The sequence below is a fragment of the Pomacea canaliculata genome, linkage group LG8 (genome assembly GCF_003073045.1).
Source record: "Pomacea canaliculata isolate SZHN2017 linkage group LG8, ASM307304v1, whole genome shotgun sequence".
Lineage (NCBI taxonomy): Eukaryota > Metazoa > Mollusca > Gastropoda > Architaenioglossa > Ampullariidae > Pomacea > Pomacea canaliculata.
Genome location: NC_037597.1, coordinates 8,643,654 through 8,704,631, shown reverse-complemented (window position 1 = coordinate 8,704,631; position 60,978 = coordinate 8,643,654). Strand labels below are relative to the sequence as shown.

Genomic DNA, 60,978 nt, shown 5'->3' with positions numbered 1-60,978 from the left:
AAAAAGAAACAAAAAAAAAAAAAAAAAAAAAAAAAAAAAATAAAAAAAAAACCACAAAAATTTTTCCCAAAAAATCCCGTCCCTGTAAAGGTTTTGTGATTTCTTCCCCACATGTCCAGCCCACTAAGAATCCAATAAACACAAACAGAAAGCCATACACACTTGGACATTGTCGGGTCCAGGTGGGGTTTTCGAGGTCACGGCCTGTAATCTGCGGACATAGGGGGCTCCTAGCCCACCCCCTTTCTTGGGCTCTGAACAAAAAAATCACGTGATACGAATGGTCCGTAAAGTGATTCTTCCTTATCCAGAAGGTTTCCAGTTAAAACTCATACGATTTAAAAACCTGTAACTTGAGATTATACTACAATTTCTAGACACAATGTTCTCCACATTCAAACACATCTTTCTCTCATAGTTTGCAACTTTGGAACATATATAAGGTTCTAATACAAATTTCATAAGCAATATAACAGAAAAGATGTCATACTCGTCTAGCAAGGTTAATCCAAAAACGAGCAGTACTGCGCTGCATCCAGCATGGATCGACACTAGCACTCTACTATCATAAAATCTCTCAACTACACATTGTATGTCGTAGATCCGCAAAGGTTGAATATTCCGAAAGCAGGGAGGCATGACTGGTCCTTGACACTAATGATCAAGTGGCTTTGTATGATTTTGTTCACTGTCTTGAAGAACTTCGTCTTTTCCAACAGTCAACATCTGCTTGCTTGCCATTTGCAGGTTTGCATCAGTAGGCAGTCATCGAACTGCTGTCCTCCATATTCATCGTAAAGTGGGTGCCAAGAACACAGGATGACTTTGGGCGATGGACTGGCATTCCAGAGATTGGTATCGCACAGTATCCTCTGGCTAGGGTCTGAAAAAAGCACGTCTAATGCCCTGGCTGTCTCTCTGGATGCTACTGGAAGAATCAAGTATGATGCCATAGGCAAGCAGGGACATGGGAAAGATAAGGTAGACGATCATTTGACTTGAAGTGTAATGTTACATATTAATTTGTATGGTTTTTCTTTCTTTCAACGCATTTTCACTGCTCTTTTTATCCTCTGTTGTAGTATTTGTTTTTAGCATTGGTTAAGGACAAATCTTTTGGATTCAAGTAGACTTTTGAGAAGTCATACATTGTAGTTTTTTAATGAATAATTAGGGATTGGTACTGTAACAAGAAAGTATTCTGGTGTATATTTCTTTTTTATATTGTACAGATCTCTGTGTGTGTTTGTGAATGTTCAATACTTGAATGTTGGCTGCTGTCAAAGGTGATACATTCGCGTCCTCAGATTTGCTCCCAAAACCCATCGAGGATGATGACCCCGAGCTTCAGAAACCTGATGAACAGGTTATGGAAAACACAGAGAAGACTCGCATGGCACTTCTGAAAAACTTGTGTCTGGAAAAATTTCTGGCAAGCAATGCCTGTGAGGCATGCAGAGAAACAGGCACCAGCTCAATACATTAGGTAAATATTTAGCTTCTGGCTTATGAGTGTATTTGATTTATATTGTGAACTGTTATTACCGTATGTCATGCTTAGGTTTGTCACTTATATCGTTAATTTTTAACAGATCACTTTGCATGCTACTTGTTTCTTAATCTACTGATGTGTGTCTTTTAGGTATACTCCTTCACAGCAGGGAGTGGCTTTCAAACTCGGGAGCAAAACAGAGAATTATCCCGCATGGTTGATGTCCAGAGAGACCCCAGAACAAGCTAAGCCCTCAAAAATTTAAGTAAGTACATTTAACCTTCACCGTGTATTAATGTATTGATGGATGCTTGCTATTGGGCACCACCCTTGACAACAAGCTAACCTTTACTCAAAATATCTGTTAACTTGTATTTTGCAGGCTTTTTGTTACCATTTCAGAATCTGCTCTGACATGATCTATGGTCTGTTAGTTAAAAGATCTAAGCATCAGGAGTAAGAATGTCTTGGAGTGTGGAATAAATATATGTCGTAAAGTAGTAGAAATGACAAAGGAGTATTTCGTATAAAAAAAAAGGTGATAGAGAAGACCTGGAAGAGTAAGAGCCATGTATTTTTTAGCTAAATATTAGGAGCATTTGCCAGCTAGGCAACAATTCTGTACTTGTACGCTAAAAAAATGTCAGATCACAAAACACTTTTTTTACCCAGGTGTATAATTCAGGTTGAAGGGACTGCAATTCAAATTGGTGTGTGAAGGAAACATGTAGGAGTGGAATGTGAGCTTAATAATCATTTATACCTTGGAACATTTTGTATATTGCCTCTGTCTTTTCCCGCGAAGAGTTATTTGAGAAATGTCTTTCTAAAAAAAAATAGTATTATAGAAGATAAGTTATTGTCATAGTAATAAAAGCAGCAAAATTCAATGTGGTTTCCATTACACATTACAATAGCACTTTCACTGATAAGTTGATTCAACAGCTGTAAACCTGCACTCTCTGGGCTTAATGACAATCTTTCTTGACATAATTATTAATACTTAAGAAAATTTGAAATACATTTATTCAAACAAGTATTTTCCTTGTCCTTATCAGAGTAAACAAGAAAATACCAACGAGGACCACCATCACCTCCTGCCCCAGTCTTGCACTCACCTAACAGAAAGGTACTTATAAAGTCATTGGTATGGTCCAAAAGATCCTATTATCTTGTAATTAATATATAGAAACATAATTATTTCTTGTCTTGATGCTTGAGCAATATTGTCTTAATAGTGATTTTGTTATATGTCAATCTTTTTGTGGTGTTAAAGCATTTCTGTGCTGTATATACAAGCTTGCTTTTATTTGCAGGTGACAGTGAAAAGAGCAGCAAGAGTGGAAGATTCCACCATGCATTTCAAATTGAAAGAACAACAGAGTGAGTTCTTTCTTGTGATTGGGCAAACATTTGAAGGAAATATTGTTTGGCAGTTGTCAATCTCGGTTAATAAAGGAAGGGGCATACTGGTGTACTTAAGCACAGCTTGAGATGATGTGAAAAGGGGGATTGTGGACATCAAGGATTGAGAAATGTTTTTCTTTCTTATGGTTGCTAAAAAGTGTATCTGTGCTTTGCAGGGTTACACCATTCCCTTGGACAAGCGGTTGGCTGCCGATGGCCGGGGACTTCAAAATGTACACATCAATGAAAACTTTGCTAAGCTGGCAGAAGCCTCTACATAGCGGATAGAAAGGTATGCAATATAAGAACAAAATATAGGGGTTAAAGGGGAAGTGTTGCTGTAATTAAAAGATCCTAATTTTTGAATTCATTAGCCATTTGCTTGACAGGAAGTACTCATATAGTCATTGGAATGATACAATTTGATCATCTTGTCTGCTTCAGGCACGTGAAGCTGTTTGAGATTCGTGCTCAATATTGAGAAAAAAATGGCGCAGAAGGAGAAAGAGAAGAGCGGAGGAGGGCTTGAGGCTGCTAGCTCAGAAAGCAAGGGATGAACGTGCTGGCATCCGCCGAGCTGAAGGTTGTGCTTTTGAAGTGTTGCACTGACTTTTTAAATGATACCCCAAGTTTTAGATTGTATTGCATCATTTTGTTTCCTTTATAATGTTTTGCTGACCATGTAATAGAAAAGAGCTTGAAAGTTATATCTTAATTTTGGGGGGTGGGTGGGGATGTGATGACCATACAGATAATTTTGGCACTGATTTTTTATTTTTTTTTTTTTTTAATTAAAGGCCAGAGGATTACATTCATAGTTACAATTTAGTATTACATTTGCAAAACGTTTAACAGAGCGAGATGAAGAAGCAGCTGAGAGGGATGAATTGCGGCGTGAACGTGCTAAGGATAGACAACATCAGCGCAACCTTGCCAGAGCTGCTCCAGACAAGAGGTAGAATGCACGATTAGTGGGATTTATTTCTTTTCATGATGCTCCATTGTAATGTCTGTCTGACAAAATTTGTGACGCTCAGACTAGCAAGACTGTTGACAGTACACTTTGAACAACCTCAGCTTTGTTCATTTCAGAACCAAGGTGATGAAAGCCCGAGACAGGGACATCAGTGAAAAAATTGCGTTGGGTTTGCCCAACGCTGGTGCTTCTTCTCAGGAAACACAGTTTGACCAGCGACTCTTCAACCAGACCAAGGTAACTAATAATTTTCCACAGAGATTGTGCACGTATAAGTGTTCGTAAATGTTAGTGTTCTTTAAATGAAAATAATAACATACCAAAATAATGTTCACCATTTTGTGGATTATTTCATTGTTAATGCTATAAATTGTTGAAAAGTATTCTTGACATCTTTGTCTCTTGTGTTATGAGAACTTTTTGGATTCTGTTTGTGCAGGGTATGGACAGTGGTTGGAGATGATGAAGCTTATAATGTTTATGACAAACCTTGGCGGGAAGAGAATTCTGTGGCAAACAACATATATCGACCATCCAAAAAGTTGGACAATGACCTGTATAGTGACGACTTAGACACTTTGATGAAAACTAAAAGGTATGTTTGGAAACACTTCACATTTCAACCTATTATATCCGTGTTGCTGCTGTGTTTAATATTTTTACTGAAAAGTGGCAAAGAAGCTCCAGAAAGTCTTTTTTTTTTTTATTTTTCTCCTACTGTATGCTCTAATTATTATTTCTCATTTCACGCTTAGAACAGTTTCATTTAATGCTAATCCCTAGCATTATTTCGGCTAAAAATTTTATTTTGGTTAATCACTTAACCACAGGCTTTACCCCTGTGTGGAATTTTATGTAAAAATAGACAGATTTGTTCTCAGATGCAGTGGAATTGTAAGTACCAATAAAGGTTAAAGGGATTCTAAAGACAAAATAGAACTGCTTAGAATTGCGTAAAGAGTAGGATCAGTTTGAATCTCGTCTATATGTGTGTTCATGTGGAAAATATTGAAGGTTTTTAGTAGAATGCTGTGTTTAATAAGAGAAATGACACGGGACTTTTTTTTTTTGCTTCGACGAAATCTCTTTCTCCGTCACGTGACCGTATGACGTGTGGTTTCTATAGTGAGAACCATGCCTCGAGAATGTGCTGCACCCGATTGCCATGAAAAGATGGGGAAAAGAGTCAAAAGTTTCTTTTCATCACTTTCCTAAAGACAAGGCAATACAAAAAGAGTGGGTCATACCAATAGAAAGACTCGTTCCCAGTACGAAAAAGCTTTGGGAGCCCAATGAGTGGGACGTATTATGCTCCAAGCCATCTTGATTGTATATTAGTTTGGATATCACTAATCCAACGCAAAATCTTCCAAATGACCGCAGACGCTTCATGTCAGAGACTGACGTCATAAGGAGACAAGTCTTCCATCTCGGGGAAAATATTGCGATTACTCGGGGGAAGGACACAAGGGTCAATTTCTCTGGATTTTTGTGATTTTTATAAACTTCGGCAACCGAAATAGTGTTAATAAGTGGTAATTAAGTGAGAAATGAATCCTTTATTTCTCCTGTATCGCTCTCGTGCTGTGTAATTGTAACTAAATATATTTTTAAAACGTTTGACCGTCGCCACAGTCTTATCACAAGCCTTGAGCATCCCTTTAACCATTTTGACATAAAATTCTGAGCTAAAGTAGTGCTTCTGTACTCTTTTAGATACAAACATGCTTTCATCTGCAGGTTTGTGCCTGACAAAGAATTTGAAGGAACAGACCGCAAGAGACGGCGAGATGGTCCCGTTGAGTTCCTTCGGGATATTGAGGAGGACGTTTTTGGATTGAATAAGTTCTTCAAGGACGCTAAAGAAGGTCAAAAGCGTCCAGCAGAGGAGTCTGGGCGTTCTGGGAGAGAGTATGACGGGAAGAGCAGTAAAAAGAGACGGGAGTGAGATCTTGGGAAAGACAGTTCTTTCAGCATGAAGTTTTCGTCTTATAAGCCAGGCTGGGACATAAATGTGCTGCATGGGCAAGAAATATTCAGGGGCAAAATGGGGTGTTGTGCTATAAGCGGTCATCAGATTCATCCAGCATGTTTATGTTGAAGCTGTTTGGACTTGTTTCCATCTTGTTTTTAATACATTTTGAGGATATCATGATTTCACAGATTCAGTTTTTTCTGGTCATGCATTGACAAAATGGAAGGTTTGGCAGTCCAACTCCGTGTGCATACCTCTGTGTTTGGTGCATGATTAAAGTACAGTAACTTACTACTGATGTAATATCAGACTGCTCATTAAAATCAGTGTTGTCAATCTTGTGGCATTTGTGTATGACAAATGGCGAGATGACCAATAAATCAGAGTGCATTTATTCTAGAACACTGCCTAGTGAGATTCCTGTAAAATTTTGCTTGAGGGTCCATAATTTGAGAGCAATTGCAGAGAAGCATCACTTCAAAAATGATTAGCATTCTTTGCATTAGGGTGAAACAAGTTACCTAGACCTGAGGCATAAACAGCTTGTGCTGATACCTGAATGCAGAAACCGAAAACTGCAAAGAAAACTCCTGAACAAGGTAGAGCGTTTTATTTACCAAGTGACATTAAAAAAATCCAGTGTATGCATTGTACAATTTCACCCCAAAAATAGCTGATCAAATTCAACACAATTTCAATTGTGCTTCAATTTAAATTGAAAGGAAAAGGTACAACTAAGTCTCTTATGCTTGCTTTCTTTCATTAGCATCTACAGTATGCATGCTCTCTTTCATACAGTAATTTTGGTCCTCTCAAGAATCCTAGCTTACAACCATCACAGATTCAAGCAGATGTCAAACCAAAAATGATGTTGAAGAAAACGCTATACAATTCCTTACAATTATGCAAAATTAAGGAATTAAACTATACAGGCCACCCAGCAGTAGGGTGCTATGATGCTATCAAAGCTCAAGAAATTGTAATCGGCACAAGGTTAGGCTATGGAACCAATGACCAGATCTTATGTACATCCATCATGGGTCGTAGAACTTGAAAGGCAGGTGGAGGTTCAGATGTCGTCTTGCAAATCCTTCATTGCTCTTATTTCCTTTGTTGCCTTTATCATCTGCTCTTTTAGAAGCTGTACAAAAATTAAATACTTCAAATCAAATATAAGTTGTGTTTAAATAATTCTTAAAAATGACACCTACGCTACGGTACCTCAACTTTTAAAATAGGTTCAGAACGCCCAGAAATAATTGATAACAGCATATATGTTCACCATTTGGGTGTGCACATAATAAAAAAAGAACCTTGTTTCAGCATCAAAGCATCTTTTCCTGCCCTCAACGAGTCATACCTTCACCTTTTCAATGTAGGCTGAAAATATCAAGAAAGAAGAATGTTTATTTATATAGTGCTTTTCCCCACCATTAAAGGCGGGTTAAAAGCACTTTTTCTCTTTTATGCTAAAAACGAAAAACAAACATCATAATAATGGATGCTGGTCTCGTAATCACTGAAAAATAGTCCAATTCCAACAATAAGATCATCAGGTTAGTTTTACAATCACCGAGAAATAGCCAGATTGTGTTCAAGAATTTCCAGACTGAAATACTGGAGGCAACCATCCGCATGTTTGGATAGTCATAGTTCACAAGCGCTGGCCTAGGACGAGTGTGGAGTTGTGGAGGCCAGTGAGAGACACCTGTCCGGTGTCCGATATTAAAACATGGCTAGCCTTCACTCTCCTATGTATGACACCTTTGCTATGCAAGTATTCCACAGCACGAAGTACACCATGCAAAATACACATGACTGCTAGCTCTGGCAGATCGCTGTGAAGTAGGCATGCAGCAGGTGATGGCAAGAACCTTAGTTCATAACAGGCATGACTTCACAGTAATGTGGGAGAACAGTCTCATGTTGTAGCTGCTTTGTTAATACAACTTTCTGTATTAAGTATACCTGTCTGGCAACCTATTAAGAGTTCACAGAGGAAGAAATTTGCTGCTATGAAAAGTAATGCAATGATAGCAAACTTTTCAATTAGAAAGATTGACAGGCCTAAAGCAATAATAAAAGATTAAAAAAAAATTTTACCATGGACTTGTGGATTGCTGTCTGTCTGCCAAGACCAACGCTTAGCCTCTTGCGAAGTTCTTTGCTGTTAGTCTTGGCGAGTCTAAACAAAGAATGTGACTAAACCGGATTCTTTGTCGTCTAATGCCTCATTTTAGGAGTTAACTGGGAAAAAATCGTCTGCCAGCAGTCCAGTAATACAAGTTTTAACCAACTACTTTGCTGCTTCAGTTGTCTTTGGTGAAAAGTACAGTATTAATACAGGGAAAATTGTGAGCTATAGGTTAAAATAAGTTGCAATATTCTATTTATCTGAGCATGGTTTATGGTTCTGCCCCCGACTCCTAACTCAATCTTGCAACCACACCGACTCTTTAACCCCATCTTCTGCAAAAATAAAAATACATCTCAGCTCTGTGGACACTGACCATGTGTACTTCAGTAGAAAATCATATCCTAACAGTTAAGAACATGACTCAGGTACTGAGGATTAACAATGGGGATGTTGCATCTCTTTGCTATGATACACTTGGCTGAAACATTATTATGGCACAGTTAAAAAAAACTGAAGTTATACATGTCATTTTTAAGACTCATGGCATACTCAGCGAATCTCAATACTTCGCACAAATCTATATATATAACTTCAGCAAGCCTCGCATCTAGATTTTCCGGGAATGGATCAGTTAGTAAGCAAAATAAAAAGTCACATATAATCATGAACACAGGCACAAGCAAGTGCATATATAAATGTGTACATATACCCCCACGTAATTAAAATAAACCTCTAAGTCTATGCACCCAAAATGAATAAATGTGTAACAAAAATCTGATTTGTTTTTTGAGATTTTTTTGTGCTAAATTCCCGTTGCGGCAGGACTGTATAATTCTCACCTCCATTATACACATAAATGTTGCCTAAAATACACAGGTTCTAGTTTTATAAACAAAAATGCAGATGTGAGCACTCCTTTGACATTCTGGTTCATCAGATCATCCTTCACATACAACTCTCATTAATCAGCCTGTAAACACATTTCGTCAAATCTCAGTCATCCTTAATATTTATCTCTGGAAATAATAAGCACACTGAGCCCTGCATGTAACTGCTGTCATCATGTTACCTTTAGTCACACTATGTTAATGCAACAGCAGTCAGAACACTGCAGTAAACTCCATGTCCATCACTTAAACATCAATAACAGTATATGCAAAGCAAAAACACATCAGAATATTAGAAAACATCAGTACCTTCAACTCTGATCCTTGTCTTTGATTAGCAAGGATGTAAAAGCAGTCACCCTAAGCACATGGACTAAAAACTATGTCATCAACCAACACTTTGGGGTTTAAGATAACTGCTACTGACAATTTCCTAATCATGAGGCAATGAGGCAGCTACATTTCCTAGGGAATGTGTACCATGATGAAGAATCTACCATCATAAGATAAGCATATCCAAATATCCACAAAAAAAATTTGCATGTTATAAGGAAACCATTTAAAAACATTTGGGGTTAAACTCAAGAATACCTCAGAGCAGGGACTAGGAGCCCAGTACTTGGCCAGGCTACAATTTACATGACACCACTTAAGTCAGAGCAAGTGGTCCCTAAGAGGAAAGAGGACAACTGATCGGTCTGAGGGATGAAGCCCTTTGGAAGTACGTACTACAGTGCATTCAAAGGCAAGATAGATGTTCTAAGATTAGCAAGAGAAAAAGTATATATACTTTATGAACAAGTGCTTTTAAGCTGTGCAAAACCTTCTGTGGTGGTTTAAGGGATTTAATTATTGTTAATCATTATTAAGTACCACCTGTAAGATCACCCTATTATCAGAAGAGTGAATCAGATAGCCACATTTAGAAAGTAGAGCAATGACTAACTGCCCTTATGTTATCCTTTGATCATTGTTGTATTCTGTTATGTGGAGGTATGGATGCAAGTACAGCCAATGTGATGATATTAATTAGAGAATAGATTATGTGAATAAAACACCCACTAGAAGAAACCTGGTGGATGAGATGTGCCATGGTAGACACTCAGAGGATGTAGAGCAATGCTTTTGGTAGACTGTTACTAGACCTCTAGCAGATCAAAGAAACAGTAGTAGACTATTGGATTGCTTCACTAGATTTTACCCACAGGATTATAGATTTGACCATTAGTGATAGAGCAGAATCCTCACACAAGCATGTAGAATTTAGAATTTGGTAAGACAAGCAACAAATTGAATTAAAGAAATGAGATGGTGTAAAGAAATATGAATCCTTTACACTCACTTTAAGTAAGGCTACTAAAATAGTGTCAAGTGATATTGAAACAACCATATTTAATGAGGGCATGAAAAAGGCTGTCGAGTGTTTAATAAAGAACGTAATTAGTTACACCACAAGAGGGTATGTCACTCTACGTACATGGTTTGATAAAGAATGTAAAAACAAGACAAGACTAATAAGAAAGTGTTTAAGAAAGTTTAGAAAGAAGAAAGCACAGGAAGACAGAATAGCTTACAGCAGAGAAAGAAAAGCTTATAGAAAACTGCAAACAGTAAAGGAACAAACTAACAACCAATTAAAAATTAAGTCTTTTGAACAACAAACCAAAGGACTTTTGGGAGGAAATTATGAGATACCAAAGAAAACAGTGTGTAGTGGGGTAAATAAGTGAAGAGGATTGGGTAAAGCACTTCCAAACCATACTAACGTAATCAAATAATTGATGAAACACAAACAGGTTTTCGCAGGAACTACTCAACAGTAGACCATATTTTCACATTATATGCAACAATTAAAAAGTAAAAAAACAATTATCCCAAAACATGAAGCAATATGTAGCATTTAAACATTTCCAGAAAGCTTCTAATAATGTGCAATGAGTAATATTACTTCAGGAACTAGCAAAATGGGTAAAAAGGGTAAACTGTTGAGGATAATAAAAAGCATGTGCAAAGATGTCCAGGCATGTGTCAGAGATGGCACTCAGACAATGTTGCATTTCTTTAAATGCTTGTTAGGTCTGAAGCAGGGCTGTGTGCTCAGCTTAACACTCTTTCACTTCTTATTAACTCATTAGATCAAGACATATCAAAAGGTAGACATGAGTCCCACTAACACCACACCAAATGGAACTTTTCCTCTTATTTTTTGCTGATGACTTGACATTAATATCAACTGTTATTGGACTACAAAACCAGCTTAGAGTTTTGCATCAATCAGCCCAGAAAATCTGTTTGAAAGCTAACCTAGATAAAACAAAAATTGTTGTCTTTCGAAAAGGTAGTAACTTGGCAATGATGAGTCTAGGGGGAGGAAACCCTAGAAGTGGTAAATATAAATATCTTGGACTTGGATTCTCTACAAAATTAAGTATTAATAGTGAACAATAGAGTGATTAAAGCAAAAAAAGGGCACAACTGAAGTGCTGACAACAGTGGGCAAGCTAAAATACAACTCTGCTACAATGTTTTTCAAAATCTTTGATATACAAATTGTACACCTGTTATTGAATGCTTCTGAAATTTGAGGGTTAAACCAAATAGTGGCTGTAAAGAAAATCCACCTGTTATCTTGTAAAAGATTGTTGAGGGTTTTAATTAAGTCATGCTATTATTTTAATGTTTAGTGATGGACCATGGTTGTATAGTACCTCCTATACATACCTTTTATTTTTCTTGCAGCCAGTGTTGATACGACTTGATCTGATTTGCATTCCCATCATCCTTGTATTAGAAACACAAGTTCTGATTACAAGCTCATTAATAACTATCTTATCCCTTTTTTGCCCCTCAGTCTCAAATGCTTTTATAGAAGGATGCCCTTTCGATCATAGCCAGTTACATTTCTCAACAGGTATTGCTTTATTGTATAATAATATAGTGGTATATTTTACAGAATTGTAGTTGCATTAATTTATAATCAGGATGTTTGTTATTGTTTTTGCTTACCTCCCCCCTTGAAATGGACCTAGGCCTAATACAAAAGTTCCAATTCTCACTATGAACATGTGTTCAAAGTAGCTTGCCATTGTCCCCTCTACCAAGTTATGACAGAGGATGAACTCCATGTGCTATATATATGCCCTGCCTAAATTTGAGAGATAAATATTGTAAGATATTGAAGGACCTCTTGCTCTCAAGCACTTATGTAGTATCAATGAGTTGGTAAGACAATTTGGAATTTTTATATTATTGATATTGGAAAAATGTTGTTTGATGATGATTTGTTAATGTAGAGTTGGTCTTTGTAGCCAACACTGTTTTCTCCACAATCGAGAGAAATCAGCCATGGATTTTACCTGTTGTTTCCATTATATTTACTGTTTGTATGCCACCAGCCATGTATAAACTAGGTTATTTCTTTTTTGGGGATCAAACTGTAGCTGTTTATGTACACTTGGGAGCAATAATAGCTAGCTTTAATACTCAAAACAATGCTCATTGCTTAAAAGACAAGATGTCTGACCTTTGTATGCTGTCCAAATTATCTCCTTTCACCCAAAGATATACTTCAGTCTAGTTATTTCTCTTTGTGAGATAACAAAATGCATATGTTACACATGACCATTGTTTACCTCCCTTCAGTGGTGGGCACAAGCCTTTACTGAATAAAGAAGCGTGAAGGCTATATCTTTCCTGTATATTCAGTTCTCCTAAAATCAGTATTTTTCCAGCACCTTCAGTTTTAAGAAGGAAAAAAAAAGGAACAAGATATTTTTCAGCAAGAATAAACAGGCCAAGAAAAATACCTGTGTGCTCTAGATCTGCCTTTTTTTTTGATTTCCTTCCATTTTGAGTTAGAAATACTTCAATGCTAGATCTTAGTTGTGCAAAAACTACGATCCACACTCTGTGGAGTCTGTGCGATAAAGTTTAGCCGCAGTACCTTGGTGAACACCATTTGTGGGAATGCGATCAACAACAATGCTGTGGTCCAGCAGCAAATTAGCCTGAGTGGCTTTATCGGCCATCACAATGTCCTGATGGCAACTGACACACAGATATGATCGTTGTGGATTCCGTTTTGATGGTCCCTGCGTAAGAACCTTGGCAATGATCGCCATTGGCACAGTCTCCTTGTCCTCTCCTGGACTGTTTCCATTGGCCAAATTTGCACTGCCAGGGTGACGAGAGTCCAGTGAGAAGACCATTGCTGTAGGTGGGAAAGTTGGCATTGGAACACGCAGCAGGCGCTCTTCTTCACTCTTCTGAGACTGCTGCTGCTGCTCTCTTGTCATATGCTTGCGTACTCGCTCTTGCAATTCTATGGGTAGCTGAGAAAAGAGTAAGAAGCTGAAGGATTCTAATCCAGACAGGCTAACAGGTTAACACATAAAAAGATAAACAAAAAAGCTTGCTTTTCCTAAGTTTCTGTTATTACCCAAGTAAACATGAGTGTTATATAAGAAGACTAGTGTAAAATATTTTTCTGGCATTGGTTTTAAACAAGATGAACTTACTTATTACTCCCACCTCCCCTCCACTCCTCACACACACAAATATTAGTTTTATATAATGCATATTTAAAGTATGCACAGACACTAGTTTAATATATTTTTAACAGCTTAGAGCCAAGAAGTGTAACAAATCTTACAGAATGTGCATAAAACAGTAAAGAAATTTAAGAGACATGTGCCACTAATTTTTAGCAAATCATTAAAAAAACAAAACAAAACAAACAAATCCAAACTATAATTTATACACAAGACTAAAGGTACAAACTACAGAAGCTGTGAAGGTTCACAATGATAAAACTGCACTCCAATGACATACCACATGAAGACGCTGTCCCACAAAATTGGATGGCTTACACTGAAGCAGCTGAACAGCTACATTACAGTCACTTCGGTATTTGTCCTTTAGACACATGATAAAACTTTTAAATGAATTTTCTAAATCATCTTAAATATTAATATGATTGTATGTAAATAAAATGTAGCTCTTTTGTTGAAATAAAATCCAGAAGATTGAAAACAGAACATTTATCACTAAGGATTCTTTAAAGATAACAAAACCTTTTTCTTTGTTTTTGAAATTATACAGTTACCCACATTTCAACTTTTGCTTTTTCATATCTGCCAATATACAAACGCACCAAAGCATACCCTCCCGGAGTGAACAGCTTTTAATTGTAGCGCATTCTATGTATCAACTCACATTTTCTTCTTCAAGCTCATTTATGTACACCCTGGCATCCAGCACCCGGGTTGTCATGGTGGACAACTCTTGCTGCAAGTTGGTCTTTTCTGACTCAAACTGATTAACCTGGTGAAACACCGACATTTGTGTACACTACCATGCATCTAAAATTTCACATTCTTTTGCAATAACTTGTTGAAAAGGATAATTATTAACACAAAAGTGGCATGTTTACTTACATTATACACTTTTTAAGCATCAAATGAGATGGGTGCTGGGTGAAAGAGATGGCCAAAGAATCTGGCTCAAACAAGATGCATCCACTTAAGACTATCAATGCACAACCACATAAAATATATGCCTGGATTAAAAAAAATTGCTTTCTAATCAAAACCATGGCATTATGCTTATAAAGAAAGCCAAGAACATTTCACATTTTATTTCCTGTAACCTGCGAGGGGAAAAAAAAATGCTGCAGTTATATACAAACATACTGTCATGAACCAGTCTGGTTCAAGGCCAGAAAAACAGGGCCAAAGCTAGTAATAAAATATTAAAGAGGGGCAGTGGTCACCCTGGGGCTATACCAGGCTTTGAGTTGGACAAAAGGGGTACGAATGTTTATCTCCTCTGGCATTAACTAAGCTTGGGAATTGTGACCACTTACGTAAGAGGGGCCACCATCGTCGCTTCAGGGGTACAACCGTAAATTGGAAGACCGGTATACTTAGCCTGGAGAACAGCATTTGTTTTCGTTACCACCGACTGGACACTGGTGCTGAATGAGGGAGCTATAGACAGGTGTCGCGACAGTCGGAGGTCGGTATGGCCAACAGTGAGAAAGAGGGAGGGGGATAGATAAATAGGCATAGGTATCCTGAGTATAGCGCAGGGCGATGTAGTCCCTTTAGTCAAAGTTCGATAACATCAGAACAAGTTAGATGTAGTTCAAAAAATGATGACGAAGGTAGCCAGCACTGTGTGGTCCTTACCTTTCTCCTTTTGGCTAAACCATTCTTTCTGCTAAAAGGTAAAAGTCAGCCTTCAAGTTAAATATCTTAAAAACATTAATAATAATATTCAAATCATTATTAATAACTGTTTTAAAAAAGCATTGGACTACAAGCATAACCATAACAAATGAGAAATGAACAGATGCCGGGCTGCAGCCAGTGCCTACCAGCTTCAAAAGCTTGTCCTCCAGATTGTTATTGAGTTTCTGCATCTTTTTGTGGCTTTCTATCAGCCGCTCATAGCGCTCCCTCAGTCTGGCCAGCTCATCACGCGTCTTGGCCAGTTCCTGAGCTGTCAGTTGCCGTCCTTCTATCAGCTCCATCTCAACCTGACCAAGGCTGGCCTGACTTCGCTGAAGCTGACTCCGCAAGGCCTCTATCTGCTCATGGAGATCAAGGCTGCAACAAAAGACAAAAATGAGTGAGCTTGTGAGCAAGATAATGCACAGTTCCATCGAAAATGGTGTATAAGACAAAACTTTTAATTTAGTATGCAACTTGAGAGACCAAGTATTGTATTGTATGTTATAAAACGTAACAAATGTAAAATACTGTAATTTTTTTATATGAAAATACTCAAAAATATATTGATAAAGGGAGAGGAAGAAAGTGACCAAAGAAAGTTCTATGAAAATAAATTTTTCAAGTGATCAGATCTGCTTAAACATCTTTATTAATCCTCTTCAGGAAATCACTGCCATATTTCTATTACATCAGACATTACATTCTTGCATATTCGAATATACATGTCTAATGAACCTAATTTTCATGAACACATCAATTTCATATTATACAATGGCATACTAAGAGCTGTGACTGTAGCACCCAACTTCGGTATAATAGGGAAAATGGTCCATGGAAACACAGTTTCTCTCAAAATAAGAAGCAGTTTCTCTTAAATTTGAAAGTAACGTTAAAACAGCTCTCTAGATTATTACAAAGCTGCAACTGATCTTCTCAAGAAATTTGACAAGTCAGGATACTTATCTACAACATCTATTTCATCTTCTTAACAATACTTCACACTGGGTGTGACTTGCAGAACAAAGCATGAACAATTTTGCTTAAAAAGACAAAAGAACCTTTTAATACACTTCATAAAGTGACCAGAATAGCAGCATATCTTATGTGGATGGTTTACAATTAAAGCAAATAACATAAAGAATTCATCTTACACATACAAGCCTTTTAAAAGCACAGAAATTCTGAGGATGAAGCTCTTTCTTGACCACATAAGATTGAGTTAGTCAGAAGTGCAGCTGTATGTTTATGTGTGTGCAGCATGTTGCCTCTGACGACACTAAATACTGAAGACAAAATTAATCAATACTATCTTGCTGCTCAATTCATCCAATAAACCCTGTTACAATCAGTAAATATTCACTTAAATAATTTTGAAAATTGCGAATTACCAGTTAAAATGCAGCTAACACAATTTAACCCCCCAACAAAAATATACGAGGAAGGGGAGGAATAAAAACTGATTTTTATCAACAGCTCCTCTGTATGCCTAACACCCACACACACTAAAATGAGAAGGGTCTCATATTAAGGGCAACAGATGGCTAGCTGGAAAATGTCTGCTGACATAGACAACTTCTGAAATTTGACAAGAGTTAGGCCAGCTTCCAATAAACTCAATAAAATCAAGGGCAACTAACCCACATGTAAGTTTTTTTCCAATTTCTTTTATTATTGGGAGGGGAGGAGGAGGGATTAATGAAAGCAGGAGACAATAGTTTACAGAAATACCATGAACAGTCATTCAGAACACAATATAGCTTTGATGGTGACTAGTAACGACTTGTTTTTTTGTTTTTAAATAAGCTTAAAACAGATTTGTATTTACCTAATTAAGACCACAGCAATACTGTTTTTCTATTCTTTAAAGATTCTGATATTTTCACCAAGTTCTGCAGTCTTGTGGCTAATGCAGTAAAGATGACATGAAATACCAAATTCAAAGTCCTGGCTGTGAAAAAAAAAAATGCAAACTGCCATAGCAGTCTATGCAGATTCATGCACTTTAGGTGGCTATCACACTTAAGTGTCTCATCTTCTGTGTTACCAACAGGAAGTCCAGTGGTGCTATAGTTAAACACCAGTTGCCAATAGGGAAAATTTAGATTCGGTTTCTGGCAGAGTGCTTTGTATCTGCATGTGTTTGTAGGACCAACTGCTCTGCCCTGATACAGCAGTAACTGTACACTTATCATAAATCCTGAAGCAGGTGGCTGTTGGTTTGAGCCTTATTCTGATCAGTAACTGACAGACAATAGGAACTACCTGATTTATTGTGGAGGTTTGGAGTAATTGTTGGAGGAGGGAGGGGGATGAGGAACAGGGAGCAAAAGGTAGATGAAGAAGCAGAGGGATTTCAGAATGATGATTAACAATGTGAAAACCATACCATGCAAACTAAAGCCAAAGATCAATAATTGTTCTTATGGAGCACTAGTTAAAATACTGGTTTAGCAATGTCTGCTGCTATCATATAAGAAAATGTTTAATACAATTTCTAGTAACACTCAATCTTATTAAAGTAACAAATCCAACAAATACCAAGAAAACATCTAGGGCTTTGCTTTTTAGTCTTTCCAGGTGTCACTTTGATAAGCTCCAAAGAACCCTAAATAATCTTACTGGTATAAATCTCTTCTGGCACACAAATGAAAGTTTTACATAGAACTGCAGTGGTTGCCAGTCTGTTACTTGTGTTGGCTAAGACAAGTATAAGAGAGCTGTAAATATACTTCCTTGTTTTGTGGTCTCCCCTTATCTATCTACCTTTTAACAGCTGAAGCCTAGCAACTGTCTAGGTCTCTTTGACCTCCATGCTGACCTGTTTGTACCACAAAATGTATAGGGCAAGCGATTTGGACTTCTTCCCCGTGTTTATTTGTTCTAATGTTGCAGGTATTTATTTCATTATTAGTTCATCAAAATGACACCTGTGAAGACAAAAAAATAAAAATGTAAAAAAAGGTTTATAAAAAGCTTCAGCAAGAACACATATTATATTAAAGACCAAATTCTCTGGATGCTAATAGCAGTGCTTTGTCTAATAAGCGACAGGTTATTCCTGATCACTATATCTTAATTTTGTTATTGTTTTTTTTTTTTATTTACCTTGCCTTTTCTTTTGCATCACTTTAAAAGTGCAAATAACAAACTTCATTGTTCCTTGATATTTCACTTTAGACTTTCAGTATAAAGATAAGTGTGTTATAATCAAGTACTATGTTTTTATTATAACCATCACTATTATTAAGTACAAAACAGGCAGATGTGCATACATACATGACCTGAAAGACCATGTAGGTCTACTTTTAAATTATCTGTCTTAAAACTGCAAGTGTATCTGGAACTTGTATTTGTAAAAGTAGGCAAGAACTAGTAACCAGCTTTGAACAGTTTTTTTTTTTTTGCTGGTGGATATCCAAGCTTTCACAGCTTCTACTGTTTGCTGTGTGGCGGCGCAGACTTGCTAAGAAGCAAGGCTAGATGATAGCATTGTACATCATCAGCATGGTGTGACAAAGAGGCTGGAACTGAGCCTTGAGACACCCTATACTTCAAAGGAACAGAAGAAAATATGGTGCTTTAACAACCACAGATTGGGTGTGGTCTGTCCAGTAGGATTGGAACCAGTTCCAAAACAAGCAACAAGGTGCTGGAAAGGGTGTTGTGGTCAAGTGCAGCAGATGGATCCAGAACTGATCCAGCCATCACACTTCCATTGCACAAATTGCACAAGAGAACTCATAAAACAACATAAAGAAAATCTGCCAAGGAGGTATGAAAGCATAACTGATTTGGTAACTTGGGTCCTGAAAACAGACAAGAGTTGAGGCCAGCCATCTCACTAATGAGACATAATCCCTGATGCAAGCAGACAAGAAATCATTCACCATTTATTGCAATACTGTCTTGGCCAAAATGGTTCAAATAGGCTGTAACTTGAGAAATGGCACAGGAGCTGGAGACGCATAACCTTTTCATGTACTATGTCCAGAAAATGGCAATTAGAAACAAAATGATAATTTCTGAGGTTATTAGAGTTGAAGCCAAGTCGTTTTAGGATGCACTGATTTACAAACAGGTGACTCAGACGTGATAAGCTACTGCATGCTGGAAAGGAAATCTATAATCAGAAACTGTGAAATGTTTATGTAGTTGTCAAAATGTAAGCCTGCGAAAAAAAACAAAAAAAATACACACACAAAAAAACCACACAAATCTATATAAAACATTAAAAATACTCACTTTGACGTCACACCAATACAGCTGTGACAAGCACATCCACATTCCTGAAAAAAATAAAAGAGGGTTTCAAAATATGGCACACAACAGTTACAATAATACAACTGTTATGCTCACTATTATTTTATCATTCCTGTTATAAGCAATTATGCTGTTTACATATGAGTTATACCAATTATATTTTAATCCATCTGCGATATACAAGATTTTACTTTGGCTCTTGTAGATTTGTTATTCAAAGTACAACATGTTTCCAGAAAATAAAACAAAACAGCCCAGTGATAAACAAAATAATCCAAACTCCAACAGCGATATTAAGCCAGTGCTTATATAATCACAAGTGTATTTATATCTTGGATTACTTTTGCATGGTACTGTCAACCTCTAGTGTGTTTTAGATGTCACAGACTGCAAACTTCATACATGCTAGCCTTTCTGTGTTGATATCAGCCAAAGTAACAAGAGGTGAACTATAATTTATTTTTGACAAATAATATGATTGAAAAATATTACACTTGATGACTGCAAAAAACATATTATATATGCATCTAACCAATAGTTTTGATAAAGTCTTAGAGCACTGAATAAATATGAGGTCAAAGCTTGGTGTTCCCCATGCTGTCTACTTGTTTCTGTTGGTCTGGGCTCATTCATTCACTTATTTGTCCCTTGACTGATACCTGTCTCTGGGGGAGAACATGGATAGATACACCAGCTGACAAGGCCCACCAAGTAGTTAGGACAATCATGAGCAGGTCTTTTATGCCCCCCCCTCCTTCATGTTCATAAGCTAGATTTTCCTCTGGTAACCTAGGCATCAGCCTCCAAGATATCTTGAAGGATGGACTTTGACCAAGTGTTGTACTAGGCAAAATGGCCAAACCAGACCAGCTTATGTTGCTTGACTGATGCAGGCCGGGGTCCCTGGTGTCCTGCAAGTGTGGCGAACACGCTTTGTACAAAGTCAATGGTTTTATGTTCCCTGTACAAGATCTCAAGCAGCTTGTTCAGGCAGTTGTTGTCAAATACTTGAATTCTCCAATCAGCAAGCAAAGTCCATGTTTCACATTTATAAAACATAATTGGACTATGAAAGACTTGTACTTTATAGTAAACTTGATGTCATGACTACTCCAGACACTGTCCAGAACAACCCACCCATTGCCGTTGTTACAGTCCTGATGCCAATATCTGTTGTGGAACTGTTATCATTAGAGATGCTGGTTTTCAAGTCCTTAAAGCTGTTCACCTCATTAAGCCATACTCTATTTATATACATCTCTGCTTTGCCGTCACCTATGACCAAGACTTTGCTCATCAGTTCTGGTCTCCATTCAAGCTGTATGCCAGTATGTTGGTAAGGTCTTGCAGTTCTTTGTTGGTGCCTGTTAGCAGATCTGTAAAGTGTAGGTAGCAAGTGACTTAGACAAAAACCTCTTCAATGTCGAATTTTCACATCACTTAGCCAGACTCTGTCAAAAGCCTTCTTAAAGTTGTTAACAGTAACAACACCTCACCGGAGTGGGAGATCAAGATCAAGTTTATCAAGCTTGCTGTAAGGGAGGTTCAGCTGAAAATGTTTCTCTATCAGGTGAAACAGCTGAAGGTCAACTCAATACCTGTCTTGAAGCTGGGTTATTCTTCTGCTAGCAGTTCCTCAGCAGTGGTTCTGATGCAGTTCTGTGTTTCTTTCAGCATGACTTTGCTTGGATGATAGACTAAGCTTAATGTTCTGTAGTTCTGGCACTGTTCACTTTTTCCTTATTTTTGAAAGGGGTATGAGTAATATAATGACGCACACAAGACACCATTGATACACAAAATGAGACCTATCACAACTCATCACAAATAGTGACTGCATCCATTCTCTGCGTTCACAGGGCAGTGAAGGCCTTTGTCGTTTAATTCCAATCCTGCTTGAGCAGCTCAGCCGGGGCATTATCAATGCCAGGTGACGTTTGGTCCCTTCAGACTGTGTATTGCTCTTTGACCTCTTCTCATAGGACTGGTAGGGTCTGCAAATTTGCTGGTTTTAGTCTGGTTGTTTTGAAAGAATTAATATGTCTTCAAATGGAATTTGTACAGGTCTCTACAATCATCAGTCCATCAGTTGAGCACAGCATTGCTTTCTTTAAGATGGTGGCCACTGTTGAGTCTTGCATTGCCTTGTCTTGGTCAAGGTTTTCAGTAGTTGGTAGGCCTTGCTGCTGTCACTTCATGCCATTCCCTCCTCTATGGTCTGGAACTAGGGGTGTATTCCCTGCAAGTGCTAACTGAAGTTGTTTGCTATCTTTACTGATAAAAACAAACTGCTGGAATTTGCATGATGTGAAAAATTGACATTTAGTGTGCTTTCTGAAAATGCAGACACATGAAGTGACAGACACAAAGGATAAAGGTGCCTGGCTTAATACATATTTTTAAAGTTTGTTAATCAACCTCTGTGTGAAAATACACTATAATTCATATGTACTGTCTTAATCTATTAACAGCTATGTAGTAGTAAAACAAAGAATAAACAATGGCATCAAAATACAAGACTTAGGAAGGTGGCAGTTTTTTAAATTAAATTTATGAGAAACTTTAGTTCAGTTACTTTTCTTGCAATGTGTATCCATAGATTATTTGACAGACAATTTTCTGAGCCCAATTATAGTTTTTATATTTTATAACATTACTAACTTTATAACATTAACCATCACTTTTTCCCCCTCTTTTTTTCTATCATTAACAACCATCAAGTTTTTCATTGCACAGAAACATATGTAAGTCACATAAAAAAACTGTTAACCATAGAAATGAATATTTGCCAAGGAAACCCAAAAACAGAAAAGATGATTTGGGGCTGAGTCTGAAAACACAACAGCGCAGGCTGGCAATCTCCTTGTTTAAGGCATTTTGTAATAAACTGGACATGAAAGGTAATATTTTGTTATTGTTAATAAACATCAATCACAAATTTTTATATGCAAGAAAACATCAGTGATAAAGATCACGATAATATTAAAAAATGTATACTGCTGTTCTTTTTTCTGCTACTAACTGATAATACTGCTAATATTTTTATTGGATGGAGTTGGGGGGGGGGGGTGGAATTAGTGTTTTACACCAAGCCTGCAACTAAGGCTTTGGAAGACAGCCAGCCCTGTAAACAGATGCCACATGCAAAAAAAAAAAAAAGACAGCGTGCCAAAGAAAAGAGCCGAATTCATGACAGCTAACCTTCACTGGATTGGTGACAGGCGCTAACCTTTGCCTCACCTGACCGCCCTCTATCAGGAAAATGGGGAATAAAACTATAACCAATTTTTAATGAGGGCATGAAAACTCACAAGTTTTAACTAGGGGTCTGAGAATTCCCAACAGTTTTAACTGGGTGTCTGAAAACCACTTGCATTTTATGGATGGGAAACCCCGAGAATATTAGCAAAAGTTTTCAATATACAAGAATAAACATTCAGCACAAAAATCCATTTATGTAACAAATCAATCTCTTGGTGCATACCTTGCAAACTGCAGAAACTCTTATCATTGTTTCGGAACCTGCGCGTCGATGCCATCCATTATAAAGATGTCCTGCCATAGTATTTGTAGTTTACTGCAATCATTGCAGCTTCTGAAAATATGGAAATTTATAACAACATAAATGTCTGTCTGCAAACAAAAATTCTGCAGTGTTCATCTGCATGGGTTTTCTCTAATAATTGAACAACATAATTTATATAATATTCCTTCTGCTTGAGCTACGTGTTAGAATTAAACATCAACAATGAAAAATAAATCGACGTCAGAACTTGACTTGGCCGACTTACGAAATGTACGGTTGGTTGGAGAACAAGCGAGACACTGCATACAGGCCGAATGTCTTATCGTATTAAATTGCCTGACTGCAGCGATAAAGAAATGCTATCGTCCTTTTAATAATTGTCGTCGATATTATCGTGTTTTCTTCTCCATTTTTTTTTTTCTTGTCAAGCAATTACTTCAGGTGTCCTTATTCTAATCACAAATATCTTTTTCCTTCCGCAGAAAAATACTGACGACTGTCAACAAACTTTTACCAAGGCGGACGCAGCCTTGTGTGCGTTGTCATTAGAGACTGTCCCTGCGGATTATGAACACAGACCATAAAGACAAGAGTATAAACAAAAATAATGTTAACCGTTGTATACCCTTACCGGTAACAAAAAAATTCTATATATCACAACACCGCAGATAAGGGAAACAGAAGCAGTGCAAACACTCTGACACGTGGACGAAAAACGTAACAGACTTAGAAAGGCCTATGCTTATGTTGGCAAGTTTACGTTTTTACGCATGACATTTGCTGTAACTTCCGCTTCGCCTCCACGCATGCGCATACTTGCATTAACTTTCTGTTTCCTATTCCTCAGCAGTGAGAAAGTCACAGTCTTGCTTTTGGAATAGGAAGGGAAAAATCACCAATTAAATTCTGAATAATCCTTCTTCAAAATGGGAATAGCTACAATCACGCAGTCTTTTGTGTTCCTCTTACAATTGTCTCAGCTGCTAATTATTTTTAACTGTGCGGAGAGGGCCGGAGTGTTTTGGTATGGGAAGCAACTTCAGGCGCATTCTTTTGTCCGAATCTAGGATTACTCTCCCTTTACCTGCCAGTATACTAGGCGGATAGTGATTTAATTTTAGGAACATTGTCATATTTACATTATCAACTAGGATGCAAGTTTTATGTATCTCATCTTTTTCTGTGGAAAGTGAGAGAGAAAGAAAAACGGATCTAAGCTGCACTTTACTGATTAGCCCATCACAATTAAAGAGCCTACTATATATATAAGGTTCTCTTCGTATATTGTAAGTGAAACAAGAAGCACACAGGAAGTATTTAATACTAAGGTGAAGAAAACATGATAAAAACCCTAAGAATGTGCTGAAATGAGAGGTAGATTAGAAGAATAAGCAAGAAGTGTTTATCAGATCTTGCATAATATGCATAGCCCCTGCACGAAAATACAGAACATTTGTACCTTGTAGTTTTAGGCAAGACTGTTAAGGTATCCTTAGAGAAATGAGCTTATTCAGTATCTTAGAATTCTCTCTCTTTTTTTTCTCTCTCTCTCTCTCACACACACACACACATTCACACAAGTATACCCACACACTTGTCACCCGATCACAAACCCACATTCCATTTATAGGAGAACAAACATGGAAGTGCACATTAATCGTTCACAAAAAGAAAAAGAAATCCGTACAGTTTTCTGCTTCTTCTTTATATTTGCTATTGCAAGTATTCTTTAGAGAACGCATATGGACTTCATCTGAAGATGTCTGTGAGGGAACTGAACCTGCCAATTAGGGTTAATGGATGTTTGATATGTCATCTAGATGGATGAACCAGGCTCAGATATGTATTTTTTGCTATTACACTTTGCACAGGAGATTCAAGAGCATCAGGTAAGAGACCAAGCGAAGACAGAGGCACATCGAGAGCAACACAAGCACTCATCCGCCCATCCGTCCTCCCACCCATTCAAATACCCTCCTACACAGAGGTCGTGAGACAGACACGCAAGAAGACAATAAATCGGCTCCGACATTGAGTATAAGTGAGTAAGGAGGGGGAACTGGAGAGAAAACTAACTATAAGGGATAGGGTGGGAAGGGGTGTGTGTGAGAGAGAGAAGGGGAGACTTCGCTCACTCTAACTACCCGTTCCCTGGATTTGCACACGACGTGTCTTCCGACAAGAAGCCTTTTTAAAAAAATCAAATTGTCTTCAAGTCTTTTATAATCATCGGATCAGGAGCAGCTGCGGCACAGACGTCTCCTGTTCCCGCCCCCTTTTCCCAGTCCCCGTGTTTATCATTTTGTCATCCGCTTTTTGATGGTTCAGCAAGTTTGACTGCTGATGGTCTGACCCTGGCCCCTCACGTTCACTTTTTTTCTTATAGAATCTCTGCCATAACATCTGTCTGTCTATATGATAGCAAGCAAATTATGTATGAGTATATGCATGTATGTTTGTACTTATGTATGCAAATGTGTGGTCATTTATGTATGGATGGATTATGTATGGATGTGTACATGTCCACTGCTCGGGACTGAGAAAGAAAAGCATATGTGTGCATTTATATTTTACTATTATATGTATACACACAAGATATACAGAGACGCAGGAAGATGCTCGGCTTTGGGGAATGGGTTACGAGGCAAACTCCATGCTGACTGCGAACGACGTTCACATTCTTGCTTCCTCTGTATCTTTTTTTTAGGGGGCGCTTCCCTTGCCCCCTGTTCCTACGCCTCTGAATATTATACACTAGACGCTGTACATACTGTATAATTTCTCATATGTACAAATGTCTGTTTGCAAGGAAACGAGCAATTAACGCATTCATACATGTTTGAGTATTTAAAGTTAGTATGTCCTGAAGAAAGCAAGGTAGAAGCAATACCAAGCGCCTTTTTTATTTCAGAATTATCTGACAACAGCTCTCTACTCTGATGACAAGGGAGTGTTTTCTTTACGTAGCCACATACAACACACACAAGGCTTCCAGACAAAGGGAGAAAATCAATGCCACTGCTCAGCAAGCGGCATCATCCTCACTCTCACGCCATGCCGGTGAACTGAGAAGCCTTCCGATAACTGTCTACATCGGGTACACCTGCTACAACTCTAAAAGCTTATCAATTATTTTCCGATAACATATAACACTTCATATCGAATCTTCTACCTTGTTAAGAAAGTAATTTGATTACGACAGCAGCAAGGCAGAACCTTTTGCCCTTTTCTGAAAATGTTTTCACCGATCTGACATTTCGAGGCAATTTTGACAGAAATTGTGCGTTCCTTTTTTTTTGTCTTTTGGTACAAAGTTAATTTACAGGCGATAGAATTTCTCCACTCCTCCCTGTAAACTGAGGGATTTTATTGTAAACTGGTTGGCACATGTTTCGCTGAGGGCTAACAGCAGGCCAGTTCCAGCGTTCTGTGCTGACAAACCTGCGACTGGGCGAGGGGATGCACGCACGATGCTACAGCAACGAGCAGGGACGATAACAAGCCATGCGTAAGCCCACGTGACCGGAGAGTGATCGGCCCTTTTGTCCCCGGCGTCATGCAGCAGGGATAACAGGTTAAGCATAGAGAGAAGCTCGTTTTGCTGGGCAAATCAAGCGAGAGAGGCTGCTACCGGAAGAAGAGTAGAAACATTGACGTGGCAAAGGAGGATTGAGTGAGTGTGCGGGGAGGAGGAGGAGGAGCAGCACGAACAGAGGACTACCCCCACCCCACCCTGGTGACGTGCAGCACGTGCGAGGAAAATAAAATTTAAAAAAAACTGAGAGCGAGCACTGACAATTACTGTCTAGCCGACTCCAAGTGTTGAGAGGAGAATCTTCTCAAGTTCGCATCTCCCCCTCCCCATCCAACCCTCCAGCATCCGAGGGGATTTGTCGGTGCGATACATACACACACCCACTTAGCCATCCACCCACGAGTCAGTCACCACCCGCCTGTCTTACTCGGATAGCACCACCACCCCTCCATACCTTTTCTCAGTCAAGTGCTGTGCGTCTTGCGTCACAAAAGCTGTGGGGTATATTTGACGAGATCGCTGCGATAGCTCAGTGGATAATAACGCCTGCGATGATACCTCGATGCTTCGCGGAGTCTGTCTTCGCTGGTTGCGCTTAATGAAGGTAAGAGAACTCCATGCTTTCACTTTTTTCCTCTTGTTTTCTTTGGAAAAAGGACAAACATGCTTCTGGCTTTGGTTCTCTGCGTAGGGGTTTCGTGTGTACATGTGGGTGCAGTGAAAGCACACTGTCACCAGCGTTCCAAAAATAGTGTTTAATTGTGTTTTCATTTCGTTTCAACAAGATGCAAACATCGCACATTTCAAACTAGACTGAAATTATCATTTCAAAAGAACGACCTGAATAATAAGGAGAAACATTTTTCGTGCTTTTGTAGCTAGGCGTGTGTAACATTGCTAAAAGTATCTCCATCGCAGAAGATAAAAGATTAAAGGCGTTAAGACACACCCAGTCATAGAGATGTCGACCATTTCTTTCTTGTAAATTTCTAAAATCTAACATTTCGAATATAATACATATATCCGCCATAATCATAGTTCAGCTTTGCATTCCGCATTGTCGTGTTATTATTTTTCGTAAAGTGTACGAATTCCCTCATGATCCGTTCATTGAGCATATTCACTTTTCCAAACCATTTTATCAAAGAGGACGTGTGACAGCCATGCTGTTTACTTCAAGCCAAGTCTGTCCCCAGTGACTTTATTGCAAGTACTGAAAATGAAAAGTCTTTCTATTCTCAGTCCCCAGAAGCCACTCGAGACAATCCTCCACCCACTCCCACTTACGTGACCATCAATTTAAATGCACTGGAACATTTTTTCACCTCCTTCGTTTTTCGAAATCATTGCAAATCCACTCTCTAAATCCAGTCAAAGGTAACGATTAAAAAAATGGAAAGGGGGATTTAAAATGAATCAGAGATTTCAAGCTTTTCAAAATCTGGAGTTCATTGCTTTGCGTGGGAGGAATGTTTCAGCTACATGATTCCGGGTTTTTTTACATCGAAAAGTCAAAGGATATTGTAGTTCTGACAGTGGTGAAAGTAATCAAGCAATAATGTCATTCTTTCCTTAGGTTGTGTATCCACTGAACCAAAGACACGTTTTGATAAACTTGGTTTTGATTGAACTACTTGTCCAGTTTGCTTCCCGACATAAGTTTGTCTTATAACACAAAAAATATGTAATGCAATTATTGTATTAAAGTTAAAAGTATATCATGTATGGCTGTTGTTAAACCGTTTCTTCAGCACTCAAAGAGTACGTTACATTTATACAATCTGTTCCAGATGTGTTTGTCTTTGGGTGTGATTGAACAGTTGTTCCTCCAGATTCTTCCCACCCAAACTCATCTGTACACAGCTCACAAAACAAAGCATTTCTCGCAAACTCAGAAATAACTCTTTCTAGGTAGACAGATTACAGCGGAGGAAAAAAAAAGGTATTTAATCACACTGTAACTTGTAACCGTCTACACCGATGAATGATTAAACAAATTTTCTTTACACTTTTATAACAGAAACCTAATCTTTTCGTGTTGGTGCCTCGTCCTGCTGAACACGTACCCGCAGCGAAGAAACTCTAGGACAGAATAACAAGACTTCAGCTAAAGTGGAGAGACCGAGCGAGAAGGGAGGCAACCGGATTACTTCCTCCGCCTGAAGTGTTCTGATCTACCATCAAGGGGAGGGAATTTTTTAAAAAAAAAAGCCAACGGTAAAGAGGCTGAAAATTTTTATTTTCAGTCGTCTTCACGCTTGGAAGCCACGCAAAGGCTGAACCGTTATACTTCCAGAGCCTCTGCACATCACCTGTCTCGCTGCTCTTAACAAGCGAAGTCAGGATGAACGAGGGCACTCGGGGGCGTCCTGTCGCGCCATTGATGGTGGCGGTAACGATCACTCTCGCTGCTCTGGTGGGCCTCGCGCATCCCGGCGGCGCAACGGGTGCCCTTTCTTCCGCTCGTCACTCCTGGGAACGCCCTGGCTGCCACCTTGTAGGTAGGTCGCACGTTTTTCTTTGACACCAGAGCGAGCCTTGATCTTATTTACATGGCCATTGTGGTGACTGTTATATTGCTTTCTCATTTGGTGTGTTGGATGATGATGATGGTGATGGTGATGGTGATGGTGATGATGATGATGTCGTCAACAAGAACTTTTAGAGCATCAACGGCTGCAACAGCATATTTTACTAGTGAAACAAAACTAACACATGTAATAATTTTTCATACTGAGAAAATTTAATTATTCTTGAAAACATAGTGTCATAAATAATATGATAAAATATTTATAGAAAATCTATGAAGGAGATATAAGCTAACATTTATTGTTCATATTTGGGTAGTAGAAAATTACTGTTTAGTGTAGAGAATGAGGACAATGAAAGCAATATTTTATTTGCAATTATGTAGTATTTATTTTATAAAAAAAATGTAACTGTTTACAAAATCTAGGATTTGGAAAAAAAATATGAAAAAGACTTCTCTGTTATTTAAGAATGCTCTGACTAATGCTGCCAAATGCAGGTATTTTTTTCCGAAACATTTTCTATCTGATGGCAGTTCTAAAGGCCCTTCTTTACATGATACTCATATACAAATAGCTTGACTAAGTTTGGGTAAATCTTATCATGAAGATATAAAAGATGATTTCCAAATGTTGTCCTTATTTGTCCAGTTAAAAACGTCCGGTAAACAATGATGCCATTGGGTCTAGCGAGTTGGTTTTTTTTTTTCTCTCTCTCTTTAGCGAGATTCTTTAGCTACAGTAACAAATAATTCATTATACTTGACGCTTCGAATGATTGAGCAAGGAAGTCGAAAATATAAAGTTAGTGTAAAAGTTTTGAGTTTACATGGAAAAGACGACAGAAATTTCCATGCAACAATCTCTGCTCCCATGGCTCAAAGTCTGGCCCCATAATAACAGCTAAAGGCTTTGCTCTAGAAACTGTTCACATTAACAAAATCTTGACAAGTTGTTCCCAACCCTCTCCCATGCTTATGAGTCTCAGTGGGTCGAATTGTCGACATACTAGAACTAGTCTTGTTGAAGAAGGGTTGAAATGCTAAAAGTATTAGGAAAATGAGTTTGCACGACAGCGAGCCGACAAAACAAAAGCCCAAGTGCACACACATTCAGTACAGTGAGTAATAAAAGCTCTTCAAAACTTTGTCTTGTCCTCCCACCGGAAACAACATGCATTTGCAGAAGAAAGCCTAAAAGCATGTGAGTTGTTACCCAAATCGGATTTGAGGCTTAGTTTCTTGTGACTACTCTCTTTTATCACGTCCACATGTTTTTTCTTTAAACTCTTTCTTTCACTCTATTCCTCATTGTTACGTGTCTCCGCAGTATCTTAGAACATACGTTTATCTCCTTTAGTTCTTCTTTTCTGTCAACACCAGTATATTACCTCTACAATAAGAGAAGCTTTTAAGAAAAAAAAGAGATGAATGTAGATAAATTAGAAGGCGTTGCGATGGATGCAGAGATGGACAATGTAAAGATGAGTGATGATGATACGAAAGAGGAGATAAAGGGAGAGAAGGGAAGCTGTAAGAGGTATAGAAGATCGAAGAGAAGAAGGCAGGAGGTATAAATCTCGGAAAACAGAGAAAGCAGGACACAGAAACAAAGAAAAGAAAGCGGAAGGAAACGGAAGATGACGCGAAGAGGAAAAGTTGGAAGGGAAGGGAGTGGAGGCAAAAGGAGGAGAGATGGAATGAAAGAAACAAAAGACTAAGCAGCATCCGAAACGCAGGTGTGCAGTCGCTAAATCATGGTTAGGATTCTTCCCAAACCCGATTCCAATTACTGGTCGCTGTAGGTTTTAGTTTCGTCAGCTGCCATCTGAAGATGGCCTGTGCATGTTGAGCGACAACAGAAGAACTCTGAGCGCTGAAGATTGTTGCAGACAGTCAAGCCTGGGCTGTTAATCAACAAGATGATAGGGCCATGTCGGGTTTCTCAGCCAGCGACCCTTTAAGTGTAACATTGCACCTTCATTTAGACAAGGGATCTGAAAATTGCACCTTGGCAAACCAGCGAGCGGATGAATACATCAACACCTAAAAGGCAGTAAAGAGGGCATGGCGTGTTGGTGACAACAGAACACCGAACTCATCTGTAACCTCATGGATGTTGACAATGTGAGTGTCGATAATCTGCTGCAATGCGAAGCAAGAATAAACCAAAAACAAATACTTACATTTTATATTTTCATAAATGTGCACGAGTTCATGGTTTCAAAAAAAAAAAGGGGAAGTAATGCGAAAGGTAAGAAACGGCTTGCTGGACGAGTGGCTTTGTAGATACCATGAACGCCAACGAGGATACAGGAAGCCGAGGTCTGCGCATGCGTGAGTGGATAAGGGCTGGGGAAAAGGGAAGATGATGCTTGGACCAAGATAATTACGTCTGATGCACAGACAAAGTCTAGGAGTCGTAAAAGTGAAACTTGGACAGAATACTAACGAGTTTTTCATTCTTCTTCCCCTTGTTGAAACAGTCTGTTCCCAAAAGTTTGTGAGTGTATGAGTATCGTTCCTACCCCCCATACAAACAGACTCCCATATTTAGAACCCAGATGTAAACACCATGTGGACAGCTACAAGACACATAGGTCTTACACCAAGAAATTAATTGCTGGCAGAGTGAAACACAATACTCCATTAATCCCAGCTGAGCACCAACGATTTCCCTCTCTGTAACTAAACTTACAAATTAAACGTTTTAACTGGATTTTTCCAGGGGAAAAGCAAAAACAAATACAGGCTGCTGACCTTAATGAGTCGGATTTCGGACAGAGTGCTACTGCGCATTGTGAGGTAGAAAGGAAAGATTCGGTCATGATGGATGATATCGTGTGCTGCAGCCAAGCTCGCGGTGCCGGCGGGTGGGGATGGAGTGAGAATTGATTTTGCGGTCAACAGGAAGAAAGACACGTTTTTATTAGAAGCGAACCTCAAACAAACGCAGTTCATAGTCTTTCCTGGAGTCCGTGACGGGTAAACCCACCCCAACCCACTCACCCCAAACAAATCCGAAAAAAATGGGATGATTTTTTTAAAAAAAAAGTATATAAAGATGTGTGCTGGGTACTATTTTTTCAAATCGAAGTGAACACCAGGTCTGGTGCAAAGTTGTAAGCTGTGAGTGATTGTCCAGACCCTGGTGTTTGCTCGTGCGTGTTGAAGGAGGCAGTTAACATGCGGGGGAGGTTTGCTGGTTACTGCCAGTTCAGGTATCTCCTGCCATGATGACAGTTGCCCTTTCTTACCAACATCCATGAAAGTTATCTCTTTGGCTGGAGAGGTAGCCTGGCCCAGACCGCCTTAAGCTGCACGGAATCCTACCGTAAAATGTTTTCAAAGTTTAAACCCTGAAATTATGTGGCAATTGTACCTGCACGTAAATCGCCACGCGCAAGCTTTTGTTTGTAAATGCGTTCCGTTTGCGCATGCGCACAGTGTCCTTAGATTGCAGATTGGCAAGAAAGACTTGTTTATTCCCACAGGATAAGTGTTTCAGGGGTGATAAATAAGACTTACTGTTATCTTTCTTCTTTCTGTTAAACATCGTTCATTTTGTAGAGTTTTTAAATTAATGGCATGTTCTGGTCTGTGTGCATTTTGACGATGTGAATGCGTGCAGGTTGTTCATACTTGCAGGAGAGACTGTAAGTGCAATTGTCAATGATTAACAACAACAACAACAACAACAACAACAACAACAACAACAACAACAGATGCAGACATCTTAAACTCGTTTTACATCTTCATTTTAAGTTTTGCTAAAATTACTATTTATTGCAAAGTATACCAGAATTTAGTAGTGAATTGTACTCACTTGCTTCAAATATGCTCGGTCCTCGTGTGAGGTAAGCAGCAAGCCCCCAGTGTCTGACTTTTTAATTCTCTCTGCCTCCCTGGAGTTGAATCCCTCGCGTCCTTCTTTCAGTGCCTCTGTTTCAGATGACGAATCATGTTTTTCGGATTTTGTAGAATTAATGCTCAGATTACAAACATATTTTTTGTTTAATATAAAAAGCAGTTTCCTTGAAGATTTCATCTGTTTTTCTTCAGCTGACGAATCTCCGTGCGAGTGGAATATTTAGAGCGAAGAAAGTGGAAATGCGGTCTTACTCTCTGAAGGTTGGCAGCCAACAGGACTGAAGCGCCGCTCACGGCAGTTTCAGTAAATTAACCAAAAACAAAAATCCGGCAGTTCAAAGCTGTTTTTCTTCCTATATCTAGTTAAAAGAAGCTGAAACTAATAACGGAAGGTCCGACTGGATGAGAGGCTTACTGCTGTCCTGATGCCAGTTTCAGAAAGAAAACATCTAAATGGAAAAAAAAGACCAGGCAAAATGCAAAAATTTTTTCTTGTTTTCTCTCGTCACTTAATAGGAGGTCGTTTTCTTGAATCTCCATTCAGCACAAAGGTTTTAATTAAAAAAGAGTCTCTCTGATTGTAGTTGTGGATGTGAAGTGTGTGCCTGCGTGTGTGTGTGTGTGTTTGTTGTTGGGTGTGTACTAAATTCTTTTATGAGGGAAGAGGTCAACAGCAAAGACATCAAGATTGTATATATGTATATATTTATAATCATCAAGACCTCAGGCAATGGAAGAGCTAGGAATGTATGATTAGGCTTATCGTGATATCTCCATTTTGACCTTTTTTGTGAGTCGCTCGATTTTATTAGTTTTCTTTTACTGAAGGTCTTTCTGAAGTAAGCTATGATGCTTTTTTGGTACACCATTAAGAAAATAATTAGATAAGAAGGCTTCACTGTCGAGTTTTTTTTCTTTCATCACTCGGAGTTTACAACTCCTCGCTCTACACGAGGCATCTCTTCTGTTGGATGAATTAAACCAAGAGAATTACTTCAGAAGACAAGAATCTATGATACTTCTTTTTCCAGGTGATGGCTCCAGAGGTTCAAACATTGACCTGACATGGAGATTAGTTTTGCGGGGGATCAAAGACGGTGCAGGGAGAACATAGGTCCATTCTTTAGGCTGTTCACGTGTCCAAACACAGCAGCTCCAGAAGTATTTTTGGTTTGTTTGTTTTTTCTCTTTCAGATTTTTGAAGCCCCCAGTCTGCTCTCTGCTCTGTGTCACGCTCGCATTCGCAGACATTTCGGAAGCACTTTTTTGATGTTGTCTCTTTAATGAAGACACGTCTCCATCTTCTTTGATGTGTGTGCTCGCCTTCAGAAAGAAAAAAAAATTATATTATCAATGCTGTTCATGACCTCAGCGGTCTCTGCCAGCGAGGGGCCAGAATTAAGAAAGAGGTTCTGCTCTGTTCAGTTGACAGATGAACCACTCGACGGTGTCAAAAGTCAAATGAGATTGTGACCTCAGTCATGTGACTTAATTCAAACCGTTTCATTATCGCTAACCCTGACGACGGTTGAGGCGGTGGCAATTAATTGTTCTGCTTTCTCATTTCCTTGGACGATTCCAGTGGCTGGACACAGAAAAACTAGCGCAGCGTCTGGGACTAAGGTTGCAAGGGCTAGAGTGGTCAAGAGGCTCCACACGGGTTTTGCTTTGCTTTAGTTCCGACCTCTTCCGGGTCGAATTTCAGACACAAATTCCATCTTCCACCCACAACATCCCTACTAGGCCTCTTCATCTCAATTTTCTATCGTAGCTTCAGGGGCGATGTACCATTTTTTGGTCCCAATTTCTTTGGACGTTGAGTGAGCTATAATCAAGTCGTTATCGCAGATGTCGTCTTCGACTTCCACTTTATGGGGCAGGGGACATGTGTTGCAATGTCGACGTAGTTACAAGATTTCGAGGGGAAGAGGGGGGCGATGGGCCTCTTGTCACTTCATTGCCCCCCTGCCCCATCATTTCCCAGCCTCCTACCTCCAAGTCGCGATCCATAAAATACCAGCTGACAGCGCCCTCTTTGAGGAACTGAATCTGACGCCATTTTGGGAGGCGAGGCTCGATGCTCTCATCTAGAAAGAGTCCCGGCTTGCTTGAGATGCGCAAGTGATTTGACCTCTCCACCCCTACAGCCAGGTCTAGCGCCATCTAGCTGGAGGAGGACGTCTAGACGCGTAGACCTTTCGTCTGCTGGCCATGGCGGAGAGGGCCATTAATTTATTCAGGGGCGATAATTGCACGATGTTCGACGGTTGTTGTGGCTGTTGCTGTTACTGGATGCTGCTGGGGATATAAAGAAAATTGAAGAAGTAACATGAAAGACGTGAAATAATATTCTAAAGCAAACTGAGGTTGAGAATTTTAGAATCCCAACAAATACTCACATTCATCCACACATGCCGATGTTGGAGATATTCCTGCGTACTTCGTGTGCTTGTTATTTAATAAAGATAAATCGACAATGGCTTTATGAAGACGTGTGCTTATGAAGTAGCAATATGTGTTCTGTCTAAATACATTTATTGCTCTGTGTTGACACGGACAGATGGACAAAAAAGACCAGGATTTTGGAGGAAGAATAAGAAGTTCAGAATGTATCTTGCTGTATGGGAAACATTCGTACACAAATTCTACTGCAGGCCGAAAAATATTTTTTTCAGTTTCTTCGTGATTTTAGAGGCAGACAGCCGTGTATACATACAGCTGTGCGTTACATCTGTAACCAAGTAATGGTGTAATGCTGTGGATTTGTCCTGCAGGCCACACGCGCGTCGTCAGGATTCCAGACTGCGTGCCCTTCAGAGTCACCACCAACGCGTGCCGCGGGTTCTGCCTGTCGTACGCCATTCCGTCTCCCATGGAAACCACCAGCTACAACCCAGACTACGTCATCACATCTCGGGCGGAGTGCTGCAGCATCTTCGACACTCTTGACGTACGTGAAAACATTCCACGTGACTATGACAACGAGAGCAGACGAAAGTTCTATTTGTCTGTATGTGTGTGAGCGCGCGTGCGTGCGCGTGAGCGAGTGTGCATGTTGTGTGTTTGTGTGTGTGAGACAGAAAGCTGTGTGTTTTTGAGAAAGTATTCCTCTGTGTGTGTGTGTCCGCGCCAGCGTGAGTGTGTGTATGAGACGAGAGAGTCATAGCCGCCGAGAGCCAGCACGGCCCCCGGGGTAGAGAACCTGTCCGGGCCCCTCGTAACCGCAATCGTAAATAATTCCCAATATAATTTGTTCTAAAAATTAATACAGGATAATAATGCATGCCTGCTTTTTAGTAATAAAAAGTCCATAAAAATCGACTGACAGGCCTTACAAAAAGTGAAAGAATAGAGGCGCCATGTATTTCTTTTCTTCCGTATATCGTTATTTTCGAGCCAATAAGCAACAGAAGTTTATACACTTGTAACCGCTTTGCAAACTGTGCTTCTGTTGCAGGTTCCTGTCCAGGTGAGGTGTTTGGATGGTGCCAGAACAGTCGTCTTCAAATCCGCACGTAGCTGCAGCTGCTCCATATGTCGACGAGAGTAGCGTCGCTTGCATCCATTGGTCCACTATAATGGCCACGTGACGTAGAAGGCAACCAGACTTGGAAGAGTGGACTGCTTGCTGGGCCTAAATCATGCTTTCAAACTCCTGAATTGTATTGAATGCTCAAAGAAGTAAACCGATATGAAAGAGAAATATTGGCTGTCATTTATTATTTTATATTCCTTCTTGTTCAAAGTAAAGACAAACATATTTCTTGCAATCTTGAAACCAGCAACAAAACCACGAGACCAAATCTTCCTAATTGCTTTGGCAAATTCGGTGAAAGCTTTATTATTTTATCTGTGGTGTTGTCTGACTAAAAAGCAGGGAAATACTGCATTACATCTTCCTGTCTGCTAAAATTCCAAATCATAAGGTGCATATATATTTCTGTAAATAAGACACCGCCAACACACGTGGATTATGTTTTTGGAAGACGAGAGGTAATACTTTTATGATTAGCAAAATATGACACAGTGTACAGTGATATTTCAAGGGTAGCTTTGAGAGGTTTAAAGAGACTCTGAAGATTTCGATTACTTCAACGATGTAATATTTTATTGTATCCTTTTATCCTTCAATCATCTTTTGTTTGTCTGTCTTCTAATTCTGCTGGTCAAGTATCATTTGACAATACACAAAATTTTCAAAAAAACCCTATGAGATCCCTTACTGACTTAATATTTTCCTTGTTTTAAAGAATTTTATTTGCATATTATATTACTTGAAGTGGCAAAAATACAAGGTTTCTTTTTCTGTTTTCTTGCAGCATTGAAACAAACTATAGCAAATCTCAGATTAGGGCTCTCCAGAAAAGAGAAATATTGAAATCCTCCTCCACCTCCTCTCTCTCCCCTTTCTGAAGCTGTTCCCAGCAGTTAAGCTCAACATTATTTGTGTGAAAAGTGCCTCAGAGTGTTCTTAGTCAACACCTAAAAATGGAAACCTGCAACAAACTCCCTCTTGCCATGAAGACATTAGCTAAGTCCATCAACAGATTCGCGAAAACAGAGGAAAAATGGAAAACGATTAAAAATATCAGTTTGTTTTGGCTTTTGAGAAAATCCTACACACAGCTCATATAATCTGATGATCGGTGGAAAAAGTTTCAGTTACCTGAATCTCTTGTACGAAAAAAGTTGTCATGCCCGAGTTCATGCGCATGCGCACTCCTCGTCGAGCTTGGCGGTTAGTGCGCCTGATTACTGAGTAAAAAGGTTGGCGGGTCGAGAACCGCTGTTGCTGTGACTAGGAAGCTGCTGCCATCCTCCAACCACACAAAAGGGTTTGAGCTTTAAACGAAGATATGAAAAGTGAATAAGAAAGGGTTGATTTCCAGCTGTCAAATACCTCCTCATCATATAGTAAACAATTTACCTCAGGCTATTAGGTTATGAGACCCATTATCTTTACCTCCATTATCATTACACCCATTACCTTTACCTTGTTAAGAAATAGAGGCACAAAAAATGCCAGTGGTGGAAAGCTCTGAGACTGACAGTCTTCTTTAGTGCTCTCCTGGAGATGGATAGGCTGGAAAAAAAACACTGAAACCCGAAATTTATATAACAAACAATTGTTAAATTTAACTTGCAAATCTGATTCAGGACAAATCAAAAAGCGAGAAACATTAGGTTGAAGTAGGTTACAAGACAGGAGAGACGGAGACAGCAATCATACTCACATACGCATGAAAACACATACACGCGCATGCGCACGAACGGACATTTTAAAAAGCGATTTTTGTCTACTCATTTATATTAAAAAAAATGAAAACACTCTAAGCATTCATGTCTACAGGATCTTGTGTTCTCTACTGACTACGAACACATGAGGAATAAACCGATGAAGACCTCAAAGATAAACTCGAGAAAGATGAAGCCTGTGGCGACAAAAAAAAAAGTTACGAAGATGGCGACAGCAGCTAGTACAGGAAAAAAATCTCTACATTAGAGAGCACCAGAGGGAGACAACTCCGGCTCTACATAATACCATTCTCCAGAAGTCAGATCGAAGATGTGACATCGATTTAGTTATCTTGAAATACTATTAGTCAGCGGATGGGCCATAATCCAGTGACCAAAATGAGGGCAGAGCAGAGGAGGGGCGTGGGGTGGGTGTTCCTGAGACAGATGCGTCTGTGGTATGCCTCCACCACCAGCTTCCTTCAGCACTTCCCTTACACGGAGACAGTTGTAGCAGAAATTAACAGGAAAAAAATAAAGAAATGTTGAACGCCACGTTATTTATCCTCTTTGCTTCAGAAGAAACCAAGTAAACATTCCCAGCTTTCTGCTTATTTGCTTGGGAGTCGAGGTCAAAAAGACACTCCTTCAGGAACTGATAGTTTTTTTTTTTCAAGAGATACTGAGAAAAAAATGATTAGAACGACTCCTTAAAAGATACTAATTCTTAAAAATTAACTAAATGATGAACTCAGAATGACTCACGAGTAAGAAAACTTTCAGCAGACAGACAAGATGAGGCCAGGCTTGGGCCAAGCTTGGGGATATCTTGTAATCTTGGTCTACCCAGTGCCAAGCTAAATTCAGCGTACCCAATGCACGCACATCGTTATCTGGTGATCGAAAGATTGGCAAATCCACTGTGGGACCAAGATTTGTGCTCATCCTTGTCTTCCAAAATTTAGCCAGTCTGGCTGACCATCGAGTCTTCACCCTCGCTAAAAATAGATGTGCTTGATTGCATAATTATTGGCTCTTTTTAACAAGGTTAGCTGTAAAGTAACTGATAAATATATTTTTATACTTTATGAATATCGCATTATCAAAAAGTACACACTTTTTTAAATAACTTAAAAATGCTTACTCCAGTTATGTGGCTCCAATCTATTTTTAGTTTATATATACCGCATTTGGATAATTATTTTTTCGTCTGCATATTTCTTCATCAGTTTCGAAGATTTAGATATTAAAATTCAGGTTTGTCAAGCAGTGTGGTAAATTTTAGTGACGATGAGGTATATATCTCTGCATTGCCAACTACAGAGGAATCAATCAAAAGAACTATTAGAACTCCAATATAATGTTTCCCCATGTACACAATATTAATGTTTCTTTTGTGATTCCAAATAAAATTATTGAGTGTTTATCGATCAACCACAAAAACACACGCATTAATGTTACAGTGATATATCGATTCCTGCTTTATTAATGCCACAAAATGTAAAACTGTCACTAATGTTTGATAGCGACATAAGAACAGCTTTCTGGCTTTTTCCAAAAAAATGTGTTACAGGAGACCCATGATCAAAACTCTTACATTTGTACACTCTCTTAATAAAAAATTTACATTTTCAAATAACCTGGTAAATTTTCTTTATGTAAACTGGATTGCTTTTACTGGAATTATGCATATTCCTAGACGAGTGAAAACTCTGTAGAAGGCTTGTTTAAAGCATATTTTAGAAATGAAATTAATAAAGAAGAAACTTACCTCCAACCTTCCGAATCACTGAGACATAAAGGATATAGTCAGTCCAAAACTTTATCGCCATTCAGAAATTTCTGGGCTTGCTGTCTATTCAAAAACCACAATACTAGGGCTTATAGTTAATCTCATTGTACTTGCATTTACGCACAAGAAAAGAGAGATATTTTCCTCATTGTTTGTCTATTTTATGTGGCTAATCAATCAAAGCCTCAAATAATTCAACGAACAAATGGAGGAGGACATGTATTTCTTCTTCTTTGTTCACTTTTTTGCTCTCTCGCAAAGCTCTTGCAAGCGCTCTCTCTCTCTCGTTGTCATTCTCCTAAATATTTGTCCCCTGTTTGTTTTTTTCATTCCATGGCCTCTTTCTTCTCACCATCATTTCTTGCTTTTTAGTGCCCCCTTCTTCTCTTGGGGCCCTTGTTTGTTTTCCTGTGCTGGTGGAATGCACCATAGCACACATGGGCCCCAGTAAATTACACTCTTTGTAAAAACAATATGGCCGAAAATGTCAGCTGCTTCATATCTGATACTTGTTAAGCCTCGAACCTTATTGTTTTGATCTGTTATGCTATTTTTATATCCATAAGCTTATCCTCCAATCCTATAATCATATTTTGCCCTTTTTAACTCCTTAAGCTCGTGTTCTCATATGCAAGTAATATTTTTACATCGCCAGAGGGCTCTTCCTTCAGCGAGTAGAATTAGCTCGGGATACTGTTTCCTGGAAATAAAAATAATTTTGTTGTTTTTTGGGGGTGCATTCCTTTATTAAGGATGTGTGTGTGTGTGCGTGTGCGACCGCGCATGCGTGCGTACTAAATCTCGATTATTTACATTTTTAATTGCTTTGTGATGATCATTGTAACATTAGGTCCTTCACGATATGTGTCTTAGCTGCTGGACAATGACAATGACAATGGCAATGACAATGACAATGACAAAGACAATGACAATGACGATGACCAACTTTATTTGTCCAAGTGGAAATTTGAACATGGGAAGGTGCTCTAGTCACAAAAGTAAAAGTTAGAAATAAAAATAGAAAAGAAGTTTTTACAAGGTGCAGCGTTAAAAGGACATGGATACAAAACAATGCAAGCTTTGTATTCAAGAAGACAAAACAAAACAAAAAAAAAAAAAAACCAACAACAAAAAACAAAAAACAAAACAAACAAACAAAAAAAAAAACAACAATTTTGAGGCAATTTGATGACAGTTCTGCATAGTGACCGACCACTTTAACTGTTGGGTCTGCACACCTCGAAGTTCGACAGAGAAGGGGATAAAGGACAAATCTTTTACCTCTAGAAAAGGTTAAACATACAGTGACTTATCTCAACCAATATCCAGGAAATTTAAACATACAGTGATTGATCCTTTAACATCTGGAAAGTTCCACGGGAAAGAACAAAGTGCGCCACAGCGACTCTGAAAATAAAATCCCGTTTCATGTACCGTTTGAACCGAAAAAAATGCGAGGGACGGGATAATACATCCTTCACGCTACCACGATCTCATTTCATCGCCGCAGCGTGAGAGAATCTATATCGCCGACTGCAAACAATGGCTATTATTCAACCACGTTTCCGCTCAGCTTGACCAACGATTTTTAGCCGTCGTGCATTATGGGAAATAGTAACGCCTAGTCCGACTTTCGCTTAGAGAGCGCGTCGTCAATGGGGGATAACCCCACCCGCTGCACTCGTATTAATAAAACAGAAAATTGTTGATGGGCGGTGTAAGCGTTTCCTTTGTGATGACCCGTATCCCCTTTTGGGACCGAGGCTACAATTTTCAGTTGTTGCCGTGAAATAGCGCAGGCCTCTTCATATCCTAAAGCAGTTCGAGAAAAACAAGTGTCCCCTGGCGATTGCAGCTATTTCGTCTACCGTTCATTATTGCTCCTCGTTGAGCCTGACCTCACTTCCGCCCGCTCAATTTCATGCGGTCAAGCACAAAGGCGCCAGGTTTCCGGTATTCTAAATGAACGAGCTGAGATTAAAATCGTAGCTCACTATATAACTCTCGTTTATTTGGTTTTTTCATTTTTGTCCGAGGCTGGGGCAAAGTACTGATTGATTCTTGAAAACTGTTTCTTTTCATGAAAGTAACGGTCTAGATAATAGGGTCGAGATAGATGATAGTTGTGGGATAAGCCTGTAAGAAAAGTAGGTTAGAATTGTTTGTTTGTGAAAGTACTAGACTGTAAACATCGTCCTCTGTTGGGGAAAGTGCAAAAAGGTTACGCTCCTACAAGGTAACTTGATAGTCTTGAGATCGACTCCCTATTTCTTTGACAAAATAAGGAAATGTTATCTTTGTATACATAAATCTGCTTGGCCGAGATATAAAATAACGGACACCAGATCTGAGAAATTTGTCTGTTTTGGGGAAACAATGGTGTCACCTGGTATCACCTTCCCTGGCTCTTAGTTGTAGATCACTGTAAGTGTTTCGGAAAAATAAAATAGTGGATAGTCTTTAGGACCGAAATGTCATGTAAATTTGAAAATTATGAAAAGATAAGTAGTTGGTATAAGCATTACAACTCTCCATAGAAGACTCATGAAAATGAACTTAAAAATATAATCCCATGTTTCAGCTAATATTGAAAGTCTTCGACTTCTTATTATCACCGTGCGATAATTAATATTTTCTATTTTTTTTTGTCGGCAGAACCGATTGAGTGAAGTTTCAAACCCTAAATTTTCATCAAACCGCCTGTCGGAGATGTGAGTAGACTACTTACCTACTGAGCGAAAACGTTTAACACTGTTTGAACATGGGAAAGGAAAAACTGAATTTGCACGTTTGGGAAAACTATTTCTTGGAAAAAGTAAACAACGCTATTAGCATCGAGTCTGAAAAAATTACAAAAATGGCGTAAAAACTCATTAACCTAATTGTAGATAGCAAACATAGCAAGATCAAAAGCAATCGCTTAGGGAAAAAAGGAGGGGGAACTATTTTTTAATTTCTAGTTTTTTTGAAATTCTCACCTTAAATATTTCTCGAATGCAAGAAAATAAGGATTACAACCGTATATTATCTATGACAATCTATAGCATGTTTCATAAGATATAATTTTAAAATAACTTCATCTCCTATAACATAGTTCAACATGAGGACCATGGATAAAGAATGTGTTCGAGAACTTTTTTTTTTCTTTTTCTTATCTGGTCAGTTAATATTAAGAATTGCAGACAGATGTTCAGCATTATTTATTTCCCCTTCTCTCTAACATACACGCGCGCACACAATAGCTGGAATTTTAATATTTGTATGAATGACCATAAATGATGATAGTACCTACTTGCAAACATAGCAATTATTTGTTTTATAGTTTTTTTAAAAGCTCAAAGCATGGAGCATTATAAAAATTATTCATATTTCTGTGCATACATTCTCTACATCTATACTAGAGTGACAACCTATACCATCTACAACACCTATAATATTATTTATGAGGTAATCTCCTTTTATCGACATCTATAAGCCCTTCTGTCGTAAAAAAACCCCAGCATTTCACTGTTTCTAAGATATCTGATTTTATTTTGCCACTATAAATATTCTCCCCCCGGGTATTAATTCCACTAACTCTAGATCTCCTTTCTCGATGTTTATCCCATTTAAACAATTCTGGTCCTTGGGTTATGGCCGACAAAGCCTCAAATTTTTTGAACCTGAATCTGAACGACTGAATTTCCATCTCCTACCCTGACATCAAAGAAGCTCAGAGTTCTTCTGATGTAATTGCAGCTGAGAGATTCCCTGCTTAAATTTTCTGTTTTCGCCACGATTTCTGCTTCTCTTAGCTTTTGCACCTAGTAGGCTACAAGGCCTTCCTTACATCCTATTTGTTTACCCAGGTGTTAGAGGCTGGCCAGAGATTTATCGACTCGTTCTTTACCTGACTGATGGGGCGTGTACTGAAGGAAATGGCGCATTTCCAAACTTCACGCCTGGTGCCAGCCCCAGTACACAAGCCGCCGACCTAATGACCCACCACCGAGCTAGAAAAATGAGAAAAGCTCGGCACTGAGTTCCTGGTGTACAATGATGCGGCTGCTGCATGCTGGGAAGGTGTCCAGGATGCCTCCTCATGCGTAGTCACTGATTAGACCTGACTGTCAATGCACTATCCTGTCCATCTGGTGCTGGTAAGACGGTCACCTTCATTTCCTCTGTCTGGTTAAGTCCAAGTTCCACCCGCTTAATTAAAACGTTTGCACCCATGCTAAGAGAGAAAGAGGGTTTTCTATTTTTTTTTCTTCTCGCGTCCCTCTCTCTTTCTATTTCTTTCTTTTCGAACTCGAGCAATGCTGCTTTTTCGTAGTTTCTAGACAGGATGAATATCAAAAAAACAAAATAACTTATATATGCCCGTTAAAATACTTAATTAATAGAGGAATATACGACAAAATATTGAGGCTAGTAGAAAAATTTTTTAATATTTTGTATTGAATGTAAAGAAAACGCCAAGCACTGGAGTTTGTTTACATGTGGATTTCGCAAAAAAAAAGACCGAGTGGAATATCTTTCTCTTTCTATATATATATATGCTTTTGAGGGCGTGCTAACAATCTAACAGTGGGGTATTAATGATTTTTCTATTATAAAGGGCAGGCAAATGTTATTTTCGCCAAACCTTGGAAGGCAAGAGACAGCTAGGTCATGTAAACACGATTATACAGGCAAACGTATGCTTGTCGGTGACAAACAAACACGCCAGCACGTGCGCACACAGACACACTTACAAGCACACATACAGACAGACAGACACACCACACGCACACACAAAGTTGAGTACTGTTTACTTGTACACACATGCTTATAAAGCATACACGTGCTTGCAAGCTGCCTTCTAGTATCGCACAAACAGATTGAATCCCAAATTACAAAATACAGAAGGTGGCAGAAGCCCAGCCTCTCTAGCCAGAGACCAGAAGCTTGCACGTACCGTTAATGACATTTGCCTTTAATCTACCAAAGGGGGCTAAGCACACAGTTTGGCCGACATTTCGCAATCACGATCCCAGAATACACTCACCGGAAGTGCTTAATGAACACAGCAAGCAATTGCAACGAAGGGATCCCATTTTAAAAGCACGATGTGATAAATGCAATTGCCGTGATAGGTTGTTTTTTTGTTTTTTTTTTGTCAAGCTTCCGTTTGAATTGCTATAAAATGTAAACAAGTTAAATCTCATAAAAAGCTTCCAAATTATAAACGTTTCGTTTATTTATTAAATGTTCAGCAGACACTTCATGCAGTGATTTCATCTTGTTTAACAAAATATTTTAGATGTCCAGGTCTTGAACTCATAAAACCATTCTTGACCGGTGACATTTTAAAATATTACATACTTTCATCAAACATATAGAATATATCTTTATTATGAGAACTAAAATTATCATAGTCTTTCAGAACAGTCTGATATAAAATAGTACAAAACATCACACTGGTACAAGTTGGACATTGACAAATATTCTCAACATCACCTCGCCTTTAAATAAACTCGTTGACTGAGACTGAGGAGGAAATAAAGAATCCATTTGTCAGTGTTCCTGGGGGCGAATATATTCCTACAGCTAGAGGTGAACAAAATATTACACTCTCCACAGGAGGCTGCCCATCTGCAAGTTTTATTGAAATATAATATTTTTGTTGCGCAGATGTCATGCTGCGTGGTATGGTTGCTAATTCGACTTTTTTTTCGCTTTTTCTCGCAAGACACCATTTGCAGATACTACATCTTCTTTATATTCCACTAACATTTAGCAACCTGAAATATATTGTATAGACCACTGGCATAAAAGAGAAAAATAACATGAAATATTAGCAATAAACCCTCCATTTGTAGAGATATTCATTATACTCTACCTGTTGTGGGGACATTAAAGGGCATTTTACTCAAAGTTAAAATTATCTATATGTATCGAGTTTCTTGCTTTTCGCTGTCAATATGAGTAAATCGTTATTTCATTTCATATATATGATTTTTTTAATGTGTTAAAATAAATAAATGCTTAAAAACTGTCATCAACATATTTTTTTTAAAAACGATTTAAAAATTAGCTAAGATATTAAAAATCTGTGGACACTAGTCAGTATATCGCCACTGGTTTTCTCGTCTCTCTCTAACACACACACGCACGCACGCACGCACGAGGCGGCCATGCTAAGTGCACGCGCCGTGTAACTGATGCCGGTTTGCCCCCAGTGTACGTCACGGGGGAAACATCAAAACGTCGTTTGTTTCTGTCGCGCAGCCGACGCATGGAGACAAGTTTCACATCAGCGGCATCTGAAGCGAATCCACACAAGTCGTGGTGAGTCTGATTAACGGCTGACCCGCAGCGCTCCCTCTCGGCCAACGCCGACTTTCCAGACCGTGGATACGAACAGAACCCGTCGATACGCGTGCACAACCTTCTTCCGTGTTGGTCAAGACAGCAGTGGGGGGTATCCCCTCCCTTTACCCTCCCCCACAACGCCAGAGAGCCCGCCAGACGTCCATCTGACCCCTTGACGGCCATGTCACTCGTACCGAAATGAATACTGCGGCGAAGTATAACCCGCGCTGCCATCTTCCCGTGGATGGTATTCTATGCCTGAGTGCTTTAACACCCCCGCTCCCTTTTATTTTCTCTTCTCTGTCTTCTCAGAACATTATTTTAACATTATTATCCACGCTTTCCCATTATTTTCACTTCTGAGATCTGCACTTTCCACATTATCTTGTCCGTATTAGGTTCGCATCCCGGACCTACCTCGCGCAATTTTTAGCGTCTCAGGTCCATGGTTTCCAATTATTTTCACTTTTCGGAAATGTTCTTCTCAGGGATTTTTACGTTTCACAAAACCTTGATACATGGACCTCGGGATTTTTCAACGTCTGATTATTATAGAATCTTACAATGACAAAGCCAAAGTAATCTTTATTTCGAGGGCTCACCGAGAGAAAACATAATCGCAGCCAGGAATAGAAGGCAACATATTTAGAGTAAATAAAAACACACAATAAAATGGTCAAGGTCGCCATAGCACACTCTTGACTGACTGACTCACACAAGAAATAAAGACAGACAAAATGACTCACTCACATGACAAATAAAGACAGACAAAATCAGACTTTGCCATAGTTCTTGATTTAAATTGCGCACAGTGTCTCATATCTCCAGATTTTTTTTAAATTGCTGCAAACAAAGTTATTTAGGAGAGCAATGCTCCTTTCAAACATAAAACTTGATCTGATAAACAAATTTAAAGATAAAAATAAACCTTGACTAATGGATTTCTCAGTTTTTTAAAATTGCTTTTGTGATTTGGGACTTACACTGCGGTTATGTTCTTTCCCTCATTACCCAAACCACGCAGCATGCCATTCTTACGGAAAGACAGTAGTTATTTTTGTGTTTATAAACCCATAAAAATAAAACTCATCTTTCCAAATATCAACATTTCTTGAGCTTTACAGCCGCGGTAATGCATCAATGCTGTAAGAAAAGTTTCAAAGTGCTAGACAAGTAGCACACACATCCCATCTTCTTAACAAAAGTCCAATGAGGCAGTGCAAAAACCAATGTTTTCTTATTTTTTTAAAAACTGATTTTAAAGTCACATGATTTCTTGCAAAGTGCTTTCAATTTAGCTTTATTAGACTTTATCAACTCCTGTCTCTACTAGAAGAAATAAAAACATTGTTTTCAGAAGTCTGCGTCTTGTCGGAAGCCAGAGAAGTATTATGAGAACTGACTAGAAATGAAGGAGTGCAAGAAATCTTCACTGAACAGCAGAAAAATTTTTCAGAAGTCCTTCATTTACCTGTCATTGCAGAAACATTGTAAAATGAGTTCAAAGGTTATTTTTCTTATGAAAGCTGTCATAGGAGACAGACGACAAAATGGCGTCTACTATGGAGGGTTTTGTTAAGGTTTTCGTGGTAAGGTATAAAGATATACCAGAATATCGAACTTCATTAACCCATTCAACCTATCCACCATCCCAATGACTAAATGTTTATACTTCTATTTTTTTCTTCTGTCAAGTAACTTGTCAGCATTTCCAACCTTCTCGTAACTTGTTCTTCATATCTTTGATTGAAAATCGTTTCTTACTAAAACCTGAATGAGAAAAATGCTTTGCACTTGTAATAAGGTGGGTTCTTGCTTTTGGTTGTCTATCCACGAGAATAGCAGCACCTGAACGAATGAAGCTCATCAGATCGCTATATTAACACGAAAATGTTTCAAACTTTACCACAAAGTACATAAACAAGTTTCTGCTTGCATTCAAAGAAGGTTAACTTGTTTGATATCTTCACGAATGGATTTGTATATAATAGAGATGAGGAGGTTTATAGCAAAGTCAAAAAGATGGGGAAAGGTGGCCAGAAGCGAATGAAAAAAATGAAATATTAATATTGTTTCCATTTCGTAGGCTTCATTAAAGATAGCAATTGCGCTGAAAACAAAATAAAACAAACAAAAAAACAACAACAAAATAAATACAAAAATAGGATTTATAGAAAAGATTCTTTTGTAAAACAAAATTGGTACTGAGATACTGATTGAAGATTTATTTAGAGTGAACTGGAGTGCTCGGACTTTAAAACTCTTTTTTTGCTTCAGCAGAGCACTTTGTATGCTCCCTTCAATCTCCAGGAAGTCCTTTTTTTGCAATTTCCGAAGCGTTGACCGTTCAGCACCGAGGCCGTCTGTGTGGCAGGACACGTAGTGACCCCCCCCCCCTTCCACGCCAACGCATTTAAAGAAACTAGCAGAAAAGTTGTGAACATCCCCCCCCCCACACACACACTCTAGGACCCCCCCACACACACACACACACAAACACACACCCACACACATGGACCCACACACACACACACTCACCAACACACACACATGGGACTACGACCCCAAACGACCGACAAAATGGCGTCCTGACAAATCTGGCGCAGAATTTTCTTTGATCTCCTGACGGTTGCCAGGACAAGGAAATTTACCCTAGGGAAATATTTCCCTGGTTTGGTCTCAAATATTATTCGGAACAAAATAAATAATCTTTTATCTACTTCTCATCGTATTTGTCTGTATGTCAATCCGTAGTCTCCACTGTGGATATACAAGGCACAGGGAGATGGATGAAAGCCGAAAGGTGGAGTGGATGAAATATTGGATGGATTAAGAGATGGATGAAGGAACGATGAAATGTCAGGGAGGCGAATATTACTCAGGCATTTATTTGTCAGGAATAGTATTGGCTGAAAATCCTTGTTTGTATACGAAGTCGATGGAAGCTACCCGCTGCTTGCCATCCGGTTCTGGATCCGAGGGACCACGGCAGACGACTAAATCCTTTAAGAGCTGGCCCCTGATACAAATCCGTCGGATTAGAACCGATTGGACATCGCTGGTCAAGGGCTCTGATGCTGCGATCTTGCTTGTCACGACTAATGGTGTCAGTTCAAAGAACACAGTAATAAAGTCATCGATGGGAACTTGAAGACTCGCAGACAAAGGAAAGCAAGAACCGTAGAAGGTGAGCTGAGAAACAATCTTTTGCTACGCAAGTTTTTTTGGGATGTCGTTAGTGTTTTAGTTACAATTGTCTTCCCAGTTTGCATAAATTTATTCTTGAATAATTTTTTTATTGAAGAACACTGGCTGGATGGCATTTCTCTGAAGTCTTGGCACAAAAGCATGAATGCACTGAGCTCCGTGATTTGAAGAGAGACAGAGAAGGAGAAAGAGAAGAAGACAAAGCCTCACCCAACAGCTGCAAGAAAATAAAGAATTTGATACGATAAAATATCTTGTTATAGGATCCCCCGCGAGAATTACCAGAGAATTAATTCAAAACAGCAAAATTATGTGCGGGTATGTGTGTCTGAATGTGTGTCCGTGTATGCGCGCTCGTCGCTGAGTGCTTAGTGACAAGATAGTAGTCTTTAAGCTGTTTATATGTTAAATATATTGAAAGAGATAGCTACTTTCGTCTAGAGCATTTTCAGCTTAACTTGATATGTGAGCGAAAATTGGAGTCTCTCCGAGTCCCTCAACTAAATCCCCACCTCTGAACGACTTCACGGGAGCCGTACGACTCGGCCACCCGATGTCTCGCCGCGACTTCCAGGGTTCGCCGTCTGATTGAATTAATCGAACCTCTCACTGATTTCATTCGTATCGAGATCAACAGCTCTCTGCAAGTCTTCGAGGCTCGGTTACGCCCTGGCACTATTTCCAGCCTCCAAATATTGCCTCTTGTGTTATCTGCTCTTGGAGAGACGACCGCTGATCAGGTTATCTCCTCATGGTCCTGCATGCGCCTTAAGATGTTTCTTTCTGGGTCGTAATGTGAAGACAGAAGCCTTCAGCACGATTTGCTTGAACTGTCTGACGGTGGCTCAAATACTATTAGCACTGCGGTCTTTGATGGCCTAATCTTATGTGACTGTGCTGGGAGGACGTGCAATGTCTGTTCTCGACTCATGAAGAACTGGTTCGCAAGGCAAACTTCTGCTATCTGAAGAAGATATGCGTGTCAGATATTTTTCTTTGTACTCTGATCACGAACGATTCGTTTCTGTATTGGTTGGTTGATTGGTTTGGAGGGAAAGTGCTTAACTTAGAGGAGATTTTGCGGTAAAAGGAAAAGGAAAGGGAGGAAACCACATAGCCAGTCCTGTGTCACACACGGAGCGTGTCCTCGTGACGAGGTCTGAACCAATGGTTCCAGTATCAGTGGTGACAAGTATTTTAACCACTACATTACCGAGTGCACCATGTCAGTGGTGTCGGAACCTGAACAATAAACTCGAAAAAATTACAAAACTAACTTTATGAAGATGCATATTCCCCGGAACTACTAAAAACGAAAGGGTTAAAGAATAAAAAACAAGAGAGAAAGTGAGAAGACGAAAAATAGACTTTAATATTGTAGAGCTATACAGTAATTCAGTTACAACAGGTGGTCATTTACAATCACATATCTTTCACCAAGACCTTACGTATCAGAATAGCAATAGTCTCTGTCTCTCACTCTCTCTTTGTGTGTGTGTGAATTCAGGAACTTCCACATGCAGGAAAAGAACAGATGCAAACGAGCAAAGCATGGTCAATTTTTGGAGCAGTCTGGCACCACGAGCACACCCCAATCTCCAGCTTAAAGGACTAGTGGGGTACAAATATTTTCTGTGATGACAGGGTAAAGCTAAATACAATATGCTAGTTCCCCATACCCGGATGAAGTACCTCAACTCTTCGTTCTTGCGGCTCCACCCTACACAGGTCACAACACAAAGGTCAGAATTGAATAAGTTTAGGTCATAAAAATATCGCACCCGAATAGCCCTTTAAGAACCCCACTCTGGACAAAAATAAAAATAAGAAGTATGAAAGAAAAGGATTTAGAAGATCGCAGTCCACGTGCGTCATTTCTAACCCAGTTTCTTGTAGTCTGGCTCTGAAGTTTTTCGCGCGTGAAGGAGGCCCTGTCTGAACAGAACTGAAAGATAGGTGCTTGCGCCTTCCGTCTGTCTTCATTATATTCAGCCAAGAGTTCTTCCTTCCAGCCTTTAGTTGGCTCCATAATAATCACGGACAATCCCTCACAGAATGGCGACAAAAGAGTTCGGACTACGAGTGCGCTGTCTTCCGGAGACGCATTCATTAGTCACCTCCACGTTGTATGCAAGGCGTCCCAAGTTGCACCTTGTTAAAAAAAAATTGTCCTCCAACTAAAGTTATTTTTTCACATCAGACATGTGACCATGACATTTTTCTCAAAGTTTGTTCTTTTGTCGGTAAAGATTTGTGGTCTCATTTGTCTAATTTTAATTCCTAGGAATACTTCTGGTGACAAAAGCTATTGCTGGATGGACAGATGTTCTGATATTGACAAAAGTATTCAGGATTTTCGTGCATAGTAGTCTTGGTGTCTTAAAGATATTTATAACTTTACATTAGTGGCCAAAATGTTCACTTCAACGGAAAGAAGAAAATATTCTGTTAGCTATGGCGTCAGAAGGACAAATATAAAAGGACATGCATTTCTTTGTGGAAACTAATTTTTCTTTCTTCTCCAACACTTTTTTCACGAACAACATATAAATTCACATAAATCAACAAATATATTATTATAGGATTTAGGAATACCGAAGATATAAGAAAAAATATAAAGAAATTATGTAATAAAGTTCTGTTAAACTAAAACAGAAATAAGCACAACTTTTTCTAATTGCTTTAATTTCTTTGAGAAAAAGTTTCTTCTAGTAAAAAATCAGACGTGCGGAGCAGGCTTTGAATGAGGTGAATGTTCTTAGGGACCTCAGATTTTCACCGTTTTAACAGATGGAACCAGCAGCGAAAATAGATTGAATGAAGCAGATGCAAAAAAGCCACATGGAAGATTAACAACCGGGCTTGAGAGCTAAGAGACTGTAAAAACAAACGAAAAAACTTTGTTCTCGACGAATTTTATCAATAAGCCGTCATTTCAGGTCGTTCCTAAACTCTTATTAAGAAAAAAAAAAAGCTTCAAGCAAATCTGACTAATCGGCTTTAGTGGAAGCCAAATGTCCAGCAGATTCACTGACTCCATTTCAGTTTTAGCAACAATTTTTGTCTTTAAAAAAAGTCGGTGCCTGCCTTAATTTATGAATGTGCTTTTCATTCTTTAAAGTCAAGATGAAGCATGTAGGACTTCCAAACACCAGAAATTAAGGTTTGATGAAGTCTGTTCCTGGAATGCGTTCTCTACACATTTATCTTCTTGTCACTTCAGGAAGAGATATGGAGGTCAAGATTGAACCTGAGCATCATTCACAAAAATCGGTTAATGTACTCACACAGTATCTGCCACATACGATGGACATTCAGGTTGTGGCAGAGAAGACTGAAAGCTTGACACAAAGACTTAGTTGAATATAGTTCATCTCCTTTGGGGATGAGGACAGATTGAACTCCACAGAGCGGCTTGGTTGAAGGTGGGAACCACACATTTCAACTTTCTTCACTTTCCTTGTCCTGACCATTTCTCTCCTTCTTTTCTCCTTTCTCAATCTGCTTCTAAACTGCAGTTAAGCAAGATATCTTTTACATCGTTCAGCTCGATATGTTTTACGAAGAAAAAGCTCTACTGTCCATTCACAATCACACCCTTGTTTTAATTATTATCATTACTACTTTCGTTCTCATGTTGCGGTACACAAGTCCTCCTCACTATGGAGCTTGTGTCCGAACCTTTAGACTCTTGTTTCAAGATACATTCATACCTCCGACAAATAAAGCATAGTGCAAAGAGGAACGAAGAGAAAGGAGTAAAAGAAAGGGAGAGAGGGAAAAAGCGAGAGAAAGAAAGAGACTTTGAGAAAAATACGGGTCTTTGATCCCACAGCTAAATGGGTTGAGAAAGAAAAATATCGTCTGAAACTCACACATTTCTGTGATTTAATTTGTTTCTTTGTGATCAAGTGATCTCAAACTACAAGAACTTTCTAAAGCCACCAGTCTTATCACTTGTCATACAAGCCAGCAAGAAGCATTGACAGACCGACGCCTACATCCTCATTTCTCAATTCAATTAAAACTTAAGCTGTTCAAGAAAACAAAAATCGTGCAGCGTTGGCAGTTCACAAAAAACCCCCAGAAATAAATGAGCAGGGTTTCCTAAATACTAAGAAATCATCGTTTTAGAAGTACCAGTCTGGTACTTATCATTTTCAGAACAAGACAGGCTTATCCACTTGCTTCAGACCAAGGGAATAACAATTTTCCGGATTAATACACAAAGAGGTGCTCGGAAATGTATCAATCTTTAATACCAGAGATAATTAATGATGTGCAAAATACTACAACCTGTCTCGAATGTTTGAAAAGAAAAGTGTGAATGAATGTAGGGCCGCCGTTGCAATGTGGTAAGCATGGCGTGAAACGAGGGACCGGAAGGAGAGCTCACGAAGAGCATCCCCGCAAATATAACTGACAGTATTTTGCTTTCCAGAGATCAATGTCCCTTGGCGTGCAGAGTGGAGGATTGAAAGGCCGATGTCACTGTTTGTCAAACCTAATTATCGCATTAAAACGACACTGAAACGCTGCCTGTGGCCGCTTTCCGCCCTGTCGAGCGGCCATGGCCGGTCGCGTGCTTACGGGTCACGTGTGCGCGTTGCATTCTGGGATGGCTCAACGTGCGTTTGAATCGGATTTCTATTAATGTGTATGCTGATCAATGAGAGAAAAATGATAAAAATTAGGTTGTGTAGCGCTGGTGATGTAATTTGAAGTAAATGAAGAAAAATGACTGTGAGAGAGAGAGAGGAAGACAGAGAGGGAGAGACAGAGAGAAATCATGGCATGGTAAAGCAACACTGATTGAGAATAGCCAAGTATAAGAACAAATAAAATGAGATCATCATTTTTTTCTTATAATTTCTGTTGCATTAATATGAGTTATCTTCATTGTTGTTGTTTTTCTTCGATCTTAGTGCAAAATGAATAAACTGTCTTCCAGGGCAAACTCGTGGTTGATGAAGACACCGATGCAGCAAAACTGTCTTCACTGTCTTGCCAACCCTGCTTCAGTCTTGAGGGTAAGCTGCAGACAGCCTCACTTGGTTTGAAGAGTTCAGGCAGAAACCAAAAGAGCAGCTGATTCTCTTTTGCCATTAGCCGACTAACCTAACCGTGGGATGAAAGCTTACAATGAACGACCATCTAGATGACCGACTGACGAAAACTTCCTGTTGGTCTTAGCAAAAGCTGCTTCCATTGCTTCTAAGATCCATTCTTCTTGACTAGCACAAAGAAAGGTATCCGGTGATTACAAAGCAATGTGTGTGTCTCAGCTTTTGCTGTCGAAGATAGTAAAACCTACATCATGGTTATTGCTGATGAAAGCAATCGTTGTTTTGATTCTGTAAGCAGAAAGCAATTGCTATCCCATTAGTCGATCTACTTTTTTTTAAGAAACAGTGCTAATTGGTTTTTGTCCTTTTTATTTTTTAGTCACAATCTGTCTTTAAGAATGCTTTCTGAAAAAAAGAAGACGTCTGTGGATTTCTTTGTGGGATACAAACAGCCAGCTGTCATACATTTGCTTGATGTGACACGAAACAGGGAGAGATGAAAAAAGAGAAAGCATAGTAGGCTTTAATTAAAAAGGAACAAATAGCTGACACTTTAGCTTCCATCAATTCAGCTAGCAAAATCTTAAGCAAACTTAACAGAAAAGCGAAAACATTTTTTGAGTGTAGAGAATATTCAGAAATGCAGCTGAATCACCAACAAAGACACACACTTCTCCACGAGATGATGAAGCAAATAGCGCGAGCTAATTCTGGCAGATGACCTTAGAAATCAGATAAAGAATTGTGAATCTGCGATCACATGCAAGTTAAAAAAAACACAAAAACAATGTTCGCTCTGTGTTTTCTCCAAATGAACCGAACCTTCGCTCCTAATTTGGATTAGTTCATGCAAAATCCAAGCCTGGTGAGCAATCGACTTCCAGCAATCAATGCCTTTGCCTTTTACGACCGTTTCTTGGGCAGCAACCTGGGTTCTCTTTCTTAATTTTAAAAGATTTAAACCCCGTGAATGAAGGCTCGGTTGACCACACCTTTGTCCCTTTTCTTTCTTTTTCCCTCACACCCAATATGCTTTCTTTCCCCTTTTCATCCGAAAAAAAACAAAGCACAGCAGTAAAAGCTTGTTAACAACTTTTATTCATCGTGGTAATCATTATTTTAACAAAAAGGTCAAGGTTGTCCAGCTACCTTTTGGTCTTTGGGGAATGAGGTATAAGAGACCTCAACTGTCAATGAACCAGTTAATTGTGAGAGGCAGTAGCAGTCTCTTCTCCTTCTTTAACCAACAAATTTTAAAAGGTTAGGTACACACTTTACAACTGGGTGAAAGGGGAGGGGTAGGAGGAGTGTGCCGCCTTTGCTGATGCTCTGACCATTCGGCTATCACCATTCTTCTTCTTATTCTTCTCTTATTATTAGAGCTCATTCATCACCGACACCGAGAACATGATAAAAGAATCAAATATCGCAAATACCTCAACATTAATACCATTTAGAAGATAAGAACGACAGACACGTAAATGCAGAGTGGACTTCTGTCTCGACCCTGCCCTCTGACCTTATTTTGCAGCAGTGGAAAAATTTCCCACACTGCTTCCACGGATAATGAGTCTATTGATTGTTGTCCCTTTGACCTGGTTTGGACACACACTAATCTTAAAACAAGAACTTCCATCTGCTGCGGTGTCAAGTCGATTATACACAGTTTTTATCCCCTCTTGGTGGCGAGAATGTCGCGAGATTGCGGCAGTCAGTGCTCACGTGATCCCCTTCCTCCTCCATCCTCCCCTAGCTCAACATCTTGTTCGTCGGTGTCGTGGGAACATTGAAAAACCACAACAGGCAGCGGTGCGGAAACAGCGCAAATCGGTTGGACAGGGTTGCTTCTAGGGTGCGAAGATGTCCAGTATGAAATAATTGTCCCGAGGTTTAACCATCCCACACCGAGCCGCCCGGCCAACTTCATCCAGGGGAGCGAGATGGGGATTTTGCTGGCGGCCACCCCACTGCCGATAGAATGGAGAAAATAGCCGTGAAGGAATAAAATCAAAGTCCCCTCAGGCCTTGCTTATGGCTGATGGAATGGCAGCTCGAACGATGGCCAAAGAATCGGAAGGAAAAAAAACACCGTGTTTACTTTTCGTGTTGGTCACGGTAATATTTCTGGTTTGGCTTTATAAAGATTTTTTTGCTTTAAAAATATTCTTTTAAAATGTGTCGATGTAAAAAAAATTTTTTAGAAAAAAATTCTGAATTTATTTTGGACCATTGATGACAATCGTGGTTACGATGCATGGAAAATTCCATTCATGAAAATGTTAACTTTTAGAAATTGACCTTTCAGAAAATAAACTTGTCTCTAATTCCTGTTGAAGCTTGACTATCTAACCTTTCTAATTCTTCAAGGAGTTCTTTTACAGTTTTTTTCAGCCACAGGCGCTAAGAAGGGCTGATGGGGATATGATGATCTCACCTGTCATTCCAGAAAGATTAGGAAAGAAGAAGAGAAAGAAACAACAGAATGTGCTTGCCTGTGTAAGCGCGCGTGGGTGTGTTTAAAAGTGTGAATGAATGAGAGAAAGAGAGAATGAAAGATGGAGAGACAAGCCACGACCTGAAAATACTTTACAATCGATTCTGCTTTCAAATACTTACCCCAAAACGCGCAGTTCCCCGTGTAAAACTCCATTAATAGTCAACACGGTCCTCCCCTCCACCCCATCCCAACCCCCCATCAGACGCAAGCATCAACCACAACCCAGGCGTTGGAGATTTTGTTGCAGATGCCACGTCACCTAAGACGAAGTCCGAAACAGAAGATAGGAAAGCTGTTAGGCTGCGTGGAGATGTCTGAAGCAGGCGGTCAGATGGTGGAGGCATGTCAACTCGATTGGAGCCTCGCCAGGACCGTCCTCCAAATAACTGGACAAGACCGACCAAGTGTAAGATGGCGAACGGGAAGACAAACAGACCAGAAAAAACATCCTTGACATTTGGCGGGTGCCCAGAAGGCTTTCAGGAACCTGAGGGTTGGTCAAGTAGTCAGTGAAGAGTTCATTCTGTGGGTCGGCTGGTGAGAAGGAAAATGTCCTGTAAACAAAGAATATGCTTGACCGTAAACTGAAAATATAAATAAATAAGTGTAATAATATAATATCACTCAAATTGTCTGTCAATGTACGCGACTAAGAGAAAACTTCAAGAATATGGTTGCTGTAACTGTCGACTTTTTTTTAACTTGAATCACAGAAAATCGTTGGCAGAGGCAGTCAGACGCAACTATATTCCAGACACAATAAAAATTTGCCAGCTATCTGATAGGGATGACACCACGTGTTAATAATTTATCAGACACATTCAGTGGCAGGGTATCGAGCAAATATAGCATTTAAAATAAAAGTTTGTTGCCAAACTTGTATTAGTAAAAAAATGCAATATTTTCTGTAAAATAATTGTCATGTCGTTGACCCTGTTGAGACAAGCCTTACATGATAAAACCATATGATGCTCATATTGAAGGCGATTGACCTGGTCATTGAAAAAGTTGCATATATTTGCAACTTATATGTAAATAAAGGAGAGTTTTTTATTTAGTGGGTGTGGGAAATATAGAGGTGCTCTTAATAGACCCAAATTTACGGTAGGTCTGTTTTAAAGGTAAAAGTCTGTCCTCTTTTTTTTTTTTTAGTTTTAGAATGTTGAAAAAATGGTGATGTTGGCACGGCTATAAATGAATAAGAATTCAAAGTTATTTTATGGAGTTATTTAGTAAAGTGTGGAAGTGGGCAATCTGTTAGAATAATACAGTTTTATAGTTTTCTGTGGGTCATCTTCACAGCAATTGCTTTACAGCTAGTGCAGTACAGTATTATAAATATGGCTCTCAGGACATCAAATCCTTTTCTTAGCAAAATTCCCATTGTATATCCGTTACACAGAGGACAGCGAACATAATTCGTGGGTGACGGATTTCATGACCTTTTCATCTTGATGACCTATGATGACAACCAATAAAAAAACACACTTTCGATATTTACTCAAAATGTTCTTCCTAGTCGCCATACTTCGACAATCAGAATCATCCTCTAACTCCAGCTTTTTCTACAAACTGCAAAGTCACAGTGATTCATGAGGAGTTTGTGTACGGTTTCTAGAGCAGCACGGTTAAAATTTTATTTTTAAGAATTCTTCACTGGCTGTAATTTGACTTTGGTGAAACGAGTCTCGTCTTTCCTGGAGAGAAAAGCTCATTTTATTGATAAAGCTCCCTTTGTCGTGCCACGATCTTCGCCAGACCAAAAAACTGATGGTTTGACTAGCGGCCTTTCCACATTTATGGATCTCTCCACACAAAGTATGTGTGTCTTCATGTAGGTGGGGTGTGGGTGGGCTGTGGGTGGGCCTTTGTGTCTTTTTCCCTGTTGCGTCACGTCGGCCCACATGACATCGTGTGTCGGCCCTCAGTTATCTGCAACCCTTGCCTTTCTGTCATCTCTGAATGACAATCATCGCATCAGATAATAATAACAAAGTGCTACGCTTTTAATGCACTTTGGCAGTCCGGTGGTACATCGGTTAGACCCTGTTACGAAAACAGTGAGGATTGGCTGTCCTAGGTTCAGAACCCGTCTCAGGCACGCTGTTTTTTTTTTCTCTGCAGGTGGCATGGCTCACAGAGGCAGAAAAAGCTTTGCAGAAATTAAACCAGACAAGAAGCTGGGTACAGTGCAAAGGGTGGACTGACTGACCCAATTTTCACCTGGCCCGATCTAGTTCAGTGTCGTTAAGTGCGAGAACTGTCTTAGATGACATGTTTATTTAAAAACGAATAATACGAGACAGCAAAAACGCAAAGAAATTTGATTAACTGAGATCTTACATGTTTTTTATGCTTGCCACACTTTTGTCTGCGAGGCAAGAAATTCGAACTCCTAGCAGCTTGGCGCAAATATTTGCATTTATAAACTCGTAGGGTAGGAGGTTCAATGAAACGCCCACATGCCTGTGATACAAACACTCTATTTTTCTCTGTCCCTGCCCCACACACAATTACTCACATAAACAAACCAACAACAAAAATACACACAGGGATGGAGTAGTTCCACAGGTAAGCAGACTGTCAGAAGGGCAAGGTCAACTCAATACTATCAACCATATACTAGAGAAATAAAACTCTCCAGGATCCTGGCATCGAACTATAATTAGCAGGTGCGGCACACTAGAATCATTACATACAGTTTGCCTTCTTGATCGCTTTATATTTAGACAAATAACATCTCCTCCTCTGTCAGGTTTCCAACCGAACATTGCTTTGGAGAGTTAACCGAGGGGGAGTGGGATGAAGGTTAGCAGCAGAACACGTCACAACTACTTGTCACGACATGATGGTTTAAAATAAGCGAGAAGGACTACAAAAAATGCTTCTTTCGATCGCTGGTTTAATTGTATTATTTTCGCAATCAGTGGGGCATAAAAATAGTAGGTTAATTTTAAACAGGCGGCAGTTGCACTTGTTTTTTCTCTTTAAAAAAAAAACAGACCACAGGTTTCCTTAATTTATCGACAGTTTAAATATTTGATGGAAGCTAAAGTTATCAAGGTAGAAGTATGTCTTGGGGCCAAATTTATAAAGATATGTTAAGGCCTACATTCATCAAAGGTGGTGGTGGTGGTGGTTGGGGGATTGGTAGCCGCTGGGAAACTTAGGGCGTTGGAAGGTAGGGAATGTGCAGAGTGGGGAGGTATGAAATTTTGGGCTACAACGACTGGAAACTGAATCATGCACGTCGTAGAAGAAGGGAATGAGAGAGGGAGTCAGGCAAGCAGGAGACTTTAAGATGGCGACTAGATGCCAGTCACGTTGCAAGTAAATGCCAAGAACATCTTAACTCGTCTTGTCACAGCATGGACAGCAGATTCAATACTTCGTGTCTGCCTTGTACACACAATCGCCATCGACTTGCTCACTGTAATGCATTGTCACTCACCCCGTCTTGCGTCTTCACCAAAACTGTCCCTGAGAGCCACGGGCCAATTTTCGATGAACACCTCTTTACAGGCAATAAGTGACGTCACAGTTTGCAGGTGGATGTTAGAAAAGCGAGAACAAGCAATGCACATGAAATCATTTCAGAAGTTTTCTATTCCTTGAAACTGGAAATTACTAACTGTGAAGATTAGTTTTTTTGTACAACGTAACCATGTTCCAGAAACAAACCATTGATCCATTCTTTTCCCCCGAACAGCAGACGATGTATCTTCTTCTGTGTAGTGGGACATGGGGCTCGACGGTCGCACTCAGACGATGCGAGGGCGCTCGCTGTCCGCCAGGGAAGTGTCGCGACTGATGAGGCAGCTCTCCAGACCCTCCTTCTAGAGGTCTTCAATCGCTCGAGAGAGACACCTCTGCGAGATAGTCAAACACATTATACAAAGTCGGCTTTGCCATTTTTTCTATTATTGCCATATTTCATATTGCCAATATTTTTCGTTGCTTAGCCTGATTTTAGTCTGAGTAAGGTAAGCTTAACGACTCGTCTATTCCTTGTTTCTATCC

The 60,978-nt window shown here is 39.3% G+C and overlaps 2 protein-coding genes and 1 pseudogene across 4 annotated transcripts; 2 read left to right on the top strand and 1 right to left on the bottom strand.

Moving 5' to 3' along the window:
* The first annotated feature begins 481 nt into the window (after nucleotides 1-481).
* Nucleotides 482-6,189, top strand: LOC112570354 (annotated as a pseudogene).
* A 254-nt stretch (nucleotides 6,190-6,443) lies between these two features.
* Nucleotides 6,444-23,692, bottom strand: LOC112570261 (tight junction-associated protein 1-like). Of its 3 annotated transcripts, none has more exons than XM_025248640.1 (8): nucleotides 23,525-23,692; nucleotides 22,852-22,962; nucleotides 22,569-22,618; nucleotides 19,350-19,393; nucleotides 15,251-15,482; nucleotides 14,089-14,196; nucleotides 13,705-13,788; nucleotides 6,444-13,205 (listed from the first exon to the last, which is right to left on the bottom strand). In XM_025248640.1, the coding sequence occupies exons 2-8, from the start codon at nucleotides 22,904-22,906 to the stop codon at nucleotides 12,768-12,770; spliced, it is 1,011 nt and encodes a 336-aa protein (XP_025104425.1). In that variant the 5' UTR covers nucleotides 22,907-22,962; nucleotides 23,525-23,692; the 3' UTR covers nucleotides 6,444-12,767. The 3 variants fall into 3 exon arrangements, with proteins under 3 accessions (XP_025104425.1, XP_025104426.1, XP_025104427.1); XM_025248641.1 differs by lacking the exon at nucleotides 23,525-23,692 and adding an exon at nucleotides 23,159-23,443; XM_025248642.1 differs by lacking the exon at nucleotides 22,569-22,618.
* A 2,648-nt stretch (nucleotides 23,693-26,340) lies between these two features.
* Nucleotides 26,341-36,528, top strand: LOC112571257 (thyrostimulin alpha-2 subunit-like). The gene is made up of 4 exons (XM_025250132.1): nucleotides 26,341-27,032; nucleotides 28,449-28,929; nucleotides 35,600-35,775; nucleotides 36,283-36,528. Exons 2-4 carry the CDS (start codon nucleotides 28,773-28,775, stop codon nucleotides 36,373-36,375), a joined length of 426 nt encoding a protein of 141 aa, XP_025105917.1. The 5' UTR covers nucleotides 26,341-27,032; nucleotides 28,449-28,772; the 3' UTR covers nucleotides 36,376-36,528.
* The last annotated feature ends 24,450 nt before the right edge of the window (nucleotides 36,529-60,978 follow it).

Bases quoted from the DNA above. Each gene is read 5' to 3' on its own strand.
- LOC112570261 (XM_025248640.1), bottom strand. From the start codon at position 22,906: ATGGCATCGACGCGCAGGTTCCGAAACAATGATAAGAGTTTCTGCAGT. The intron at 19,394-22,568 runs GTTAGCTGTCAT...TATTTTTTTCAG, and splicing joins CTGTCACCAATCCAGTGAAG to GAATGTGGATGTGCTTGTCA. The intron at 13,789-14,088 runs GTGAGTTGATAC...ATGTGTCTAAAG, and splicing joins ATGAGCTTGAAGAAGAAAAT to GACAAATACCGAAGTGACTG.
- LOC112571257 (XM_025250132.1), top strand. From the start codon at position 28,773: ATGAACGAGGGCACTCGGGGGCGTCCTGTCGCGCCATTGATGGTGGCG. The intron at 28,930-35,599 runs GTAGGTCGCACG...TTTGTCCTGCAG, and splicing joins CCCTGGCTGCCACCTTGTAG to GCCACACGCGCGTCGTCAGG. The intron at 35,776-36,282 runs GTACGTGAAAAC...CTTCTGTTGCAG, and splicing joins GCATCTTCGACACTCTTGAC to GTTCCTGTCCAGGTGAGGTG.